Consider the following 66,835-nt stretch of genomic DNA (forward strand, 5'->3'; position numbering starts at 1 on the left):
GCTCCAGTTTCAGAATTTTTATTGTTTGCATCATGTTGGACCTCGATCACAAGTATGGTGAGTCTGTGGTCAGTTAATATCCAGTGTTAAAACCCTTATTTCATGAAGCTCGATTCTCTCACAACATTGCATCCGTCTTAGTTTGGTGCAACTCTACTAGAGTTATTCTCATGTAAAACCACAATAATAGTGGTAGGAACTGGGCTTACTCTCACCAATTGGTTCCTTAAAAGACCATTTCTTCCAAGTAAAAGGCAAACCCATAAATAAAGCTTCCAGAGTCTTCGTATAATTAAACTTAGGGGTTGTAGTTCCTTCCAAGTTTGGCTTACTGACTCTCCATCTGCTCTACTTTCTTTCACTGCACAAAGTTGACAGAAAAATGAACTAGTTACATCATTAGACTTCACTTTCATCCACCTACACTTCGCTCCGATTTCAGACATCAGCAGCCAGCCACAAGAACAAACGCTCTACAGTCAGCCCACCTTGCTTGTCCCAAGGGATGGAGAACTTCACACATGCAATAAACAAGCAGGTCTGCATGATTTTCATACAGTGGTCTGCTTATGACAGCCAGAACCCCAGCAAAGCCCCAGTAATGGACACAGTTTGCCTATACAGCTTAAAGCCAGGTGATACAAATTACCAGGATGTATTCCCAAAGAACTGGCTTGTGTTAGTCCCTCTTGTCCTTTTCCTTCAACAGATTATCTTAATTGCTTGCCGTTTATATTTTGTCACAAAATGGGGGAAAAGCAATAGATATTATCTATTGAATGCCCATGTTTCTAGCAATATAAGAGTCAAAGTCTAACACTAATTCAGATTAATACATGTTTGTGAGTACTAGTTAGAGAAAAAAAAAAAATAACACTGCACAGCTTACACTCGCATTACCTCCCAAGACCCAGAAACACATACTAAAATATCACTCCTACCCTATAAATGACAGGAAGGAATGTAAAAAAACTTTATACTAGCAGCACTCTTCATCCCTCAAATTGTCTCCTATACATAAATATTTGTGTTAAAGTTTTGAGAGACAAATACAAACTGTTAACCAAATACATGTAGGCTTACAAGTAGGTTGGGTTGAAGCATGTATTGTCAATGGACTCCATCCTGCAGTGTAACTCACTGATTCCCATGATTGCTGTTTGTCTCTGCCCAGTCCAGAAAAGGTAGGTTTCTTGCCATTTCACATGCACACATACATATATGTTGCTTTAACAAGCACCGAGTTTTTAAGTTCTCAAATAAAAGGCACTTACAGTAACCTGGTACATAGATGCTTTATTTCTGACATTAATATGGTCTGTATTGTATGTGAGATTCTCTTACATAAAAGAAAAGTTTGTAGTACAACAAAAACTAAGATAAACAAGGCATCTGTTGCACATAATGTCAAACCTTAAAACAAAAATATGGAGTAATATGTATTTAGGTTTCATGCAAGTTTGGCTGCTGCATGTACAATCTACTTATAAACTGAAAGAAATGCAAATGCACACAACATTCAAAAAGTAATAAAAGATGCCTGACATATGAAAGATTAAAACCTTCCTGCTAAAGCAACAAAGTGGGAGTTAACTAAACGATCCAACCAATACCAACACAAATTAATACTACTTACCATAAATCTATGCTTAAACTTGGTATAGGCAGTTTTGGTGATACCACTTCTACTGAAATATATCATCCAGATCCTAGATATTCATTCTGTCTTCATGTCTTATTTTATTTTTTGTGAATTAAATGCTGTCTCCAGCGTTAAATGTTGCTGTTAAATCCATTCTGGTAATGCACACCTAAATCTAGTATTGCCAAGAATTCCAATTCCCTCCTCTCAATTTTCATAGGTGAGGAGTAATCCTGGCATGATGGGTATTTTCTGATCCCTTGCTTATACAGGGTTCCCCGCCCTTAAAATTTTGATGTGAATTAAAAACTGCTAAAAATGTTTATGCCTACTACCTATCATAGCCAGGCAAATATTTAATATCAAAAAGGTCCTAAAAATAAGGATTGTATAAGCTTTGAGATGTTTTAAAAAGTTTAATAACCCATTACCTTCCTTGTGCCACTCAACATGTTAAAATTCTCCATTAATAAATTATTCTCTACCATCTTTGATATTAAAGTGATAGGAATACTTTCCACACCCTGCATAGTACTGGTTGATCTCATAAAGTTAACTAGAGAACCTGACATCATTTTTGTAATTTTACATACAGTGCATACGATGCTCGCTCTTTCCATCTCTCATAGCAGCAAGCCGATTCTGCCACTATCTGTAGCAGCACACCCGGGAGTGGAGAGGAAGAGTGTTTGAATTATAAATAACTAAAACTACAGTGTACAATTCTATTTACCTGTCAGTATTTGTTGGTAGCACACCATTATAACTTGCTCAAAATTAACTACATAAAAATCTCTACAACAAAGCAAACCAAACATTCCTTCAAAAACAAACAAAAAAAGAGACATAAAATAAGTGCAAATACCTAAAATAGGCAACTAAAGCAACTGTTGTGACCTGTATACCTTTAAATAAGGACAAAGATTTTTCATAAATAAAAGAATGATCTCTTTGCTCTTCAAACATTTAGTATGTATATAATGGTCAAACTTAAGTGCAGATACAATTGTTTTGAGAACCAAGGTGCCAAGTTTCTTTTCTTTTTTTTTTTTTTTAAATATATTTAAAATGCATTAGTTTTTAGTTCCTATGCAGGACAAAGTACTCCTGGGTCACATATAGGACCCCACCGTTCCTTTCTAAATATATTTAAACAAGGTACAGGAACAGTTTCTGTATAATACAGGTATACCTTGTAATTATTTTGTAGACCAACATGATTTAAGGGTTATAGTGCAATCTTTATGTAGATGTAACATACAGTATAAATTTGTACACTTCACCGCTGTTAATTCTTCTGCTATTCCATACTTTATACTTGTCCTTTTTTCATTTTAGCTGTTTTAACAGGAAACAACGTTGGCTTCTAGACAACCTGCATACATATAAATATCTACATTTAAGCTTTAAAACGAAAATAAATTATAAAAACAGACTCCTTTCCGATTTACAAAATTTTCCCTGTTCCTACATACTGTACAATACATTCAACAATCATCTCATTTTGAGATTTATGAAGAAAATACTGATGCTTTACACTAAACCTAATTCACCCCCCTCTGCCTACTTCTAGTACCATTTGCAAATAAATATATTTAACACTGTAGTTAATTTCATTGTTTTGCAGCATACCAAAAAAATTAGTAGTGCAACTTTCTATCCTTCCTTTATACTCCTTTCCATTGTGTTTCGTTATATACTAGAAAAATGCTACATAAGCAAAAGCACATTCAGTCACGTATGTTGCTCATTTGGAAACCAGTAACAACCTATAAACCTACTCTATATTGAAAATGCACTAACAGAAAAAAAGCAATGCAAGTCAAAGGAATAAATATGAAAAATAGACCTAAAAACTGTATGTTGTCAGTACTGCAATGTATTTTACCATTCTTTATCATATTTTAGGGTGTTACTTTTTTAAATATTTAAGAAATTCATTGCAGAACTGTCTGTACTATCCCTTCGTAGAGAATACGAGAGCTTCGTCTGTTCTTTGTCAGTCAAAAGAAGAAAGGAAGCTTTAAGGTAGCTTTAAGGTTTCCCTTGGCAGACTGTCTCAAAGTAAAGACTTAATTCACAAGTATTGTGCTGGAATAGCCTTCAACATTGTGTCAGTTTCAATGGAAAGAGATGGTTGTCAGTTGCAGTGACCATCACAGTATCAGAGCCCTTGAAGTGCTGTTGGTAGCTGTGTATGTGCTCAGATACCTTCTTGCTTGTTCAGTCATGATAAGCTGGTCTTCTGTTTTTCCGTAAACAACTGCTTCCCATTCACAATTTGACTGCATAAAATAAAATTCAGTTAAAAAGATTCTTTTAACTAACTAAAATACTTGAGCAATTCTCGTACAACCTTTCGGAGTAATAAAAAATTACCGAAGTCTAGCAATACTGTATTTTACTGAAAAGGATTCAGTTTTACAATACAATAACTAAAACCTGTGACAAAGCTCCCTCTCCACCCCTTAACCCAACTCCCCAGCAGTGCATCTGTGTTACGCTTTTAAGTTCTAACACACAAAATGAAAAATGCTCTTAAAAAGAGACCAGTTCAACAATTGATACATAAAAGGGAAGTTAATTAAGTCATCTTCTCTTTGGATATCTACCCCTTTAAATGTCCTAAGTTCAACAGGCAGAAAAATACATTATTGACAGTCATCTGGAGACACCAAGGAAGGCAAAATGGTTTGGCAGCTGAAAAAGAATACCGTGAAGGACTTCACTGAACCAAAGCGGCAGCTGTGGAAGAACGGTCAGATGTTTTGGGAATATATTAGAAACGGCAAAGGAATTAGGAATAAAATAATGAATGGAAGAATAATTGAGCCACTAGTCCTGCTTCTTCCATGGAGCAAACCCCGCACGTTTACATGATTTATTGAATCTCAGGCTGATTTGTAGCAGCTCTAAATTAGACCTGACACTAGCAGATTGCAGCATAATGAAGAATGCAAGATTCTCTCCCTCCCACACTGAGCTAGAAACCGATCCAAAGGATCAGTTCCACATATAGATGCATAAAGAAAATCAGCCATTTGAGTTTCTCTATAAATTTAGCAGGACTTGATTCATGGAAGGGACACAGGGTTAGAGAGGCCACTAAACTGAGAGGGAATTTGTCAGGGGAAAGAGCAAAAAGAGAAAGATGGTTCAATAAGAATATTTGTGAGTATAGTATGACTAAGCTCCCCTTTTAAGTATTCTTAAGAGCATAGTTCTGGGCCAGATAGATGTATTTGCCTTTACTGCAATTCACAGCAGTTAATTCTTTTTTTTTGAATATCCCAAATAAATGAGGCTTGTTCTTTCTTCTCATTAGAAAGGATCAGAAGGTAATACCGTTATCTGTGTACTTAAAAACACATCATTGTTAAAGCAATTAAGCGGGGCATAGAAGATCAGGCTCCAGGTGCCCTGCTTTTTTTTTTTTTTTTTTTTTTTAATTAATACAGAGCTGTACGTATTCTGAGAAGACACAAAACCCTCATACTTTAACTCCCTATGGGGCAAACTGGAACAGGTACCAAGTCGGATCAAAGAGAATCTCTCCCTAAACCTGGTGGTCAAGACAGAGGAAAAACTAGGTTACAGTTTTAACAGTATGGAAAATACACAGATGTATAAGAACAGGCACGTTAGAAGAACAACTACCAAACAGAGCCTGTGAATGAACTCTGCTTAATGAATCCCACTGGGCTTGTTATGAAGTAAGCACCTGCCACATTTGAGACACTTAGGTGCTATAGAGGTTTAGTTTGCAACAAGTCAAGTCTTCTTACTGCTAGACTTGGATACCCAAACCTGTTTTGTAGGTCTACCCTTATCCTGATTGTCCTTCCCCACGTTTAAATTTTAGAGGCCACTCAGTGAAACATCAGGGTTGCATTTAAAGAACTCTGCTATGAATAAACACTTTATGGACAAATGACCAACTGGCAAGAAATAAGGATCATGGAAACACTGACTGAAACTAGATGACTGAATTGAACAATTCTAGACATTAGTACAAGACAGAAACAAACAAACAAAAACTTTCTTTGTTAACCTGCTAACAAAACTAACAGAATTCTTTGCATCCAGACCTGAAGAGCTTTCTCCATTTTGACATTTTTTGAAGCACATGCATTCATTTTCTTCTTAATTACTGCATTTGCTTTGTTTGCTGGATTTGTATCCTGTTTTTCTGATGTCGGGTTACATCTGTTGTCATGTATTTCCAACAATGGTATCATTAATAAAGATGTGGTATATGCATTTTCTGACTATTGACAAAACAGAGGGTAGGGAACAGGAATAACAATTAGTATTTAATAAAAGAAAGTTTTCAACTGCTGTGATCAGAGAAGCCAAAATGTAAACAAAGCAAATACTATCAGAAAGATCCTAGGAAAGAATCTGAAAAGAAAAAGTAATGAACAGTATATGAAGAACTAGCCTGGTCTATACTGGGATTCGTAGTCAATACTGAGCACAGTAAAACAAAGCATGACTTAGACATTACTGAGTAGACAGTTTCTTTCATATAAAGCCACGCTACAGCTGATTACATTTTGTTAAGAACAAGACTTGATAAAGTGGTAACTACAGAACAGTTTTAAAGAAAAAAGCTTGTAATTCATTTCTAGTACAACTCTTGTGAAAGTAAGCGCAAGGAGACTGCAGTAAAAAAAATGAAGATCACATCAATATCAGGGTGAGGAACTGCTTTAAGAACTGAAATAAGCACTGGATTGATCATTCCAGAAGAGTTTTATAAGCTGATAATGTTTATGGAAATAAAAAGAAATTAATCCAGCTTCACTATAGCAAAGCAGAAGAAAGTTATATGGCAACTTTAAAGAGTGAAATTAGATGAGAGTAACAGTGGCGTATGTACTTGTTTACCTACAAAAACACCCCACTAAACTGCATTAAACTACCTTTACACATTTATTCTACCTCAGACCTTACTCCTAACTTACTGTCACATGGGCACACAATTTCTACTTAAGGATTGGTACATTTTTGATTAAATCAGATACTACCACTGTGTCTCCTGCTAAGAGCAAATGTTCCTGTTGCACCAGCATCCCTCATTAAAACAGAGGAAAAGCAAATATTTTCCCAGCCTGCTGCCTTTAATATACCACTATATCATAGTGTATCTTGGCTTTAGCTAATAACCTGAACATCAGTGATGCACAATATACCATGTCATAACAAGACATTACTAAGAGAACACCGGGCATTTTGTTTCTGCTTTGAGCTGCTGCAGCAATGCTGCTCCTCACAAGACGAGATGTTCTTGGGGAAGCTGGGAATTTCCACTAGGTGGCAGAGCACCTAACACCCAGCAGACAGACACCGAGTCTTGGCACAGAGCCTACCAGGCATTTGAGAAGGGAATTTAGAAAACCAGCTACAATAATCAGAAAGGGATACGACTTAAGCACCTGTTCTTTTTAAGGACTTTGGCTCCTACCTCTTGAATATAGCTTTATACCTGATCAAGAGTCACAGACATTTACTCTTTCAGAATTAAACACAGAAATACGTTAATTTAAGAACTAGATTAGAATAAAGTTTTCCTACAAACTACAAGACTAAAGATTAATCTATTCAATCACTCGACTGGAAAAATATTAGGCTACTTTTTAAAGGAATGAGGGAACAAAACAGCCCCATCTCTGAACTTTTGATGTCTTGGTTGTTGAGGCAGAATTATTCAAATTCCTTCAGGCAGAGGAAGCCCACAAACCTCATCTTCTACGTGCTTGATATTTCTTAAAGTATTTTCCTACTATGTGAAGTGGGAAAAGGAAAAACATGCTGGCTAATACGCAATTAGGCATCTTCAGAACACATCTGCCAGACTGTTAAGCATGCAAAACACAGGGGCAAATGCCATCTTCCTGGTCTCTTAAAGAACTTGATCATGCCATATATGTTAAAGTTTATAGGTAACCAGCATGGAAGCAGCTTTGCTGTAACAGCAACTCTGCAAAGCATCCACATTACTTTACCAATCCTGCTCTGAAGGCCTGCAAGGAAGAATTAATGCATTAATTAGAGCCCAATGTTCAAGATTGCTTAAGTACTTAAAGTAGTATTTCAAACTGAAGGTGATTTTCACTTTCTAGATTTATGAATCTAGCCTCAATCCAAACACTTTTAGTTGATAGAATGAAAGATACTCAGTTCTATATTAATACTGATGCCAGTGATGCTTTTGAGTAGTTTAATACTTACCTGTACATCTAAACTATTATCTTCTGTGAAGAGCTGGGCACCAACCTCTTCTTTTTCCCATGGATCTAGGACCAGTGATTTTCTGACTTTCTTAGAAGAGTTGTGCTGCAATAAACATTTTGCAGATAAAAACTGTAAAATATTATTTAAAAGCAGTTATTTCCTATTTGAAATTATTGTAATGTTACCTCCTGCTTGCAGCTTTTATACACAGTGTCATCTTCCTCCTTGAGAAATATATCTGTTCCAGTTTCTTCTTTCAAAACTTCCCTAATGTCTTCCTCCAAGAAGGCAAGTGGTTGTGACTAAGTTAATTAAAATTGGAGGAGAAAATACAGGAAGTCTATTAGTTTCTAGTTTTTACCATATTCTACTTTCAGCTAATGTAGGCCAGAAAAGAGATCTTGCAAAATATAGCAACAGATAAAAAGATTTAAGCTATCGTAGTTAACAATTACAGATCAACATTTCAAGGCTATGCAGATTTTTTAATTCATTTTACTCCACATTATTTCTAGCCAGATAAAACATATACATGCACACAGTGCCTCCAAAAATGCAAGGCAGCATTGAAGAAGACATACAAACTACTTGTTTGCATTTATTAGCAATGGTTATCCACTGACAAAAGGGATAAAAGTACTTTATATATACACTAAACACATACACTTTTCTATACATGCATACAAACATACTAAAAAAATGTACTATAAAAGTATGACTTTTCCCTAGTTGTTGGAAAAGGAATTTATATCAATCTTAACACAAATCTTTGAATAGGACATTGATAGTCTTAAGTACAGTACAGAATTTCACAGAAGCCATACAGATGGCTCCTTTGTGTACCAACAGGAGAAGAATTCCCTTAAGCCCTCAAAATTTGATTTTGAACAGGAGGTTAATAGTGGACAGAAACAGGAATGCCAAACCACTCCATTTGCATAGTGAGAGACTGTGAATCTACAGGGTAACACAGATGGTGCCAAGCCCTGTGGCAAAGTCTGAGCTACCTTCTGTGTTCGCAGAAAAGAAGTAGTCAATATAAATTGGCTGGAATTTTTTCAAAACTTGAAAAGCATATGTCTACTGAATTCCAAAAGTTATTATGCATTAACATACCTTAGCTAGGCTAGGAGGAGAGCAAAAATTGAATTAATTTGGAACAAAAAGTAACATTATCCATAGTCAACCAAAAAAAAAAGTCTTCTGTGACAGCCAGAAGAATCAGAGGAATCATTAATTGCTATATTAAGGTTTTGGGTTTTAGGATGAAGAAAATTGTAGACTTCACTAAACTAAGCCCCTAGGAAGGATAAAACACTCCCAAACATCTTCCCATCAAAAAAATTCTCAGAATACTACCATGCTATGGTAAACATCTACCTTCAGTCCTAGCACTGTAGAAGAACGAAAACCAGAAAACAACTCAGCTCTTACATAGTCCAGAGGATTCAAAGATAATGCAGTTTTTCAAGTCAAATGTGAAAGTTGTTTAAAGTAACAAAGTCACTCACATCTACCTGCACCAGTTTGCTCTTACTAGATTATCCAGTTGGAGGACCCATACCCACTCACTCTCTTCACTTACAATTTTTCTTTTGAAAAACAGAATGTTTCAGTATTAAGATTAAAATCTCAGACAATGATGTTACCACCTCGTAAGAGGTACAGCGTTAGCACTCGTGTAGCAAGGCTACACAAATTTAAAACAACTCACAAAAGCAGATCCAATGCGTTTAAGATTACTATGAATCAAATACCATCCAAAAAGACAATGCCTCCATACTACACTGAAGGATACTAGTCTAACAGGCAAAATCTGAAACATTTTGGATTCACATTCTAGCTGTTCTTTAGGATAATACGGAATGTCAATGAAGCAACAGCATTGTTAGAAAATGCTTTCTAAGCTCATGCTGAGACTTACAATATCTCAAAAACAAGAGGGCATTTAGTCTTTAACAAAGAAGAAAATAAACAATGTCATCACATACCGTAAGTTTGAGGGGACCATACTTTTTTTCCTGAGCAGCCAAAGCATTTTTAAAAGGAGTTGGCGTCCTTGGTGTTGAACCCAAAAGAGATCTTCTAATTGTGGGAGTTCTAAAACTATTCAAGCATAGAAAAGTGTTCATACATGCATTTTAATGTTTTACTTTTTCAATAGTAATGTAATAAAATGAATCTAACAAACGTTTTAAAATACCTTAATTTACACAACAGATATCACCACCATGAATCTGGAAGTATTAAGATCACCACAGCATTACCCCAGGTATATTAAACTTTAATTGGATTTTGTTCAGTATTTTTAAAAAGGAAAAATTTTAACTGAGTACAAGACAATTTATGTTAAGTTAAAAACAGGAAGCCAGTTTGTTTGTACATAAGTATTTAAGTGTTAGGGGTTTTAAAACTCATTGACAGTATGCGTACAGGTAAACTAATTTCTCAATATTTAGGAAAACTTGTTTTTATTTGAGCAACACCACCAGATGTTTAATGTAATAATCCTACCCCACATTTTCCTTTTGATCTTTTGGTGTCATTTCCTTGTGTAGAGGAGTCGTAATAAGAACTTTCTGCCCACAGATTGGAGTGGATGTAAATGCGGGATTTTCAAGGTTAAATTGTTCATTTCCAGAGCAAGTGTTGAAAAACTAAGCATAAGAGAGAAAAAAGCCTAAGCAACTTTAAAGGACAAAACTTCACCACTGTACTGAGCAGTAAAAAAAAATTATATGTATATCTCTGAAGGGCTTTTACTGACAAACCCCAATAAACTATCCTTGACTTATACTCCAAGATATTTGCGATATTTATTGCTGAAACCTTGATTTTCTCCTTAAAATCCCTGCTGCTTAATTAGGTCTCTATCAACAATTACTTGCATGAGAAAGTGTAAGCTGAGATATGAGTCGCTGCCCACCCACCAGTTAGACTTCAAAACAGAGGAAATATATTAAAAATAAATTGTTAAATAACCTATCCACACTTATGCAGATGTTTTAAGAAGTTTTTGGACATATTTGTTTAGGCTACAATGTATGACTAGGGAAAAAAGTACTTGTAATTTATAATCCACCCACTGCAATCTGTTTAGCTATATTTAAAAAGAAACTCACCTGTGATGGAGAAAATGGTAGTGTTTTCACTGGTGTATGCTTTAGTGCAACATTGACGGCATCATTACACAAGCCATCATTCAGTTCATTAACTGGTGATTGCCCAACACGCAATCTCTTCTTCTTTCTTAGGATAGTAGGTGGAGTGCTGAATTTTGTTACGTTTGGGGTTGTTGGAAAAACTGCTTCTTCCTCGCCACTGATGCTACCGTGTTTTTTGCCATCAAGCACAACGCTGACATTATACTGGCACTCAGTAGCCCCTTCATTGTGTTGAATCCGCATTAGTTTTACTGGAGCTGGCTTGACAGGAGATGCAACAGCCTCTGAAAGCTCAAAACTGGTGACATCACTCCACGCTACAGGATCCTATGAGGCAAGATGCAAAACACTCAAACACTAGCAGGCTAATCCAAAATTATTTCACAACATCCAAGCCAATCTAGCAGCTCTCTACCTCCAGAAGCCATATACTGAATTATTCTCCCTGTATCTTTCACACAATCCTGAAACACTGAATATTTTAAAACACAATTCTTTTAAAACAGGCAATAAAACAAATCACTCAACATGGGTGAAACTACAGACGACTGCAGAATAAGGTAATTTTAAGCATACACATATTGTGTAAGTTGATGTTCCTAAATAAACATTTTTTTAGAATAAATACAGACTTACAGATTCGATAAGTTCTAGCGTCTCTGCAAATTCTGGAATGGTTTGTAGAGATGATAACATTGTATTTGCTTCCACAGCCAAATACTTAGGTGGTGAATTCTGCTGAACAGATGTGCCATGGGTCTCATCCATGCTGTAGAAGTCACTTGTTTGCTCCCCAAAGCTATTTAGTGTATTAGACACACAATCTTCTGTGACAAAACTTCCAGACCAACAAGGTAGGTTTCCAGCTTGCTAAAAAGTATGAAGAAACATGTTAATCTTATTCAGCTTAGAAGTTGAAGAGTCAATTATGTGACCGCAGGGAAGAAAAAAAAAATAGTATGTGGAAAGACTAAGCATGGCTACTAATTTTTGCTTTTTCAAACACTAATTATCTGTTTGCATTAATGCAGTTAGTCTTCTCCTTACATTAACATTCTCAAATTGTGTTAAGATTTTTATCTTATCTCTCATTCATATCTTATACATGCTTGTAACTTAGGTAATTATGAGTTGTATTGGAAGCCATCTCTGATGCAAGTTTCCTGTGTTCCTGAACATCAGTATATTACGAAGTCATCTTCACTAAAGAACACAGGTACATTTTAAGATTAGAAACCATTTCTAGAATGTGAAACACTTCTTGATTAATCTGATTATTATTTTTTTTAACACAGATTCTGCATTCATGGTTTACTTAACTTCTAAATGGTTATCCCATTTTAGTACACTGCTTAGTACTCAAGAATTAGATTTTAATTTTCACTGGAAATCTAAAAGCAAGGCAGATTCCACTAAATAAGCAGAACATTGCACCAGTTCAAGAGAATGCCAGGAATAGCTCCACCACATAAAACTGGAAGTTCACCTGTAATCTAAATTAGTTATAAAAATGTTTGGGTTGATTAGGTATCTGATGTTGTTCACAGCCCTCTGTCCCTGAGGAAATAAGTGATTGTCATCTGCAAGTTTCCTAAATTCCAGTGAAGTACATTTAAGTTTGTACTGTACAAAATTTACATATTGTTTGTCATGTCCAAATGTGGATATCAAGTACTGCAAGCACACACACAGAAGTTTGATAAAAATATAATCTACAGGATGTTTTGAAATCAAATCGGGCAAAACCTATGTATTTTTCACCTTTCTCTGTTGAACAGATGATTGACGTTGCTGATCTATAAAACTGAATGGTGGCGATATCAACAAACGTACTACCTCTTGAAGAGGATTAAAAACCTGGGTCTTAGGAACAACTGCCAAATTGCAGGTCATATTTCTGCTGTTTTCACAGTTTGGAAAACTGCACTAAAAATAATTTGTCTCTATTCTAATATATAGACTTTGTTTTACAACCCAGCAGCCATAGGTTTGATTTTCAGAAGGTTGGGTGAAAAAACACCACAAAAAAAACCCCAAACATCCATTACTGAATTACTGAGGATTAATCTCACTAAAGCATATTCAAATATTTACAGAAATTTAGAGTCCTTACAGAAGACACTCGTTTTCTTCTGATTTCATTCTCTGCTGACATAAGTAGCAATTCAAGTTCCTTTATTTTCTTTTCTTTATCAGGATCATCATCAATAAATGACTGCTGAAAAATTTAAGAAAGAAGCCATTACTATTTTCCACCTCCATCACCCCTCCACAGTAAAGATTCTACATTATAACACAGCTAGATTTTAAATAGAAATCCACACATAGCGGGAACAGAGCTGTTCAAGCTGTATCGTATTTCGTAATACAGTAGTCACTCAAGTAAAATAACTCTCGCAATTACCAGGAGATGGATCTGATGTTAAAGTGGTATACAAGCTAACATTTTAACAGGTTTCTAATATGGCCTGTAAATGCTCAGTGCGCTATAGCACTTTTTAACCAAAAGTCACTCAGTTCTATATTTAATAGAAGCAACAGTGTTGGCAGCTTGGTAGATGTGTTTGTGTTTTCATGTGCTCTCTAGAATTTTGAGTTATTTATCCTCACTAACAGTGCAAGAAAGTGTTTCAAATCAGCATTTGCTGACAGAGTGTATACACAAGCAATCCTACCACTGCTATCAGAGAAGAAAATTAACTGATTGGTTTTCGTTGGTTGGTTCATTTTTTAACCTCCTTAAAACTTGCTATTATTGCTATAAATACAGGTAAGTGAGGATATATACTAGTTATACTCCCCAGTTTAGGGAGGACTTCAAGGAACAGAAAATATCTTATACTTTTCTGTATAGGGCAATCCAGAGTGTCAAAGGCCATACATATGAGGCTTTGTTATGATTTGCATTCTTATACTGAGATGAGGGAAGAAAACGCAACAGGAAACAGATGACCTGCACAGGGAAATTTAAGGTTAGGTACAGAGTTCTGCAGAATGCCTCTAACACATCTAGGACACACAAAATACGTATTATTCCCTGTGTTAAAATAATTCTTTTTACTAATTTCAAATTCACAAAAATTCTTCCAGGAAGTCACATTACAAACCAAGATCTACATTCAGACTGCAGCACATAAGGAATTTCAGATATATTCTAAGTGAGCCCAAAGGAACAAAAGGAAATAAATATATCCAAATTTTTTTTGTTGTTTTAAAGCTTCTCAATACTTAGCGTTTAGAATGCTGCAAAAGAGCATCTTCAACTGATTGACAAAAGTTTATCAGTCAGAAGAAACTAAAACCTATTGAAAACAAAAAAGCACAGCCATAAGCATAAGTCACAGTAAGTGATTTGAACTGAGTCTTCCAGATAGGGTTATATTTATTACATATATAAGTAGTAAAATCTTGTCTTTAAATCTCTCAGAAGCTAGGTAATACTAACAGATCATAATTTTAACCTAAAGATTCAATCAGTGGACTATGTTTTAAGCCATACTTCTGTCAGAAATAAGCACAACTGTTGTGTTTCTGGGATGTGTAAAGACAGGTCAGTTTTCCTACCTAGAACTACCAATTGAGTTAGTAAGCTTACTTACAGAGAAACACATAAATTTAGGTGAATGATAAAGACTTAAAGACATTTTAAAATTACAAGTTTTTAAATTCTTAATTTTACAGCATAATACACAGTACATTCTCTTAATTTACAATGCCTGTTAACAATTTACCTGAACTAAGTCGGAAGAAGCTGAAGCATGTTCTAGACAGCTGCCTTCTGGTGAGGCATACTGGTATGCTGGAATCTAAAAAGACATAAATCATTTTACAAGTGCTAAAGGAGGCTATAAAATTATCTCTACTTTATTGTACATAAACAATTTATTATGGTTTACAAATCCTAAATTACCATAGTATCACAAAAATACTCAACAGATCTTCATTCTTTCCAATTTGTTTCTCGTGCCAAACCCAATAAATTATTTGAAACTGGGAAATACTAATTATTCTGGATTTTGAACTTACATGTGTCTGAACAGGTATATAAAATTGATTCTGAGTGTGCAAGTGTTCCATAGTCAGACAAGGTTGGGGCTGAAGTTTAGATGAACTAGCTCTTTCAGACTTTATACCATCTTGTAAATATCCTTCCTGTTCCACCTTTCTTCGCATTGTTGAATTCCAGTGATTTTTAATTGAATTATCAGTCCTAAAATGAAAGTGTACAACAGTGACTGGTTTCCACATCTCAAAGTTTAATATATGGCATAATTATACAGGGTTTGTACAGTAGGTTAATCCGAAGCCACAAATCCAGAAAGATACAGCCACTTGGACTGAAAGTTCTATTATCAGTGGGGTTTTGGCATAATTACTAGAAAGCTACCCTTTTCAAAACTTCCTTCTACTAAACTTCAAGTCTGCAGGAAATTAAAAGTAGCAAAAGAGAAAGCCTTGGTTCTGGCTATTATCATTGTGGGCAAGAACCTTTTTTCTTGGATACTTGGAACAAGGATGTGTTCTCTGTCACTGCATTATTTACCTTCTGCTACAAATTTGCAGAACCCAAAGCTAAGGCTACATAGCACCCTGCTGTCCCACAGCATAATAAGGGCACTGTGGCTAGTGTTTGCCACTGGAAGATACATCTAAAAAAAACCGACAGCCTGCATTCCCAGCTCTGAGTTTTATGTGCAGCTTTGTGGAAGAACCTTCCACTACCTCTTGGTGTCCTTGATCTTGTATGGGGAAAGCAGGCATGGCAGAAGACCAGTACCCATTGTCACTCCCCTTGGAAAGAAACTGCCTTTGACAAGCAGGCCGAAACCACTTTTAACACTAGACAAGCATTAAGGCAAGAGTAGAGTATGAATGCATTACAGTCTAAAATACTAGCCTTAGAGAGGGGTACACAGAAATAAAAATTGCTTTAAGGCCCATTCTTCATTTAAGCTCAATTCCAAGAAGTATTCCTCTTTTTCATCCCCACTAGTGTTAAACTCTTTACAAATCTTCTAGGTCTAGGATCCAATCTTTAGCTAAGTGTCTCATCTTGAAGTTACTTTCAACAAGTAAGTTAGTGAATTAGGAATGCATCCGTCCTTGCAAACTCATCTTCCCCCTCTGAAATTCTATTAAGATGCAATACATTCCCTTCCCATTCCTCCAAAAGGCTTCCTGTGATTCGTGGATTGTGTACTTAATCAAAATGTCAAATTTTTAAACACACATCTCTAAGGACTCATTCTCCCAACATAACAAGTGCTGACATTCCTTAGACACAGCTAGACAGTCACCTCCTGAACACAAAGACTGAATTCAGAGAGGGACAGCTTAACACTGAATTTCAATTATCAGTACAAGGTAAAAAATTTCTTAAACTTTTCATTCACTAAGATTTTGTTTTCCACAAGCATATAAGTTGGCAATCACACTTGAAACAAAGATAAGGAGAACAATTCATTCTTAGCTTAGAGAATACATGGTGCCCAACTAGCTTTGCAATGCATGACTCCTAAGCCAGGACTTTTGAAGGTTACCAAGATGCTCTTTTTCAAGTGTCCTGTTTAAGAAGCAGTGTTCCACAAAAATAAATTAAAAAAAGGATTTTTGATCTTAAACCAAAAAGAAAGCCACCCCCAAATGCATATTTGATTATCAAGTCATAGGATGCTAAAGCATTCTTCCACTATTACTTGCAGTTACTCTTCAGCTCTACTACAGTTTTTTTCTAAGTGATCAGGAGGATTTTTAAAGGAACCTGCAGAGTGTTAAAGGTCTTTTTATTGGTTTTATGGCTTTTAAAGAATACATAATCAAATGCAAAAGATCTTAAAAAATTTCATGATCTATCAAGATAAAGATGTCGTGACGTAAGTTTCAACAGATGCTCTCTGATTAACAAATTACATTGGAAAGAGTTGTGCCATAACAGCTTTCCATATTCTAATATTTAACACAAATAGAGTTGAAAAGCACCTTCCAGGAAGAAGTTTTGCTATTTCAGCCCATCGGTTTCCCAAACGCTTGTGAGCTTCATAGATTATTCTGTCCTCCTCTTCTGTCCACGAAGACTTTTTTACTTCAGGATTGAGATGGTTATGCCATCTCTCTCTGCACTGCTTGCCTATTCTTCCTTTCAGGTGTTTTGCAATTAGAGACCAGCGCTTTGGACCATACTTCTGAACTAATTCAATAACCTGGAACACAGATGAAAGCATGTTATAATTCTAAAACCTAATTTTCCTAATCAAACTGAGAAGACTGATAAACTGCCATTTTAGAATAGGATTGTAATAGTCAACTTGATAAGATACTAGGTCTAAGGAGGCAGACAGTGACTTGGGGTTTTAAAAATTATTTTTCAAGAAATCAAAAAATTGCTTATTAACTCTAAAGTCACTGTGTTTAGAAGTAAATATTGATGAAAACTTTCATTTGGATTTTTCCTTTCTGTCACTCATTGCATAAGCTGACATTAGGAAAGACCAAAAAAAGAAGCTGGTAAAGATGCTTGGTTTGACTTTTTTCAACAACATGAGTATAAGGAAAAACCCCACACCTCTACTCCCAACCTCCATCCCATTTCTACGCATTTTTATACATTAGAAGTTTTTTCTTAAATGACTGATGAGAACCACAAAAAAAAATAGATTAGGAAGACCACATTCACAAGTTGACAAATACTAGTTTTAAACATCTTAAACCAGTTTTAAACAGTAGGAATAAGCAGCTGATTTGAAATACTGTATGTGAAAGCTGTTATGTGCCCCTCACCTCCCTACAGGGCAGTCCAGGTTTTGCAGGCAAAAAGCTGCAGTGTGGATTAACAGAGATGGGGAAAAGGAGTCTGAAACACCATTGCTAGCTTCTTTAACAGTAGAGTATGAAAGAATTTCCCTTATCCCCAACCCCTTTATGTCTGCTGGGTTTGAGGAACAACAGATGTAAATGAGACCTTTGATCTTTAGTGCTGTAAAGAGATCTCCTCTACTTGGTAAGCTAGAGTAGTTCAGCTAGCAATCTGAGCAAAGGGAAATGAAATGCTTGAGCAGACCAGACATTCCATCCACTTAAGAGCAGTTGCGTATTTTTTTTCTTCTCACACAGCATATTGTAATGTAATTATTTATGTCACAAGATGCATCAGACATCATCTCTTTGGGTATGAAACCTCAGAAAAAGTACACATTCTTAGCAGTCATATGCCATTTTTATTACAGTAAAAGAGTACAGTATCAATTTGTTTTTATTACCCTCTGATCTTCTTCTTTAGTCCAGGGACCTTTAATCAATTCTGGGTTTAGTACCTTCTGCCATCGATGCTGGCACTGAAAATCTGAACGATTCTGAAATAGTTTTAGAAGACCAGTGTAGCTGTTAAACTCTTGAATACATAAAACTGTAAATATTAGCTAGCCAGAATTATTAGCTTATTCAAATTAAAAGACTCATTCAGACCTTTGTTCTAAGTACAATAGTTAAATTCTCCCTTATTATTTCTTCTTCCATTTGCTTATAAAAACTCTTCTCCAAAAAAAACCAGCCTTGCACAAAGCTCTAATTACTTCAATGTTCTTGATAATCCAATTCAGAACTTATTCTTCTTTAAAGAAAAACTTAGAATTATTTTTGTCCTCATTACTGCACACCTTCTCTGAACTCTGTAATTGACATGCTTTTGATATTATCTATAACGTATATAAGGAAAGAAATTTTTAAAGGGAATACTTTTTCTTTCAAATAAAAGAATAAACCTTTTTCTAAGTCTCAAATGAATATATTCTCAGCTCTTTACTAGAGTGTTAAGGAAAACAGATTTATATCAAGTTTAGCTAACACATACTAATTAAACAACATTGCTTTTTCTGCTCAGGACAGATGGTGCTTTTCTGTAGCTTTACTAAAGATCTTTTGAAATATTGTTCCCAGTTATGAAAGAGAGGTAAGCTTTCACTTAGCCTCCTAAAAGCTGTCTTTAGGAAAGTTTGGGACTCTCAGGGTAGTTGGTCCAATCCTTAGAAATATGCAGATAAGAGCCTGCCCTAGCACAACATACTAGTACACCTTTTATAACACTGGGAGATGACAATTTACTCTCTTCAGTGCAAGCTGCTGGATAGCAAGTACCAATTTCAAGGTTTTGCTGGACTTGTCTACCAAATAAAGGCATAACCATGCTAAGATGAAGTTAAACAAGAAGCAGTCTGCAAGACCAGAAAACACACCCAAAACAGTGTTACATCTAAAATTACATTGATCACAGTACCTTCAAGTTAATCGCAAATAAACATTGTATGACTAAAAGCACACTAGGGTTTGTTACAAAACATTACCATTTCCTGGTGGAGACAAGCTGTAAAAGACAGATTCAATACAGGATAGCTGTTCCCACTTTTGATGAAAGAAAAATTTTGAAATTGTGGCCTTTTAGTGTTTTTACCTTCCAGACTTTTCTGAAATCATGACATATTTGGAGGAGAAGAGCAAAACAAATGATGGAATGAAACAATAAAATTGTTTCAGGTCTGCCTTAGCCACAGTAAACTGAAAGAGAATACAAGCTGCATTCCCTCTCTTGAGGGTTACCTTTAAGCCATCGTCACTTTTTTGGGCAGAACAGAGGGAGGTTTACTTGTACACAGTCCAATAGTGAAATGGGGTTCTGAAAACACAGCAGTTTGAGTGCCTTTACATGCTAGTAACTCAAGATACCGGTTTTCCTAGTAAAAGACCATCAGTAACAAGGCAAGTGCTAATTTTGCCAGCCTCTATTATTTGACTTTGTAATTTGAACACTGCAACAGGTTGCCCAGAGAAGCTGTGGAGACTCCACCCATGAAGATATTCAAAACCCAACTGGACACTGTCCTGGGCAGCCTGCTACAGCTGACCTTGCTTGAGCAGGGGGCTCAGACTAGATGATCTTGAGAAGTTCCTTCCAACATCAGCAATTCTGCAATGGGCAACCTGATCCTCCATGCATGTTTCCCATGATAGCTGGGGAGCCTTTTTTCAGCCTCACTTGGGCCCAGATGAACAATAGCCTTCTGTCTCCAGAAACATTTGTTTTCAGCTGGAGAACTTTTTATTAAATTAAACTGTTAGATCTGTTAAATGCAACTCCATACTACACCTGCAGATAAGTATCACCAAATATTATATTTTTAAACAGTTTAATATAAAAGCTTTTTGTTATTATCTCTTTTTCCTCTGCCATTCGCTCATTTCACTGCTTTTTGGAAGGGGATCATGTATATGCAAGGAATAGTGATTTGCTTATGCAATCCTTAAATTTAGAAGCTTTGAGTTTGTTCCCTGATATCTATACCTTGCCACTCAGAAAAAAAAAAAAATCAGAAGCATCACAGTTGCACAAATATGATGAGAACAATGAAAAGTTACAGTTGTTGAGCATTTAGAATTCAAGTCTATTTTTACCTAGTTAGTCAGGAATTTCATACAACCATATCATCCCACTCAATATCATAAGAACCACAAAGGCAGGGGCGGGGAGGTGTAATTTTTTTATTTCTAACATTTGAATATTCAATACCACTTCCAGGTAGTGATTTCAGCCTTAGATTCTAGCCATGTTTTTATAGTAAGCATTTAATAACATTTAATCAGAAAAGAAACAAACATCATCTATTCTAGTTGTAGGTATTTTCTACCAGTGCAGCTCATACAGCTAAGGTGTCATTTAATGTTTGAACCAAGATCTCTTTTACTCATTCCACCTGACCATTGGAACAGAACAAGAAATTTTAAGGGTCAGTAGGAAACTTCCAAGAAACCCGCTAAGGTTCCTTTTGTAGCAACCAAAGATATCATTGGGTGGAAAGATTTACGTATGTTAGGGAAGCAGACATCACTGTAAAAAAAACCAAAACAAACAAAAAAACCCCCAACAAACACCAAATGAAAACAAAACAACAAAAAAAAAAACCAAAAAACACCCCACTCCCCTTTTCCTAAGGTGTTTAAGAAAATGATCCTGCTCCTTTCAAGCAGTCTTTCAGATGCAACCCACTCCCCTAACTGCTTCAGAAGCAACCTGTGAACCGTAGATGTAACCACCACAAGTGATGCAAACAATAGGAAGCCAGAATACATTCCAGAATGAAAACAAATAGCAAGTGTGGACAGACAGAAGACACAAATTATTTTCAATCATTTCAAAACATCACTTGAGACCCAGCCTGAGCTGATAAGGTTCTCCAAGGCTAGATCTCAAGTCCAATTTACAAGCATCCTTTAAAATATTCTTTACTATTATGTGTTTCTGATTTCTATTTTTCCTTATTTCCAAACTAGATATATGACCAAAGTAAGTAAAGATTAAAAGGGAACTTAACTGAAAGATTCAACTTACTTGTAGATGACTAGCAATGAAAGCCCAATCATCTGTACCATTTTGTTCCACCAGCTTCTTTAGTCTTTCATCCTGTTAAGACATAACCTCAGCCAATAAATGTTACATCCTATCCCAATATGATACTAAATAATAACATATTTCATGTGCTACCAATATCATATAGGAATGAAACTAAAGCCAAAAAAAGTATTACCTCATCACGTGTCCATTTCACCCTGTTACATATCTTCTTCAAACCTTTTTGCTGTGGTACTTCATAGTCATGATCCACATATTGAAGGTCATCATCTTCCTCACTGCAGAGTACAACAGAAGAGTGAAGAATATAGAAATAGAGTTTAAGATAACTCTGAATAACTTTTTTCTAATTACTAGTAGCTTTTTTCCAATCTGTACATATTGTTCTAAAATGACATACAGAATTTGCATGAATACAAGATCTGCCTCCAGCTGTAGCCTATATTCACCTTGTCAAAGGAACAGAATTAATTTTAACTCAAGGCCACGTACCAGGATATAGATAGATAATTCATTCCAAGTCAAGACTTGAATTTGAAGCAAAAGCTATTGTTTCAGACCATGTTTTTCTAACACATTTATGAATCTTTATTTTACACACATGAGCTTATAAAGTGGTTTGCTGGCCTGCAAAATACATTCACGTTCCACCTCCTTAACTCAAACAACACAAGAGTGCCCAATCATTTAGCGTCAACTTGAGATTTTAAGTGGGCTCCTGCCTCGAATAAAAGCATTGCCTCAATGTTAAAGGAATGAGATACAAATCTTTGAAGACAGAAATATCCCTGTGAGTTAAGCGTCAGAGGGGAGGAAGCCAGGTAACCTCTGTGACTCCACGTAGATCACACTCCATCTACTGGAGAAATGCATACTTCACAGCCTTGATAAACAAAGCTTAACAACTAGCACAGGAAAATGTTTCATGGAAAGATCACTTAAACTTTTATGTCAGTGACTCATGTTAGCATAAATTCAAACACATGTGGAAACCTAGGCCTAACAACAAGATGAACAGTTTCTCTGCATTAGTTATAGCAAAGCCACATCCAAATACACAGCTTTAAAAGCAGTTTCCACTGCAATCTTAATTTTTCTCCATTATCAGTATAAAGCACAATGTAAATATCATAAATTCATGTTCAAAACTAAATTTGTTAGTTCTGCTCAGCCTTGAAAATTACTTCCATTTTCCAACCAAAAGTAAAAAAAAAAAAAAAACAAACAAACTTTTCCAGTAATGGATTAACCTGTGCTGGTGTCCTAAGAACTTATCAGACAGCAGATCTCTACGTTATTTTCCGGAACATGCAATTCACCCACACAGCATGCTGATCAACCATTTTAAGTATATTTGTTATTTCCCATGAAGTGAGTATGTTCTCTGTGGCTAACATGAATATATGGTCATTCAAGAAGCACACTACTTACTTAAAAGCATTACTACAGGATAGTATGTACCAAACTCTTGCAGACCAGGTGTATTTAACATTGCTTCTACACCCTACACCACATCTGGATTTGCCCTGCTTCACTTCACGATGCAGTAGAATTAGTAACTCGTAAGCATGCTAAAACTTTGTGGAGCCAGTGAAATACAAAGCAGTAAGCTTGTCTAAAGGCCAGCAGCAAGTTCTTCACAGTATTTACAAAAAAAAAAAAAAGCTGCAAACACAATGATTGTAAGAGTTTTGCATTAAGTGGCTTAGGACTTAAGAAAATAGGATTTAAACTCACAGGTAACTAAGAGTTTTCTCTTCCCCCTCCCACAGGTTCTCAACAAACTTCAGCAGCATATCTTAGTATTATAAGGAGCATATCTTGGTACTATAATCCTGTTTCATACCAAGCAAGCCATACAGTTTACTTATAACTAAAATTTGGCCTTGTGATTAAGCCCTTTGTCAAAATGATCTCCTCACCCACTGCACAGCAAACCAGTTCAAGAACAGTCATCAGTTACATGAAAAGTAGTGGGGTTTTTAAAAAAGAGGAAGGGCTCCATATACATGGCAGTGATGCTGACGAGAGCACTGGTACTGGATAACCCAGGGTCCCTGCTGGCAGCAGCGGTTAAGAGCCCTGCACCTGGAGTTCTCCAGCAGCACACGTGTCCCACAGCCAAACCGGCACAGCTGCCTGGCCGCCTCCGTGCGCTTCACGGGTGCGAAGGCCAGCCGAGTGGGCACTAACCTCTCTTGCACCTTGATTCCACATGAATAGCTGTTTAGTTTTCAGTCTTGTTTAGACTAGTACACTAGTAGATTATAAATTAAATATACATGAATGGCTGGGACTACTAACTTAAGTAAGTTAAGTTCGATTAAAAAGAGAAGATTTTCAAACACATTGGGTTGTTATAGTTCATCTGACAATTCTTTTGCAGTTATGAAACTGTGCCAAAATACTGCATGAAAGTGGAATGCAGCCACCAAATTTCATCAAATAACAAATCTGGAACAATGAAGTATTTCATGAGTTCTGTGCTGTCTTTGCAGCTCTGAGTTGAGAACCATTAAAGGAGAAAATTAAGCTTCCGAATGCAAAAACTGAGAGCAGTTCAACAAAATTAAACTTAATTCCATTTGGTGCAAAACAATTATACTTTCTCCTTACTCCACACCTAGGTTAACAATCTTGAAATCACCTTTATGTAAACTCCTACCTACAGTGATTTAATTTTGGAGATATCATCATCACATACTGACGCAGTATTCCTTTAAGGCTACCGATCTCTAACCAAACATTCCTCTGCTATCCACAACCAGTTTTATTTTTCAGTTATGACATCAAAGCACTCCATAGCCATGGGAGATAATACAAGCTAAAGCTTTGCAAAGATGCAACCATTGTTTGCAATACCACAGATGAAAGTCTCTTAAACTACTAAATGCAGATTAGCAGTAACAAGAAACATTCTCTGAGCTGATTCTTGCAGACAGCTAAGTATAGACAGCTCCAGCAGTTAGCCTCTGCCGGCAAAGCCCCTTAATGCATCTTTGTTCCTTACACAACTAGAAACCCAAAGCACTGCTTTCTTGTTTTAGTTGCAGTTTTGCAGAAAAAGAATATTAATTTATGAATGCTTTTCATGTCAGAGGAAAACGCAGAACCAGTTTTATATCTGTAACTTTGAAACCACCCCCAATTCCATGAGAAGCATGCAGTCATGGTAAGCCCCAGATGCCATAGGTAACTCACGCATTAATATTACTCACTGAGCATTCTTTCCTCATTCCTTTTACGTTTCTTTCATCACTTTTCAGAAACCCATTTTCTATTTAGGACAAGAATACCTATAGCAATAAAACAGTTCTCCAGGACCCACCTTCTGAATACAAAGTAAAGACACACCCATTTTCATATCAATAAAACAAAAGATGTATCAAAACCATCTGGGGCTGCTGCTGAAGCTCTAGAGGAAAACATTCTCTCTCAGGAATATTTCAGGCTAGACTGCAACACGCTCAATCAAAGAACATGCCAAATCAGAGAAAGCAGGTGCACTTAAGACACTGGAAAAGTCAGCAAGCCTCAACATTAACTTTAACTGAACAACCCCAAACCTGCCATTGAGGCTGTGGCAAAGCCACTCGGGAGGAGAAAAGCAAGAAGTATCGCTGCAGCATAAGGAAAGTAACCAGCAGGAAAAGCTACTGCGGAGACAACCTAGTCGTTGCTGACAGGCTCAGTGACCACAGAGAAGAAAAGCTAGGTAAGCTACAACAAAGACGGTCTGAGCGAAAGCACAGAAGCGAGAGCAGCCTCGAAGCGAGAGGCGAGATTTATATCCGAGAGCTGCTGCTCGTAAGCCGGAGGGAAGGCAGGTACCTGTGCGGGTGCCGGGCGAGGGAGGAATCGGAGGGCGGCGGGAGGGCGGCAGGGAGGGAGGGAGGTGGGCCGTGACACCCGAGGCCCGGGAGGTGGAAGGAGCCCGAGAGCAGCGCCAGCACAGCTCGGCGGGGGGGTGAGGGGCGGGGCGGGCCGGGCCGGCGGCGGCACCTGGCAGGGATCCCGGGGCGCGGGGGGGGTACCTGGGCGCGGGGCGGCGGGGTGGAAGGCAGCGGCCGCCCGGGAGGGGGCGGGGGGGGGGGGGTGCTGAAGGCGCAGCGATCCCCGGGCCGGGCCCGGAGCCACACTCACCTGCGCGGTCTCTTCGCCATCCTCGGGGCGCACCATAGGGGGGACCGCCACGGCAGCGGGGCGCAGCGCGAAGCCCCCAAGCCCCCGCCCGGGCTCCTTCTCTCACAGCCGGGCAGCACGGCAGGGCGGGCGGGGGACGGAGAGGGGCACTGGCGGCTCAGGAAGGCTGGAGACGGGCAGGGCTCCTCGGACGGCCCCCTCCTCCCCGCGGAGCTTCGCGGTACCCACAGCGCCCCGGCGGCCACCCTCAGCCCCGGCCCGGCCCGGCCCCCGGCGCGTCAGACATGGCCCGGCCCGGCCTGGCCCCTGCCCGCAAGGACGGAGCGCGCAGCGGCCCCTTTCTCGCCCGGCTGTGCCTCCCCCACTCCTGTCAGAGCCGCCGCGGGCTCCGGCGGCGCCTTTCCGCCCCGGGCTGCTGCGCTGCGCTGCCCTGCCCTGCCGTGCCCTGCCCTGTCCCGTCCTGTCCTGCCCCGCACGGCTCCCCCCGGTCCCCGCTGCCGGCCGGCCCCCGCCGCCCGGGCTGCGCCGCCACCGCCGCGCTCGCGGCGGGCTTGGTCCGTGCCGCCGAATCTCGCGCCCAGCCTCCTTCCAGAGCCACCGTTTGAATCTGCGCAGGCGGACTGCCGCCCCATTGGCCGCCGCCGCCGCACGCGACCCGGGCGGGGGGCGGGGCCTCGCGCCAGCCACGGGCGGGGAGGGGGGCGGGCGGCGGGGCATGACGGGGGAGCGAGTTTTCCCGGCTGGCGGGGGGGGGGGAAAGGAAGGGGAGGGGACCCCGGCTCCCCGCCACCCCCTCCCCCCGCCCCGTAACGCCCCGGCGCGAGCACCCGCGCGGCGCCAGCTGTAACGGGGAGCGGGGGCGGATCCTGACGGAAAAAAAAAACGGCGGCCGCCCCGCGCGGCGGCGCAAAACCAAGCATCTCCTTCGAGCCGGAATCGAACCAGCGACCTAAGGATTCCCGCGGGCCACGCCTCTACAGTCCTCCGCTCTACCAGCTGAGCTATCGAAGGGAGCTGCCCGTCCCTGCCACTCCGCGGCACACAGCCCGTCCGCCCTCGCGGCGAGCAGTGCCCGCCGCGGCCTGGGTCGCCCCCCTCCACCCCGGGAACAGCCGGAGCGTAAAGAGCCGCTTTAACCCGAGATCTGAAACCGCAGGCGGCCCGAGTCTGGCAGGGCGAGCGGCCCGCGAAGGGTTCCCGCACCCAGGGCCTCCTCCCTGCTGCCGGCGGGTCGGTTAGCGCTGGGGACGGGCACGGTGCCCTCAGCCCCTCACGCTGCCGCGCGGTGCGCGGTCTGTCTCGCGGTGCGAAGACGGCCCTTCCCCCCGCCCTCCCTCCCTTGGCTCGCCCGAAACGCTGGTGCCCGGTGGTTACAGGCGTGCCTGAGAAGCGTGGGTCTCCTCACACCCCACCCGAGTGGCTGCTCTGCCCGCTGACCTGTTAGATTTAAAAAAGTCGCCCCAAACATCGCACCACGTCCTCTCCTGGCTGCGCTCACAGACACGTGAACGCTGCGGAGCGCTTAGGGAACGGGGTGCGAGCACCTGCCGTCAAGATGTGGGCTGGCACCTCAGAGAGCCGAAACGAGGAGGGCAGGAGCATCCTCCTGCAGCCCTCGGGAAGGCGCTCCAGGGTTAACGCCTAGAGGTGTTCACCCACACCGTTCGCTCAGTTCTTGGGTGCTGATGTCTATTGCAGGGCCCATCCATCAGCTTTTTCCTTTATCAGTTTTAATGTGTTTTTTACTTTAATGGTCAAACCATCAGAACAGCATATGGCTTCTTATTCCAAATGCATTTTTTACATGGTTTACTTACGGAACACTGTTTACCACCACCACAGAGGACATAACCTCCTGAAGCGACAGGATCACCACCCTAAAGTACAAGCTACGCTCAGGCATAAACTACCTACCTCCTAGGTATTCCCCCCCCCCACACACACACACACACACACAAGCCCTCAGCTGGAAGCTACTGCTACGAACGAAGTCCCGTGTGCCCGCAGTCCGTCCGTAGGCACAGTCCCGCATGTGTCTCCACAGGCTCGTACCTGCGCAGGCCGCCCCCCCCCGCGAGCCGGCCGGGCGGCGCGGCGGGCGGGAAAGCTTGGCTCGCAGCGCCCCCTCCGCCGGCCGGCGGGGGCAGGACAAAATAACACCCCCAAAACCACAGAAAAAAAACAACCTACCTCCATTACAGATCTACTGTTACAAGGGCGAACTCGTATCGTTGCATCTTTCACAGAAAAAAAAAAAATCCCGAACCCCATTCGTTGGGGTTTTGGTTCGTTTACTTACAAGTAGTCTTCGCCTGCTGCTTGCTGGTAGGTGTTCGGCACCAACCTGCGTTCGCTGCGACTCACTTTTAGTACCCGGAGGTGAAAACACCACAGGTTTGCCCCGCATCAGAGCTCTGACAGGAGTCTTTGAACTACAAAAGCTGTAATCAAAAAGCATGCAGAATAAAAACCACCCTGAGACAGGATTTGTGTCGTCAGCCGCGTATGGTATGAAATGTCGTCTTTTAGCATTCATTTATATTTAATTCAAAGTGAGAGGAGCCTGAAATAAAATATTTGTTGTTTAAATAAGTACCACCTTGTATATTCCCGTAGTAATACATGTGTTCTTATAATATGTAGGAAATAGATTCTGAAAGCATTAGCTGCGTCAAACTACTAAATTAATAAGTACTGATGGGCCTGTTGTTAGGAAAAAAAAAGTAAAGATGCAGTTTGTTATGACATCCAGTAAACATTCTCCCTGGAGTACACAGGAAGCACATACCTCACTTTTTTCTTTTTTAATCCTGTATGTATTACTGTCCGCTGTGACAAGGTCTAATGTTCCACGTTTCTTGTGCTCCTACGTGACAAAAAAAGGATGGAGAGCCATCCTGCTCTCCATCTCTTCTCAGCTTCTAATAGCTTCACAAAACCAAGCCAGAAGATCTAGCTACTTCACTCTTCAGAGACCCTACAAGAAGTTACTTTTCCCAACTGTTCATTTAAGAGCATCCCTAAGAAAGAAGGCACAAACTGGCATTCCATTTCTGTAGGAGGATATGGAACGTCTCCCCCAAGTGCCACCATTTTCAGGGACTGTCCCATCCCATCTAGGCTGTCATGGCCTACAAGCCATCAGGCTCAGCCTCAGTAGACTTGCATTAGAACACTCACCAGCCTGCAACATCCGAGTCCCATTATGCAAGAACTGCTTTCTGCCTTTGTTCATCCTTCCCGAGACTCCGTTGTGACAAAGGAGAGCTCAATTCCAGCCTAGACCTGAAGAACACGACCGGGTGCAAAGGCACTGCTGCAGGTTCAGGGTGGCAGGATGAGGCAAATGTCACCATCACTCCAAGCTCATGGACCTTGAGTCACATTGGGCATACTTCCCATGGCATTTTGCCACTTCCCCATTGCCTTAGGACTGCTTAGTTGGGTCTCCCAAGAAATCAAAACCAAACATCACTAGAACTACCTGTTAGCATTTGGATCCTGCTTGTTTTTTGTAGTGTTCCCCAAGTGCTAACACCAGTGGGCATCCCACTGCCAAAGACAGGACACCCACTCACACTCTTACCCAGATGATTTGATAGGTGAAGTACCCTGGAAGAGACAGTGATGATCCTGTAATTTGCCCCATTATTTATTCCTTCTTGCTAAGCTTCCTGCTGATCTGCAGGGAAAAAAATTCTATTAGGCATTCATCATGACCCTAACCAACAGCAGAACAGCAACGCTCTTCCTCCTGGAAAACAGGTCCCTTTCTGTGCAACGCTGGCGCTTCAGAAAATTCACCCAGCTGCAGTGGTATGAAGGTACCACACTATTAGGCCATGTGCTAAGTCCGTATGTGTTATTATCGGGCTCATTTGTTACTGCTCCAATTCTGTGAGAGTTCCATCTATTCCCTCGCAAAGCCTTTAATGAATAAAAAAATAGCAGTCATGATCCCATTTCATATTGTCACAGAGCTGAAATGATGGAAAAACTCTGAAGTCATGTGCAGAAGTTTGTAATTCTTTGCTGCTATGCTCATCAGAATCTCATTCAGACAGCCAATTTGAAATTATCAGGACAACTAAGCAATACAAGGGTATTCCTCAGAAGGCACAGAGCTTAACACCACTGACATGAAGTTAAGGATAATCAGTCTATCCTAAATGATCTCCCTGCAGGTTGTTCAGAAACCTTACAACTGAGGAATCCAGAGTCCCTGTGAAGATGATTCTCAGCACTGACAATCAACAAGGCACACAACTGACTTCTTGCTACAAGAGCTTCAACCTTTGAATCTATCAAAATTCCTGCAAGGTAAACTCGGGAATTAGTTTTTTGAATTGTGGAAAACAAGTGGCTTAATTTCTCAGCAAACAATTTCCCAACTCAAAAGCAATTGCTGCCAGTCTCATAGGACTAAGGTCTATAAAGTAAAAGAAACACATGATTGCTAAAAGAAAGACCGAGGTCAGTGTAGGTGAGCTTATAGTAAAAAACCTATACTTTCCTTTTAGTAGTCTTCAATGCCTTATCACCAGTTCCTCTAGTGACTATAATCTTGAGGGCTCTACACTGGCAGAAACACCAAATATGTCAATCAAAGCCACATGCATCCATCAAGTCTTCAGCACAGCTACTTGACTTGGTCTAGGATTCAATGTCATGGAACCACTCATTCAGCACCCAAGGTGATCTTGCTTGCATCAGCCCTGTGGGGGTTGAGCTTCCTCCCCATGTTTGGGGAAATTCCTGATGAAGACCACGAGGATAGTCACCAGATACTCTTTTAAATTAAAATAGTTCTCCATATCAGCAGCACATTATTAAGTGCATCTGCTCCATGTCTCAGTACTGAAGATCGCAGCTTGTCATTCGTACTTGAGTCATGTCACAGTCAGTTCAGTGAAGCTCCAGTTCGGAGTAGTTTCAACTTGCTGTGTGCCTTCAGAGTCATACTTAGTCTTTTTTTTCTTCTTCTTTTTTTTTTTTTAAACTTCTCAGTATCAAAGTTTCTGAAGGGCAATATTCTATTCATGGTTGTTGAAAATGATCTGCTTTTGCTGGAATTCTCTAAATGCTCCTTACAACATTTTCCTGAGATGCTAAGTCTTACAGGATCACCCACTTTACCCAGCAGAGTTAGCAAGCTCTGTGCACTTTGACTCAATCTACTTAAAAAGCCTTTCAGAGAAGGGGAAAAGTGCTAATACCTCTGCCTAACTCAGTTAGCCTGCGTTCTGTTAAACGTGACACAAAAGAATTGTACTTTGTGATTTCATGAATTTTGCTTTACTATATTGACAGGTCTACATTATTCATGGTAGCGTAGGGAGGGTGGAAATGTAAGGCTTAAAGGCTACTGTATCACAAAAATATCAAAATAATTTAGTATATCTGGATGGCTTAGAATTTATATTAGTGTATTAACCTCTGTGACAGTTGTGCACAAAAAACATTCTCTTGCACATTCCCAAAGCAGCCTATATCAGCTTCTCAAGGAGGCTGTATGACTACTCAAAGAATTCTGAGGTGGCCTTTGGATCAAGCCTTGGACTAAAAAAAACCTACCACAGCTCCAAAGTTCAGGAGACCAATAAAGCAGTTCCAGGGGTGTAGCCCTGCCAGGGACCTACACTAGGATCTGCTCAGGCATGTATACAAAGAACAAGTTACTTGCTGTAGAATAATTGTAGTTCTCAGGGATGAGATTATATTTCAGATCTCATGAGCTGCTCTGTATCCCTGCTTCTGGCAATCCTCAGTTGTCATTGGCTTGACAAGAAACTGAGGTCATGCTGAGCTCACACTGTCTCTTGCACAGAGTGTGAGGAAATGGTGTCAGTGCACAGCTCTGATGGACACTGTCACTTAGAAACCAAGTCCTAAGCCTCACCTCATCTGCTTATGCAAGTACAGTGGCAGCTACACTGATTGTACTCCTTTGAAGAGACAAATTTCTGGTTGGTAACCACTTCAGCCTCGGTTCCAATGGCATGGGTATTAATTTATATGAAGCGTTATATAGGGAAACAGATTATTTTTTAGGGGTTAAAAGTAGAGCAGCCTTGAATCAATCAAAGGGGGCAAAAAACATTCCCAAATCTACACCTGGACATTACCTATGATCTCACTATCAAGTCTCCCAGTAAATAATAATGATACTGCTGCAAGATTAGATTATAATATTAATCTCAGTTAACAAGCTTTACTAATTTCTCAAATGCCACTTGTTTATTTTGGAAATCATGGAGGAATACTTTTACTAGTTCTGGTCAGGCAGGCAAATGTTTTATAAAAATTATTTACTCCTTTCAGAAACATACATACAACTTTGGAGACCGAAGAGATCATTTAGAAGTCACCTGTTAATCAGGTACTAGCAATACGTATTTTCCCACGTTGTTTTGGAATTATGCCCTAGAAAGTCATCACTATGAAGGTAAGAGAAGTCAGCTTAATCCTTAGATTTTGCCAACCCCAGGAGTAAATAATTAGTGCTAATGCAAGGGCTTTGTAAAGCAGTCAGAGCCAGGCTCAGCCAACTAAAAGGTCAGGTGGGTAAGCAGTAGTCAGGCAGCAGTAACAGTGTGGTAGATTCAGGCAAACAGCCTGTTCGATAGTATCCTGGTGATAAATGGAAAGCAGTGGCTTGACTTTCTACCCCCAAAATAAAACCTACTTAGTGTTCTGATCCCCTGCTTTCCAAACTAGCAACAAGACTCTCTCCTTCCCACTCCTAACGCTGATTACAGTAACAGGAGTCGTGGAGACAAATCTTCCAGCATCACAACCAGCAATCCCAGAGACACAGGCCTCTGCTGCTTGCACGACCGCAGTTTACCTCTTTTTCCAAGGCAGTGTTCCTCCCTTGCCCTGCAGAATTCCAGAAGGAGGAGAAGAATGAGAGCGGAGAGTGCTTAGAGATGTGAAAGACTGCCCACCCCCATCCTGGTTCCAGTTCTGCACTCAGCAATGAGTGTCCGTGAAAGGTCCTTAGTTATTGCAAATGTATTTTCTGAGTTTGTGCAAGGATGAGATTTTCAAATGTAGAACCTCAGGGTTAGGGTTGGAAAGATCCAAAATGTTAAATAAAAAAAGACAACTTTCAGACTAGGCAATAGATAACTGGGCATTTTGGGGCTGCTGGCTTACTAGAGACCTGAGATAGTTCAAAGTTTCCAAACCAAGATGGGAATGGGCTAGCTCAGCTGACTTCAAATGCAGGGAAGAAAACAAAAAAATAAGTTAGTGAATATGGCAGGGTAAAAAGAAGTTAAGGTTAGGAGAAGCAGAAGGAGTAAGGAAATAAAGACTGGTATTTAGTTTCTTCCATTGTACCATGCCTTGAATTTTCTTATGTTGAAAGCAAAAGGAATCAGGTACTCTTGACCCTTATTTCCTGCATCCCTCCTGCTGTCTGCAAAAATAATTGCTATTTTCAGCATCTGTCTTCGGAAGCCAAGAAGGACCTTATTTTAAGAAAGACATAGTGGGGGGAAAAGTAGTATTCTTGTATGTGCAATGTTCAGATGTAGGACTTGGGTATGTACTGAGCAACACTTGAGCAGATTTGAACATACAAATAGTTAGAAATAGGAGTTACTTCATTCCCCACAATTTTAAGTTCGGCCCTTGCCTTTTCTGTGTGTTTTGGCTTTTTTGCTTGCTGCCACAAACCCTACACCATCATGTGGCAAAAGTCTCACCCCTTCTTTCCCACTGGGTGGAAAAGTATATGTATTTGGCAGCTTCTGCTCCTAGAAGAAATGAAAGGTGGATCTCAGAGAAATCCCCAGATTTAGTGAGCCACTGCAGCTTCTAAAGCTCATCACCCTGGAGGTGGAACAACACGAAACATGGTTGCCCTACAGAACTACTAGGTGATTTTTAGAATCATTGATAAATCCTTATGTATTATCTTCTCTCTCCTGAATATGCCCACAAGTCTTCTGCTCTCTTAGGAATATCCCTTCATTCCTTTCTGTCCCATACATGCAGATCTCGGAAGAAGTCACACGAGGCTTTAATTTCTATCAGTCTAATTTGTGTGAAGTTGGATCATTTATCTATCGCCTCTTACTGTCTAAGAGCAGCAATATAAAAAGAGGACAGTAAGCTTACAAAAATGTCCATGGTAAAAATGATTCCGTATATAAGTCCAAATGGCAGATGAAAAGCAAACAGGAAAGCTAGCCCAACATCAGAAGAGACCTCTTTAGTATTTGCAGAGTCTGCACAAATGCATGTGGGAGAGAAGAGAGAGGTTAGGATTAGGAGGTAGCATCCAGCAAGTATCTCTCTACAACAATGTGACAATCTGAAAGAAGCTTCATTTTAAAGAAAATCTTATATACTGAGTTGACAAAATAGCCTATAAAATCAAGTTTTCTTATTCCAAAAGAAGTTGCTTGAACCATGCCTTAAAGGTGTATAAGAAATGACTGTGCATTGCATGCAGCCAGGCTCCACAGATTATTGGCTAATAAGAACCACAGCACCTTCTAAACCTTCTTCTAATTTCTGGTAACTTCCTTCCACCTGCCATCTTTCTTTTAATTTTTTACTTATTGAATACAAGTTTCCAAACAGCACAGACTCAGCCCAGATCTACAGGAACACTTTAGAAGTGAAATTAGATTTGCTGCCATCAAGAAAAGCCACTAGAAGTATTATTTCCATCAGAAAACAAAATTAGGTAGTAATTTAAAAAACCAGAGGTGGATAAAGTCCAAATACAAGTCTGTGCAGCTATCTCGTAATCATCAAATCAATGCCTTTCATTAACAGAACAGAGAATAATAGTCTCTTCTGAAGCCTCTTAAAGTGTCTGCAAGTTATTGCAACAGAGGTCATACTTACACTGAAGCCTAATGGCTTGGACAATATTAACAAACGTTCCAAATCACCCAGCGTACATCAATTTAAGTAACTCAAATCAGAATAACCCATTTCAAATCAGTTGTGGCAACTTGGTTTCTGTAATGTCAGCTTAGCCATCAAGTCTACTATGGATCCAAACACTACTACTTTTCTTTACCTATCATTAAGGAGTAAATACTCAAAACATCACAAATCAGTGGAAGCCAACACACATTCAAGCCTCAATAAAATAATCTCCACATCAAGCAAAGCGACACAGTTTCTATTAATTTTTGCAGTCAATATATGTGTTTGAATTGATCTTCGTAATACCAAAAGCACCTTCCACAACTCACTACACATGCTGATGAACATCCAAGGTTCACTCTCACCCTGATCCCAGGGAGAAAATTATGTTATGAGGGGTCTTGTTCTGGCAGGAAGCTGGGGTTTTGCAGGCATGTTAGAACAGATTTGCTATGTGGACATACCTAAGGGAAAAAAAAAACAAACAACAAAAAAAACAAACCAAACAACTCCAATCTAAAATTAAAAAAAAAAAAATTTAGACAGATACTAAGGCTGTACAATTAATAGCAGAAGAAAAATGAAAACACTTTGAAAGAACTCTTAACTTGTTGCTTCATACATTCAGTACTGGTTTTGGCTCAGATTATAAACACTGCATCAATAAAGATGAGTAAGTTTCTAGCTTACCATTAACCATTTTAAGCCTTTGAAATACAAATCTTCCAAAGGATAATTTTCAATTCTTCATGATATGACATGCAATCAAAATTAACTCCGTATATTTACACCCATCAATTTAAAGAATGTTGTAATGCTAGCACACTTTGAATTAAAGCCTTTCAATAAATAGAGGAAGGAGTAACACAGAGTTTTGCAGATGGGTTTTATGACTTCTTTTTAGGTTCAAAAGTTAGGAATACAGCCAGTTTTTGAAACAAAGTACCACATGTAGCTGGTGGAAAAAGCACAGAGATAATTTAAGTAGTTGTCAACATGTTCATCTTTGAGTATTGTGAAATTTTCAAAAGCCTAGTTCTTCCAAATTACACTATTCATACTTGCATATTACATGCATGCATTAAAATTTTGCTTTGAAAAACATTTTGACCAATATTTCAAACCACAGATTGCAAGATATCTTAAATGTCATGTATGACTTGGTCAGTGCTTTTCTACACCTTCTTGGTGAGAACTTTGAAAAAAAGATTCAGATCTCAGGTTTTGGTTTCAAATATATAAAAACCTGTTTTAAAAATCTCTCAAATTCAAAGGTCCTATGTGCTTAATGAAATACTCAGAACAGGTATGAGGTCAAAAAAACCTTTTCCATAAAGAGTTTTTCTTTCAAAAAAGTTTCTTTTAAACAGAAACATAACTAAAGCAAGATGGATGACATCAGAGTTTACTTTTCTAAGATTCGTACCAGTTCTTCAACTTCTGTACTAGTATTCATGTACGCAAGTATATTGCAATTTATACGTAGAATGCAAAAATTAATATAATTGCAACTCATTCATTTTGCAGCCAAATCAGTGTTAAACAGGCTTATGTGTGAAAGGCTAGACAAAAGTTGCACCTTATAAAACAAAAGCAGATGTTTTAACTTACAGTTTTAATATAGCAATCAAAGAAAATTCCAAATACTGTACAGTGAAGTGTAGTATAGTACACTATATACTGTTATAATACACTATTGTTACATTACAGATAAAAAAAATCAAATATAATTAGTACAGCAATCACAAATAAAACAAACCAAACTGTGCTGGATAACAGCCAGTACTGTGAGGATGATATAGTTTCTATGCTAATTTATTTTTAATTCAACATGTAAAGCACTTACTGTTTAAAAAGATTTGTTTTCTAAATATATACACTATTTTAATTCTTATTTATACATTTTAAATAGCATTCCCTCCTAAAAGTGCACTCTTTCATTTCTTGGCAATAATCCTCATTAAACGTAAAATAATTCTGAAAATACCACTCATGTTTCAACCTCTTATTGCTCAACCGCAGGCATAAGGGCTCAGAGGGAATCCTGCATTCTAAAGATCTTAAGCAACTTCTTCAATTTTAAGAAGCTAATCTGATATCCACAAGCAAAACAAAGAAACCACTTACTGTTGTGGTTTTTTTAACGGAAGGATCAACTTCATATTATTATTATTTTACAAAAGCATGTAGATTCTGCTATTTGAAAATGGGAGCCAAACAAATGTAGAGATAACAGTGGCATCTTCTTAAATCATTCATTTTTCATACATTTCAGATTGAACATCGCTCTCCCAGTTGTAAGCATGCTATGAATTTTATTACCTGGCATTTTCAGCGCATTGAAAAAGTAGCAAGCGGCTCTGCTAACCTTGTGACAGTGACAATAGATTCTACTTTTCGAAAGATTGTAGATTAAGCATTTTGGTCTTGAAAGTATGCCTATTGTACTGGGTTGTTAGCATACAGCCTTGTGGCACTGTGCCTCTGTGACGCTGCTAGAGCGTTCTGTCAGAGGCAACCCCTGGCTCACATTTTGTATCTATCAGACGATTAGTAAACTATATGGGATTCACAAAATCAACAATATACATTGCTGTTCTGTGACTATAATAGTAAAGGCATCCCAAATATATTTATATGATTTCCTCTGAAAAGCTGCTATTTCTTTTCCCTCACTGAAATGCAAGCAATTCACAGAGAAACAGCAGTATCAAAAAGTCAACCTTACTAAGCAGCCAGCCATTTGAAGTACTAAAAATCTTGCATTTGCCTGGAAAACTGATCTGTTCTCCTGAGGTTTCCCATATGCTCATCAGCAATCTCGTTAATTGTCCCCCCTTTTTTTTTTTGTACTGGGCCTATATTTTCAGTAATCATCTTTCATTTAGGTTATACATACTAAGCCATAGTAAAGTTTAGGATTTTTCAAATAATTTAAGACTTCTTTGCCATGAGACACTGTGTAGAAGGTGATTGGCCCCCAGACAAGCAAGTAATCAAGGCAGGTACTCAAAAATAATTTAGAACCACAGCCTCTGTCCACAGGCAATTCAGTAGTAAGAAGGTCGGGGGGGGGCGGGGGGAGAAAAGGGACACTCTTCACACCATTTCAGATGTCCTATTGACACAGCTTCACATCCACAAGTCAATGTCTTCCCTGCCCTTGTACCCCACCACCATTTTCCTGACTCTAACAGGGAAATCTAATAAGCACACGGGTGCTCCCAAGACAGGCACACAGATTTGCTTCAGCTTACATTTGCACCCACTGCTAGCAATCAAATGAAACATCTCTTCAAACTTACACTTCAGTGTTCTTTATTTCACTTCTCCTGTACAGTTACACATCTCACCAGCACATAGATGAAGTTTAGCTTCACCTGAGAGTATCAAAAGCCATCTCTCTCAAAAACACTGGTATTTAAATGCGTGAGAAAGCTAGGTGAAATAAGAACACTGCAAAGAAATATGCACAATCCTGCTTTATACCAGAGGAATTCACATCAGTGGATCTTGTGATTTTGACACCATTTTACCATTCCTTTTTGAGACCATTTTGTTTTAGGAACTGGAAGGTTCTGGTCTAAGTGACTTGAGTGGACCTGAGATGACACTAAGGGCGAGTCAAACAGAGCTATTACCTGTGTCTATTTAGATAAGAAGGAAAATGTCAAATTACTGCTAAAATGGGAAGTGTGTCAAAATTAAACCAAGCCTTTCCTCTTTCAGTAAAAGGCACACAAACTTCTGTAGTCTTACCAGAAAGGCATGAAAGAAGTAAGCATCTTCCCTTGAAATAAGGACGATGTGCAATAAATATTTCAATTTATTTCAAACTTAAAATTCTCTCATATACACTGCCCATATTTTTTCAGCCGAGGAAGACTTCTTTTTCTAAAGAAAAGGTTAAAAATGTCTAAGTGATGGGGAATAGTGATACTTTGTCTAAATGCAAGAGATCCAGGAGCTTCCTCCCCCTCAGCCTCTCCTGACTCAAACTCCTTCCCAGGAACTTGCCACTGCTATACTTTTCTAAACCTCACACTGTGACAAAGCACAAGCCTCTACTCAACATTTTCTATATAGAAGTAGCCTTCAGACAGCTAGACTGATTCATGGGAGACTAAATGTTTTCAGAAGTCATGGCAGGCTTCCAGCTGCTGCATGTGCATCCTGTTTCTCATTGAATAAGCCCTGCCAGTTAATCAGTGCATCAGCAAGGTCAGTTCTGGTGAGCCAAATTACTTCATACATTCCAAGCTTCCAAATTGCTAACTAACAGATTAGCAATTTGAGATCTTAAAATTTTTCATTTATTTGTGAAAAGGTGATTCTTATTTTTAACCTGTAAGTTGTTAACTAAATCATAAAATATTTATTCCCTCTACATAGAAAGTTAATCAACAGAGGCATTTTAATTCACTTTGACAAAATGGGGGCTCTTCTTTAAGTGACTTGCTTCAGTTAATTTTTACATACAAAAATAAATCCTCCCTCATGGGACATTCTATCATACTAATGCTTAGAACTGTTTAACTGGTTAGAAATGTAAAAAGTGAGGAGACTTTTCTGAGTACAAACATATACAATACAAACAACATTTGTGAACTGGTAAAAACCCACATCTGCACAAACACAGACTTCAATATTTAAATGCTCTTAATTCCTTTGAAGCTGTATTAACATCTTTTATCCATTCAATGTTATTTTACCATTAGAGGAAGCAACAACAGTGCATTTAAATATGACTATGAAGACAGGAAGCAAAGTGCAGTATCAGATACACATTCCATTCTTAGGGAGGAAGCACAATAGCTGCTTCTTAAAAACTAGCACTGCAGGTCTGATGAACACGCTACTTAAGTGGATACCAGCTATATTATCACTGATGCAGGGAAACCTGCATCACAAACTGAAGTGAGGCTAATAGAGGTGGGTAGTCTTTATAGACAGTGAAACAGCATGTATTCCTTGTTTCCATGGAGTAAACAGTGAGCTTCCAAAAGCTCAATTATCACTGAACACTTCAGGATAATGTATGTTAAGAGAACCATTTCCTTCCAATAAATTGTTAATTTGCTCTGAATAGGACAGCTGTTATTTAATTTTTGCCATTACTAACCAATGTTAGCAATCAAAGTCTTTTAAAAGAAATGGATTTCCCATTGAACATTTGTTGTTTCTTGCAATTGCCAACTTCTCTCCTGTAGTTGTATTAAAAGCTGCACAACATCTGACCACCTTGGTATTTGAGAGGAAATAAAAACATGCTATCCCTTACTAACTGAGCACCAAAATGGTTGTGTTGGCTCAGACAGCCATGCATAACCACACCACACTCACTTGATCTTCATCATACACTAAGTAGCCTTTTTTCTAACTTGCTTAAACTGACATACACAGAAATTAGAGAGTTTACTAAGTAACACTTATTTTAAGGTTTCTGAGAAGTGTATACAGCTGTATGAATGAAAAAGTTTTTAAATTGGAGGAAGTGCCAGCACAATGTAATTAAAGTACTGTATATGCTGCATTATCAAATTTAGCAGAAGTTTAGTTTCAGTTGCTTTTTGAAATTTATGTATAATTCATGTTTACAGTGTATTTTTGAGTGGAATTAAGTACCTGGGACAGGATTAACTTTGTCATGTTTCTAGTTTTGCCTGTTCTAGCCTTTCCAGTGACCTTAAACTAGCATGGTAAGAACCTTGCATGGGTTTAAATTTTAAGACTTTTAAGGAATTAAAAATTACAAAGAACTTTCAAGAACCCACATTTACAGCAGATATTCATCTCAGTGCATTTCCTAACAACTAATTTACAGGTAACAGAGCCAGCCTGGGCAGCAGTATGGTAATATTGAAAGCTATTGCCAATCACACGCTTATCATGCACTGAATAAGATGATATAATCTTTGACATACATACAAGATTTAATAACTAATCACTTTGTGTGGCCCAGCCAATAAACATTACATTTGAACAGTAATTTCTTCTACCCTTATTAGATTTTAACCTATCAAGAGTGATCCATTGGCTCAGTTGCACTAGTGATTCCTGCATCTTGACTATCCATCTCCTCAAGCTCCTCAACAGAATTTCCCTTTTGTGCTTTAGACCTTGCAGGGAATGTTGTTCCCACAGAATTCACCACGTTACCATCAGTTGATTCGGTATTCAAGTGTTCAGTACCACCTGGTGCAGAAAACGATTCGGGTAAGCCAGCCTGAAAGCTCCCAGTTTTAGCAGTTGAACTCACTGCCTCTACTTTTCTTTGAGATAGATCAACTGATGCTGACTGCTCTGTATTCTGATCCCGCAAATGTCTATCCATTGAAGCCTGAATAGAAGAGACCATTTCCTGCAACTTTTTTCTCTGTGCCTCAATCAAAGTGGGGTCAAGCTGCCTGCTGTCTCTCATTGTCACAACTCCCGGCGCAATTCGGATAAGCTCACTGTTACCAGAAGCAGCTGTGAATACAGAAGGCTCAATTTTAGCAGAAGGACTGAAGTCCGTTTCTGTGCTATGCTTTCTTAAAAGTGGTGTTTCCCTGGCTCTTTGATCATGTTGTTGACTACTAGATGCAGTTCCTAGGGAGTGGCCCTTTCCTTGAAATGCAGTTATGTTATGTAGTTGTTCAGATTTCTTTTTCACTACTCCACCACTACCCAGCTTCAGCATTCCGTGTGAAGGACTTGCTTCCCTGCTTCTTGAAGTAGCTTCTGCTCGCACTTGACTTAAGGCCTCTTTAACCAACTCTTCAACATCAGGACCAATAGGAAAGTGCCCAGCAGCATCCACGCACAGCTCTAATCTGTCTTCTGCTGCATTGTACACAAAGTTTTTACCAGGCAGATGTGGAAAAGTACAGTGCTTGCCATCAGCCAAACCTATAAAGATAGAAAAAGTTATTCCACATGCTAACATATTTAAGGCATGCTCTGAATACACTGTAGTTATTGTATTCAAACTTACTGCATCAAGTATGTAAAAACACACTGAAACTTACTACTGTGGGAGAAAAACAATTTAGGCTTGTATGCCATATGATAGCAATCACAGTATACCCCTAAGATGCTACTGCTTTCAATCATGATTCTAATGAAGAGACAGGACTGTAGTATTACTAGTTAAAATAACCACCTTGTTGGGACTTGCAGTTCTAATACAACAGAAGTTAAAGAAATAGTATATGCTTTCAGTAACACAAAGCAAGCCAAACCCCATCACTACCACCACCACCACTCACCCTGAAACCACACAAAAAACAAACAGACAAAAAAAAAAAAAACACCCAGAAAACTGCCAAAAAGCACATTTCAAATCACTGTCTATCTGGAGAAGTACTCTTTAAGACCTTTTCCACGCTAGTTAGAACTGTAAAAGGATTTCAGGGGGTACATCTGCTGCTAAGCCTGAGGAACTTCAAATTTGCTATTTGTCTTCTTCTCAGAGAGGAAGTGTTGCTAGATAAAAAAAAGAGTTTCAAGCTTACTATGTTTAGTAGTCCTGGAGTTTATAACTACTAACCTTTAGAAAACAAAGGAGGCATAATATTTTTTGATCTGCTGTTTGTTTCACTGTCCCACTTACAATTTGACCTATCTGCTAAAATTGAGAGTTCACTAGTCAAATTTAAGTTCTGAAGCTGCTCCGTGTCAAAAATGGGCAACATTCGGTTTTCCAGCTTATCATTATAAAATACAAAATAACTCTTTCAACTCTGTCCCATACAGGCTGTGGTAAAAGCTGTAAGGTATCACTTCAGTGATGACAGCTTTCTGCGAGGTAAAAGCTCTCTGCAGATGAAAACTTGGCTGCAACAACTCTCTTCAGTTCTATAAGCTATGCAAAGAGAACTACAATAAAAAACCCACTTTTTAAAAAGTGCCAGGAACACGTAAATTAACAGGATTTTTCCTTGCATTCTCTTACAATTCTTGAAGAAAAACTCCAGAATTGATGCTGAAGGGAAGAAACACAACAAGAAAATCCTACTTCTGTGTTATCAAATACAACACAGTCAGAACAAGTATTCCAGGCATCAATGAAAAAGGTCACTCAAATAATGTGAAACGTTATTAAACTGGTTTTATACTGATGAACCAACTGACCAATCTCAGTCATCCTCCAGAGCTTCTGATTCACACACTTTTACAGTTGCAGAGAATCTACAGATGATATTTTATTTTGAGAACTTCAGACACTTAGCTCCTTTCTTTTTATATCCATGGGAACCAATAACCAAACAGCCAAAACACACACAGAACAAAATTTAATCCCAAACACCTATCTGTCTAACTTAGCCTGAAGAACATATTTTGGCTACGTCATTTACCAGCAAAACCTTCACTTGCAAAAGAGAGCTGTAACAGCTTCTATGGTAGACCAAAACTGCCTCTGAAATTGCAATCCTGAAATCTCAAAGTAAGATCTTAAACAAGATCTACTAAATCAAATTACAATTGATTAACAGTACCTACACTTGATATAAATATTTGTTCCAAATGTCCAGTATAATAGTTGCATTATTACATTAACTAAAATATTACAAATACTTAAGGAGCTTCTTTAAATGAAAAACATAGATTGTTGCACACTGTAATTGTTTAATGTGAAAATTTAGTAGTTCATAAAATGTTGAGAGCATACAAGTATGTTAATGCTGAAACAGTAATTCTACCTACCAGGGTAGTGTGAAATACCTGCACACACAGAAATCCAATAATGTTCAAATACAGTATACCATCTCCCACAGCCTTAGTTCTTACATTGTCAGCTGGCAAAAATTACTTTTAAGTCAGGCATTTTTCATGAGTTAATGACCAGCTGGGTTAAAATCCCTTAGATTCATTCCAGGTTCTCAACTCTGGCTAGTCATTAATCGGTCCAAAATGTCCTTTTCATCAGGCACTGTTTAAGCTAATTCACTTGCCACAAACAATACACCAGTCTTTACTGTACAAGCGTACTAAAAGAAAGAAAACTAAAAGGAAACAGATCTGCTATAAGACACTTGCATGCTAATTCTATTAGCCAGGCTAATAATTCAATGAGAGGTAGCGGGTATTGAGTAAGCCACGCATTTTAACTACTGCAAACAGAACAGAAATTACATGGTAAAATACCCGTTTCCAGAAATAACCAAGATTAAGTTAAGGTTGATAAAACTGCCTAAGAAGAAATCAAACAGTAAGAAAGCAACAAAGAAATCATCATTATTATAGATGAAATCACAAGAGCTGAACTATGAATGCAAAGACTTCAATAAGGAAATAAACTTTAACTGAGAGAAAATAACTGAATAACACTTTCTTCTCTAAAGAAACAGATGTCATTCTTTGTAGGCAGTATTTGTAAAGTCATCTAAAAATCAAATACACTCTAACTCCTTGCTTGGTTATTCTGCACATAGTCCAAGATGCAACATTTATCAACGCAAGAAGAGGTATAGATAGCTTTGCTTTTGAACAACAATCTTAGCAAGACAAATTTAACCAACCAATTAGATTTAAAACATGCAGTACCACTGTATAAAATATCTACTAAGAAGCATACTAGAAAGATGAACTGCTTATCCAGTAAGTGTTTTAAAGTATAACAGGAATACGTCCTATGATCACCTCTTTGTTTGATCTTTCTGGGGGGAAGGGGGGCAGGAATCAGTTGACTTACTGAAGTTTTTTTGTACAATTCAGGAAGTTTAAATGGAGATGTATGGTTCTAGAGAAAATTTTAGAAAAGGAGATTGAAGTTGAATGAACTAGTCTTATTCAGATTCCTTAGTCTTAGGCTCTCTGAGGGAGCATAAGGAGTTCTACAATATTATGAAAATGAAAATGTACCATGGTACTAAAATAAAAATATATTTATGCTTACAGGTGACTCAATACCAATTTACAATTTTAAAGATTTGAAGACAGAGGAAGGAAGGAATAAAAATAAAAACAAAAAATACCTGTGGTTTTCTTCATTATGCTGTAGAATACTCCACCCTGCTGAAACAATTGAGGAAGCCCCTTTGCGTAAGACCAAACATCTTCTCCTGTAAAAATCAAACACAATGATTAAACAGTCTTATTTTAACATTATGGACAATGGCTGAAAATTTAACTCATTGAATTAAAAGCTGAATCCTCTCTCTCTTCTATGCAATTAAGGATTTGAATTTTTATTGCAAATTTATAGAACAGGATCCCAGGACATTGAGAAACTTTCAGGAAAACATACCACCGTCTGCAGTCAAATATCCTACGTGTTCTAGTACAAAGGTTCCCAAATTTGATTTGATCCAAGCTGCAGATCCTGGTTCTTTGCCAGGCCATACACACAAGTCTCCATTCCCCTCCTACCCATGCTTTCAACATAAAACTAAGGAAATGACTAACACACTTCCAAAATTCAAGCACATACCCTTGCACATTAAAACCTCAATTCTATATCCCTACACCTGCTCAAAAATCAGATCTCAATTTCACAGCTGCCATACAGCAGACTTTATACTGTAGCTGAGATACAAATGTCCACACAGGCAGCTGCGTAGAAGCTGTGTCTGTACCTTGCTTTTCTTGAAAGTTAGAAACAAAATACCAACTGTGAGGCTCCAGCAGTCCTGTGTAACTGGCATTTTTCAAAGATGCCAAAAATGGCATTTAAATGTGACAACTTTAAATGCCACTGAGAGGAAAAAAACCAACACCTAGACTATGCAATGAAAGGAATATAAAGAACAGAAAAATTGGGTTACAGCGACAGAACATCAGTGACCTAATAGCACCTGCTAAATCAGTTCAGATCTGCATTTCTACCTATAACCTTTTCCTCATTTTGCTAACCACTTACCTGCTTCAGAGAAGTGACATGTGATGTAACTGTGAAAATAGCGCAAACAAAACGTACCAATAAATTCCATCCGCCTGATGCAGAAACAACTACTGCATGTATACCTTTTCAAAGAAAATTGCTTTTTCCGCTTTGTACCAAACATTCAGAAAACATACTGAGATACTTTAAATAGAAATTGCACCCTTCTTTAGGCATCAAAATCTCAATAACAATGTCTCTCAATCTTCTAGTAAAATTGGAGAACGTAAATAATCACCTAAAGTTAACTGGATGCCCTTACTACTTAGACTAGACGTAGCTGGAATGTGTGAGGCTGTAAAGTATTACCCACCAATGTTTCTTTGCTTGCCGTTAAGATCAAAATAGAAGAAGTTATTTTTAATAGCTTCCACATACTGGATACAGAGCACATACAAATCCATCCTTGCATTTCTTTACTGCACATCCCACAAGGTAACTCTCCTATCCCACCTGCCTCAGGTGAGAAAATGTTTCACACTCGCGACAGTGGCATTGAAACCCTTCAAGCCACTCTCTGACTTTTCCATTTCCCTTCCCTGACAGGCATGGGACTCTGCACACTCCCCTGCTCATCTGTCCCCCCACCAGAAGGATTCTGTTGCTCACCTCTCCACTTCAGGTGTTATTCAAGTCCCCATTCACTCTAAAAAGGTACAGTGCATCTTCATCATGTTTTATCTTTAGACATTTTAAAGCCAGGAGACCTACATAATCTGATTAATTTTAAATGCATTCCCTTGAACCATATATGCTCTGGTTCATTACATTCATTTGCACATCAAGCTCACAGATTTGGCCTTCACTTCCTAGCAAGAACATCCAGGTAACAAACCAACTACTCTTCTTTCTTATTTTCCGTGATCTACTGAGGAAGGAGGTCTAGTCTTTTGGCTTTAGCCTGATAACTCCTGTCTACTGACTTGCTAATAAATTTGAAGCTCCTCTCCAGCTCTCACTGACTCCACTAAAAACAAAAACAAACAAACAAACAAAATATTAAAGGAGCATTCTCTTTTCGTCCCCACTATTGCCACAGCTTTTCCTCTTCTTCAAACAGCTGTATGGAGGGACAACAATCACTACTGATAACGCTCTAATGTTTTTGCTACTTCAAAAGGGGTTCACTGCTACCCTGCATCCTTATTCTCATTTACATTTTGAAATGCACATCCCTATACACAGTGGGTCCAGAGCATCACTGCTGTGGCTCTTCATTTTCCCCCAAGTCTTCCTGATGGTTTAAATACTGCCCATGACACTGATAAGTAGCAGAACAGTCATCAGTCTACCAGAGCCTGGGAAGGCCACAGCCAGCAGCCACACAGTGGCTGACTCCATACTAAGGACTCCTATACTGCTGCATCTAGCAATCTGTTCTTATTTGAAGGGCTCCCTTCCCTGCCACAAGACAACCACCAGACTTTTAGAAGCAGCCCAGTTTTACACATTAGTGGCATTCTCCAAGGAAAGATTCCCTGTTTGCTCTGGGCATGATTTTTCAAGCCTTGCACAAGAGAAGCATCACCGTTTAGATAGCCTTTTATGCAACATTAACAAGGACTACATGCAGAAAAGTATGGAGAGCAGGGCTCACAAAACAAAAGCATCAGCCACTGAAAGAAATACAAACTAATGATACTGTTTTGATAAAGAGATCTCTGGTTGGAACACCAAAAAAACCCACAATTACAGCTGGACTTTCCCAGATCAGAGGAACTAGTGTGTGTGATTCAACTGAACTATGTTTGAGGTTTGCACATTTTTGTTGCTAGTTGGGTTTTACTGTTTGTTTTGGTTTTGTTTAACATGGCAGTAAGATGCTTATAGGTCACAAGTTAATTTGGGTGATCATTTAGATTAAAAACTCCCTCAAGACACTACATTTATGAAGGAGGTTATGTTCTCTGCACTGTTCCCACTCCAGTACACACTCCCTCAGACCAGACCTCAGGCCCACAACATTAAGGTATGGCAACAAATGAAGACTATCCTACCCACAAGCATGCCTCATACACTGCAGAAAAAGAGCAGGTGCAGACTAACCTATGCCAGTGAAAGCCCAAGACCATCCCTTCATACAGCAGAGGGGACACACAAAAGTGCAAAACAAACCAAAAGCTCAGCTGAGAAACATAGGTTACAGGGAACTACAGCTGGCTTAAAAACAAGCTGTTTAAATCCAAGCAAATCATGGTATCAATTAAAACATTTAATGTAAACCTGGCTATTTTGATTTCTTGTGCACCGACGAATTCATCAATGCAAAACAAAATGATCAATATAGATTCATACTTGGCTTGCATGTATCCAGAGTCCTTCTGCATGGGTGTAATTAAATCTGTTTAAAAATATAATGTTTTAACTATGTTAATGTAAAATTACAATTCCTTTAGTAATTTCCCTATAGAACTCTGTATTTTGAGCTAAACAAAAAAAAGAGGAGAAAGCTTTATAAAAAAATAATGCCTAATATGTTAAGTGGTCCAGAAATTACAGTATCTAATTTCCCAGGGCTTATTTTTAAATTATATACAGAAAAATTAAAGAACATGGTCTAAAATTTTAATAAATTAACTAGTTGAGACCAGAAAAGAAAAATTCTAGTAACTGAAATACAAAAGAAGCATCAATTCAGCCTTCAGGAGACCCTGTATGAAAGAAAAGCTCTTGAGCATCCAGAATGAATAGTTATAGATGTCTGAAGACACAGTTTCACTATGGGCATTGGGGAAAAAAAAAAAAAAGAAAATTGTGCCTGGCCCAGCAAGCTATTTCAACAGCATGTCCCCTCTACACATTCTAATCTGACTGTATTAGATGAATGTTTTTAGCAGAACAAAGTTACAGCAAGAGCATGCAGGATAAGCTGACTGTCAGAACTTTGCAGCACTGTTTTTTAGCTGTACAGAAATGTCATTGAGAAACACTGAGACTTCTCATCCCAGAAAGGCTGAATATACCACCTTGAGGAACTGTCACCCCAACACTCTTAAGAAAGTGCAAGGACTTAGGAATTTTCTTACGAGTTTGTTTCCCCATTCAAAAACCACAGTTGTAAACAGTCAACTGTCTAGATTTTTTCCACAAGTATCTTTAAAGGAAAATGAAGCCCTGATGAGAAAAGCGATTATATAAAAATAGCACCTTATTCAGTAGCTGCATATGTTGTTATAACTGGCTGGTTTATCATTTGCTGCCACTTCTATTAGTAAGGCAAAATGGATGCAGTCAGAGAAGGGTGACGTAAATTCTATTCTAACCTGTGCTTTGAAAGCAGAATCTAACTAACAGCAGTGAGAGTCAAAGACAAAAATTGATTCTTGAATACAAGATCAGCTCACAGTTTATGGATAAGTACCTGTAAAAAAATGACACACCTTAGTGCTGAAGTAACTGAGATACTTTTAAAGCACATCAGAGTTTTTTGTAAGCCAGTAACTACACTTTCAGCAGTATTTCCTGAAAACAGGAAAGCACTCTTTTAAGCTTTATCTCAAAATTAAGACAGCTTTTAAACCTAACCTTTTCCTGCACTTTGGAACTGCGGTGTAAATGTCAGTGTGGTGAGGTGGCTAGTGATTCAGCACACTATCTTGCAAGAGACACAGGAGTAAACAATCAGGCTTGGAAAAGAATCAAAGTTCTGCTTGATGAACTTCTGACATACCACTCTGTGATTACGTAATTGTTTCGTTTCTAAAACATCACATGCTTTAGCCACACCAAATCCCTCCAGCAAAAAGAGAAGGCTCCCACAAAAAAACTGTAAACATTATTATTCAACTGGTTCATAGAGCTAAATGTATAATTACTGTTCTACCTCCTGCCAGTAAGCAGCAAGAACGGTGAAACCTGATGAAGAAAAGTACACAGACAAAGGTCCAAGTCTCCTGGGTCTAACTATGAAAATAAAAACCACAGGCACCTGAGAAAAGTCCTTTCATCTTGAATTATTCACAGTTAGTCAGATTTACATGACTGACAATTTATAAGCATAGCTTTGCAACCCTACGTCCACCTTTGGGATTCAAATCTGTGTTTAGATTCTTTCAGTTTCTCCTCTGCTGACATTCCGAAATAATACTTTTCACAACTCTTTAAAAAGACCAGATCATCACTTAAAATTAGCAGATTTAACTAAGGAGACAATGTTGTGTTGATTTGCTTAAACCAACACAACTCCCTGTGAGGAGAAATGCCGGGACTTCATCCTACTACAAAGGTGAGAATTTGGTCCTCAAACTCCCAATGAGCAGACACTCACCGTCCCCTTCTCACCTCTGCTCTGAATTTATTTCCTGAAGCCTGAGGGAGATGTAGGAAAAAAAGAGAGCATGTAGCTCACACACATACGCATCAGATGTGTGCCAAATGAGAGACAGGAAAAACAGAGAGAGACAGACAGCAGAGGAAATGCAACAACTTCTAAACAGCAGTTTTTAAAAGAGGACTTTACAGCAAAGAAAGAAGTATCTCATATACACATTTTAAAAACTCACAACACTCAACAAATCACTGACAGCATGTTAATGTTCTTCTAATAGAGGAATAAAAGAACTAACCTTCTCCATGGTTACAGAAACGAAAAAAAAAATATATGTATGTAACTACAGTTTGTAAAACATTATCTTCTACTTAAAAATACAATTTTAAAGTATAACTTGAAGTCAGCCTTACCCATTAGTGTTGCTAAAAGACAGAGAGAATACATCTCCTTATCGACTTGCTCTTGCAGTTCCTTCGATGAGATTTTACTAGTCACAGCAACATCTTCATGCTTCACAGCATGGGCCGAGTGTGCTGAAGCAGACTGCCTGCCTTCCTCCTTACCTTTCAGGATTTCTATTGCAATTCTGTCACCATGCTGCAAAGGAACAGGCTCGTTTTCCATGCCTTCTTTGGGAGGCAGAAGCTCTTTAGGAGGAAAGCCATAGCGAATACATTGCAAATATGGAGGAATATTAAATTCTCTCGCTATGCTTTCCTGTAGTTCCAAGAAGGTGGTAGTGCACTTCAGGGTAAGCATTGACTGCCTCCCATCATTTGTGGTTATTCGAATTTTCTTTTCTTTTGTAGATGTTGGAGAATACGGGGTCTTTGTTGGTGTAGCAGGTGCAGATGATGGCCCCTCACGAACAGCCCCAGGAGAAGCAGTCCTAGGTTGCCCTTTATGCTCTTGTTTCAGTTTTTCACTTTTCCGTTTTTGCATTACAGAAGCCTGGTCTGCAATGTTCTGCTGAATAGTTCTTTCAGCTTTGCTCATATTCAACTCCTCCTTGTGCAAAGTTTTTGTCTTCTGTCCAGTCAAAATAATTTTGGTTGGAAGTTGCGACTCTAACTCTTGTCCTTGCTGTACATCATCAGCTCTTTGGGCGTGAGCACCATCAATATTTACAGGGGTATAATCATCAGGGTTCTTTTTGGCAGTTTGATGCAATATTGTGTTGACAACTTTCTGAACAAGAATCTCACTACCAAATTCACCAGGGAAGTGCTTGGTAACAAGTTTCATGGCGACGTCATACACGTTGCTGTTCAGAGATGTGTCACTTTCATACTGGAACCAGTAGACTGTCTCTCTCACCACTCGTCCACCCCATTCTAGAGTAATGGGAAAAGCTTCAGGGAGGTTATCATATTCTTTACCTTCCCAGTAGTGCTTGAATCCACAGCCACATTTGCCACCTGTAGACCTAGTATTAGTTCTGTCTCCATCCAAATACGAAACAGATCCATCTTCTCTGACACGACGCACTAAGTTACCATGACACCAGTTACAAGCTGTCAAACTACTCAGGCTGTAGTCTGGTACCAGCACATCCTTTGCAGGGTTGTAAGAACATACCAAACTGTTCAGGGGAAAACTGTAATTTTTGTCAGGTCTTAGCTGGCCGTGGGTACTTTTTGCCAGGTTATATAGTTTCCCCCCAGGAGCCAGCCACTCTGGAGGAACATGATGCTCTGAAAGGGCCCCGCAGATGAGGCACCTGTGAAGGCGGTTGTCCATCACTGCTTTTTTGGCAGCTGCAGTGACTTCTTCGGGCTGGACTCCTATTACACCAGTCCTTCTGTAGAAATACTGATGGACATCAGCTACAAGACTGGGATGGATACCGTGCTTACTCATGAAAACCTCCTCCATTGCAGCAACGAGCCTCATCAAGTACTTATCTTGCAAACTTCTGTCTCCTCCAATAACACAACCACCGTCCTCCTCTAACTTGATGTATTTTTTGATGAGGTCTTGAGGAACTCCCCAGGCTTTAGGGAGCAGCTTTCTAGGCAGTTTAGGTAAAGCAGCACCTTTTATTCCAACTAGAGGAATATAATGGTTACGTCCTGAGCTACTCCATGCAATGCAGATCGGCTTGTTCAACATACCATCTTTTCCCATGCATTTTTCTAGGGGTATCAGGCCGGGGAGGAATGTCGCTGAATAATCTCCAGAGCTTCGCATTCCACTCAAGGAGTCTAACAGGATGATCGGCCGGTGAAGCACGTTGGCCAGACCAAAGATGTGAATATTCCTGAGGCCCATTGGCACACCTTCTGGAGGAACAAACAAAGGGTCACATTCGTTGATGATGTCCTCCCACTCTGCTGCATCAATAAAGTCATGGAAAAGTGCCTTGTAGTGACTCAGATTCTCCTCAAAATGCTTCTTTAGATTCTCTCGCAGAGCATGCCAGAACAGTTCCCTGCCAACGAGGGCCCGCGAGACTGCGTGGACGAGGCAGTGGCCATCTCCATCCACATGGACAGGAATGAGGCACTCCTGACTGTTGTTGGCTTTCTTGATGTCTTCCAGGGTGTCATGCAGGTAGATGAGGCTGCCAGAGCGGTCCTTTCCGTACCCGATGGTTTCGACGTGCTCCGGCTCAATGAGGAAGGCGCGGTCACCCAAGAGGGAGCAGTCGAAGATGTCTCCCTGGTTCATCTCCGTGAGGAGCTTGGCTTTGCCGGTCTGCTTATCCATACCGTAGCGGGCCAGGATGGGGGCCAGGAGCTTGCAGTGGTAGTTGGAGAGGCCCATGACTTTGACGAGCTCGGTGTTCCTGCGGGGCGGGCCGGCACCGCTGACGCCCAGCAGCGCGTTTCGCAGCAGGTTGTGCAGCACCAGGTCGGGGTCCGTCACCTCCTCCACGGCCAGCAGCTGCCGCTGCTCGTGGCGCTGCCCGCAGTCCGTGCACTCGATGCTGCCGCCGCTCTGCGGCCCGTGGGCCGGGAAGAAGAGCCGCGCCTGGCATTTGGGGTCGGGGCAGGTGCCCGAGAAGATGCGCCGGTCCCGCTTCTTGGAGGCGGCCGGAGGCGGCGGCTGCGGCTGCTGCTGAGGAGACGGCGGCGGCGGCGGCGGCGGCGGCTGTTGCTGCTGCTGAGGCTGGGACATCGCTCCGCTCTGGCCGGGCTTCACCCCCACCCGCGCTCCTCCGCCCTCACAGGCTCATCCCCTGCGCCCCGGCTAACGTCCGCCGCCTGACAGGTGCCGCCCGCCAACCGCCCATCCACCGAGCGCCCTCCGGCTGCTGCCGCTGCCGCCGCCGCCGCCGCCGCTCCTCGCCCCCACCCCGGCAAACGCGGAAGCCGCCGCCGCCGCTCACAGCCTCTTCGCTGCCTTAGCCGTTGCCCGCAACGCAACGGCCTCCGGCACTTCCACGCTAACGGCGCAGGCGCGGCGCCGCAAGGGCTCTCGGGAGCGGTAGTCTTCCCGGCGGCCGAGGCCCGGCGCGGGGAAGGCAGCGGGAGCGCGCGAGGACTACAGGGACCGCGGCACCAGGCGGCGGAGGGAGGGCGGGGGCGGGGCGAGCCGGGCCGGCCGCGCCGCCCCGCCCCGCCCCGCGGGGTTTGTGGGGAGCGTAGTCCTCTGCCGGCCGGGCCGCGGAGGAGGGGGAGCCGGGAGGGACACGCTTAGGGCGCTTCGCGAGCGCTCGGGGCGCCGCCCGCGGTGGGCCGTGGGGGAAGGGCAGGGTGCTGTGTTTCAGGTGAGGCTCCCGCATCCGTATTCCTCTTCTGTGTGTGTGTGCGTGTGTCCCGCACCCGCTGCCTGCTCCCCCCCCCAGCGCGAACGCGGAGGCAGGGCTCCCTCCCCCGTCACCTCTCCCTCTGGGCAGGCGCCCGGGGAAGGAGGCCGCTAACGCTGCCTGAAGCCGAGGGGCTCGGTGCCGCCGCCGGGCCTCGTCCCCCGGCTTCGGCGCCCGTCTCCTCACGGCGCTGCCGCGCCGAGCTCCAACAGGTTGCCGCCGACTAAAGGGCTGACGGAAAGGGGCCCGGCGGGCGGCCAGGGCCCGGCACGGCAGGCGGGCCGCGGGCCGCAGCTCGCCGCCGCTGCCCAGGGAGGGTCTGCGTGCCCGGGGGCGAGCCCCGAGGGGGTCTCCAGCCCCCGCCGCAAGCAGCGCGTCCTGCCGGGCGGCAGCGCCCCGCCGGGGCGGGCAGCAGGGCTCTGGCCCCGAACGCCCGCCGGGGCGAGGCCTGGCCGACGCGGGGCTGGCGGCGGCGGCACCGCCCTGCCTGCTGGCTGAACTCGCCCGGGACGGGCTCGGCGGGGTTTCGCTTCCCCAGCAGCGACGCCGGGCCGGCTCCCTGGGAGGTGAGCCATCGAAAAGGAGGTGTTCCCCGGCTGCCAGCTGCTGATAGCGCCGAAAGAAGAGACGGGGGGACGCGGGAGCGGGCTGTTAACGCGAGCCGTCCCTCCCGCTGGTGCTACGCACGGAGATAGTGAGGGAATGGAGCTGGCGCGGACGTTATCTTCGGTCGCCGTCTGAAATGATACTTCACGAAAACGAAAGGGAATAATGTTCGCGACTTCTAATTAGAGTGGGCTGGCAGCGTGTTCGCGCGGAGGGCTCAAGGAGGGTTACTGACAGCGCGCGGGTCTTCTTAAGTTCTCTGGAAGCCGTTCCAGATAGAGATTTATCCTTTAGTGCCGGAAGACAAAAGCTGAACTTCTGGAGGAGAAGGCAGCACCTCACTGGGTACTGCCCAGAGTGACCCAGCTCTACAAATGCAAGGGCAAAAATGACCGTTTCCTCCCTCCCTCGTCATCCCCGTCCCACCAAGCAAACGCCTGGCGTCTATGTCCCGAGGCCTTGCCTATTCTATAGTCACCCAAACGACTTAAAATTAGAATAAAAATCATAGAATGTATTGTGCTTGTACTTGACAATACAAAGAGTGTGATTCATTTTCATTAATCCATGAAAAGTAATTTATGCAGCTGACATTTAAATTATAAAGATTCAGATGATTAATGCATACGGAAAAATTCTGTTCATGTGCTTTATCACAGGCTTAAGGGAAAAAAATGGCTCCAGGCCTGGCCCTGTGACAGACTGAGCACTGCCACCTTCCAGTGACAGCAGCGGAGCTGTGCATGCTCATTCCCTCTCAGTTACAGTTATTTGTCAAGCATAGAAAATACGTATGTGTGTGTAAATGTATGTATTCCACAGCAGAATCTTTTATCTGATCTTTCAAAATCTGGGACAGGTTTGAAGAGGAAAAGGTGAAAATTATGAGACAGATTTTCATTCTTGCCTGCTACTAATTCTTTTTTATGTGTATGACAGTAAGGTAGCAGCATCACCAGCTCCATAATCCTGCCAATGTGCCTTGTGTTTGGGGATAAATCAGCAGTCTGTGCCCATTCATTCCTTAGTCTTCCCTTCATAAGTAGCAGGAATGCAGTAAAAATGCAAATAGGGAGGCCTCTGTCCTCTTTGAAACTGTGTGGCAGCAATTGAGAATGGGCACCATTCAGGGCATCGGACGGTGACAATCCTGTACTAACCCAGCCTGTGTTTTGAAAGAATGTCAAAGAATTTTTCTGTAACAGTGCCGGCCTCTGGAGCAATCCCTTTCTTCGCATATGGGAAATAAACACTTCTGTCATGCTTTAACAGTACTTTGTAGTAAATAATAAGTAGCACCCTGGTTAAATAATTAGCTTTTACTGTCAAAGCCAACGGAAATATTGATGTTTTGTTTACTTCTCTAGCCAGATGTTTTTATGAAAGCACTTGTTAAACTATGACTGTAAAGTCAAAAGCATTTCTCCTTCCTGTTCCCTACATTCATTTCACTGATAAATTATATTCAATAGAGGAATCTATCTTTTATGGTGGCTTGACCCTAATTAATATGAATATTTTCAACGAATGATTTGTAAGTATTCCAGCTATATGCAGACTTATCATCGTGATTGATTGCCCAAGCAATTTCTGCAACAATAAACTTTCACTACAGAATCTTTGATAAAAATAACAATTCTCTGGCAAGCTAATAATTTATGCAAATTAAATGCATGTTTATTTACAAGCTTTATACACTGTATCTGGTAAACAGGATAAGGAAGTTCTGTGTTACATCACTGAATACAGGTCACGCAAGAAACTAAACCTTTAAGGAGCCTTAAAGGGAAGTTCAGGAAATACAGCGTCTGCCTTGTTAGTAGATACCCTGCAGAAGTGTAGCAATGAGTCCTACCAGAGATCATGGCAATAACCATGCTATTTTCACAGGCGATGTGAACGGCAACGTCACAGTCAGGAAAGTAGGATTGCTTTCAAATCTACCACATACTTGGAGACCACATTGATTACAAAATTGGATCTATGTAGAATGGGTCGGAAGAGTGATTAATTGTCAGCAACAAGATACATCTGAACTCATGCTACATTGTTGATGAGAACCAAGCACTGCCAGGCAAAATACCAGGCATTCATTTCAGACCCAGGATGCAAGGTCTAAAATTTTAAGTTTGATCTTTGCCCAGTGCTATTCCCTCTCTTCTTTGCCATTCACCCTCAGGAAATGGGTCATTCCCAGGTGAAAGCAATTATTTCTCAGAGGGACTTGTTTCTTTGGAAGAGCAATGACGGAATTTTCCAGCTAAACAGAAACAAAAGGCTTGTGCGGCGTGCCAAAGACCAGATCATGATGGACTAGAAGATGCTCTGTTTTGTCAAGAAGTGGAAGTTATCAGCCTTCAGCTACAGCTCAGCATGCTCACCATGCCATGCATTCTGGAGAAAAAATAGCTAAAAGTCTGGTGTTCTCTTCATTGAATCCCTGGCAGAGCTGATCCTGCCTAGCCCGCAAGACTAGCATTTTTGCCTGACCTGGTCTTGAAAGCACTCTACATTTCAGCCTTAACACTCGAGAAAGAGGAGAGAGAAAACACAAGTGTGAGCTAGAGGGAAGACAGCAGTATCATCAACCCACAACAAATGCAACTTTTTTGTATTTAGATATGACACTCTAGTGTCTAAAAATCATGGGTAGGCCCTCAGCTGGATAGTACTTCTGATATCATAAGTACTATTAGTAGTACCAACTATCTACAAGGAGTCAACAACAGTATGTGCTTCACTGCACAGAGCCGCTTCGAGTTCCATGCACTGTGGACTCTTGTATTTACCGCTCTTGTTAAATCAATCCTGCACTCACTTCCAAATTGCTGCTGAACTGCGTATATTTTGTTGCCCTTTGCTTGAGCAGACATTATTAAAAGCCTGAGCACTAACCACCACGCTTACCGCGGTATGCTGAAGGGATGTTGGTCACAGGCCTCCTCGCGTCCTTATCCTCGGAGGCAGTGCACAGACAAGCACAGTGTTCTGGAAGGACAGGAATCGCCACTGAGCAGCTTAAGTTCAGCTTTCATAAACCTTTGGGTTAATTAATAGTTAGTCAATGGTGGTTAGAAAACAGCATCTAGCTTATTTTGAGGACCTGGACTGGAAAATCATCCTGGATACGTCCAGCTGAATAACTTCCATATTCCTCTTCTACTGCCTTCCAACAATCTGCAAAATGCAAAAGTGTTTTCCTTTGGTGCTTTCAGAGAGTCAGAGCTTGAACTGCTGCCATTGCAACAGGTTCTGCATGTCACACCACTAATAGACGCACTTTGTTAACATTGATGTCATTCCTACACACGACCAAATTTGGGCTGCTCAAAACGTGGTTATGTGTGTTAGCAAAACATAAGCACGTTAGGAAAACAACATGGAAAGGGAAATACTGGGCAGAGGTTCTAATACTAATTACAACTATCCAAATAACCTGCTCAAAGGCTTTGCTGCTGCAAAGTCAATGTTCCCATTGTTTGCTCAGGTACAGCCTTGTCTGGTACGAGCAGCTCTACAGCTGACTCCCATGCAGGGACAATCTTGGCATCCAAGACAAGCTGCTCAACAGGTACAGGGTTTTTTTTTAACCTGTCCTTTCCTTTCATTTCTTGGCTCAAAATCTGGTTCTGAGGCCCTATCTTGCAAGCAAATTAAATTGATTTCACATGCAAAGTCCTCTGCAAAATTAAGGCCTCGCATTTTTTATTCTGAGTATCTCTTTGAGAGTTGATGCCAGCACAACTGGCAAATGAAATGGATTCATCAGGACTGTCAGTGTCCAGCAACTGTCAATAGAAAATCAATCTTTAGGGCAGGAGACCATTAACAAAGAGGAGAATGTAAGTGTTATTAGCTTAGATGTGTAACATGATTATATGGAACTCTCAATGGCAATTACTGTGAATATTTATCTGCTTTCCATAGTGCTCTGTCAAATACAAATTGAAGAAATGGTGCAATCCCATTTCACTATAAGATAAATGCCTCAAAATAAAATAGGTTGAGCAACTAACATGCTCATTGCCGTATTGATTTGTATGTTTGCAGCGTGTGCACAGTCACTGATCTTGGCAGCTGTTAAAGGTTTACTTAAATCTATATGACATTCACGTGTGTTTAAGTGCCCTGATTTACTGTCTGGTCCTTACTGAAATTCTCTCTGCAAATACCCAGTTTAGTAGAGAAGAATGAACAGCCATTTCCAGTACAGAAGAATTCCCAAGTCAAGGATGTAAATGGGAGACCAAGACAATGAATGCTTCTTACAGAGAACACATGATGCCTTGCTTGTCATTAGGCTTAAATTTGGAAGTATTTGACAGGTTGAGAGCCTGTATTTTTCAGAGCTGAAGACATGGGGAAGAACCTGGTACACAAATATGAAATGGTGAGAGTGGATCGATGGGCTAAAAAAAAAAGAAAAACAAAGCCAGTGTATCCTCAGATTTTCTCCTGGGGGTTTTAACCTAGATGTTATTACAGTTCAAATATAAACTAGATAAACTCTTCAGACTGGTTTGTTGCCCTGTCCTTTGGCAACCAAGCATAATATCTCTTCTTCCAAAATGCACAAACACCCTTACCACCAGTAGTCAGATGTTATAATAGTTTCTAGTTTTCTGATAGCTCAGAAGGTTCTTCTTCTGTTTAGACCATAAAGGTCTGAACTACAGCTCTTGTGTGCATGAATTCATTGCAGTTCACTAAACCTGACAACCTTCCCTTAAGTGGGATCTTCTACCACACTTCCTTGTCCTGGATGTGATTTCTAGCTATTGAAATGAGTGAAAAGGAGGTTTGCAGAAACAAAGAAACAGGTCCCTACTACTGGGCAGGAATTGCTTTGAGGAGAAGCTTTTTTCTTAAATCTGATTTAAAACCATTCGCAGTAACAATGAAGATGTATCATATATTTAAAAAAAAAAAAAAAAAAGGTTACATCTTTTTTGCCTTCTAGCCATAAACTTATTAGCTTCTATCATGGGAAATGCATAAAGTGACGTTCAATTAACTCTTGTCCTTCACTAATTTTACAAGAAAAACAGCAAAAAAATACCCAAATTGCTCCTGGAGACTTTGCCATTTCTGATCTGTATTACTCTTATTTCCATAAAACTATGGGTGGTATTTATCTCTTTAAGTTCGGTAGTCCGAAGCCAAAGGTACATACCATGAACCATGTGGGACAGTGTCAAAGCCCTCTCTTCTCTCTGCTGCGTTCAGCTCTGGCAGTAGGTGTCAGCAGAAGCTAACCAAGTGAACCTTCCCTCTGATGCCAGGAACTGCCACGCTACACGGATGATAGATTAGTGCTATAAGGCACAACTACTTTGTCACTCTATTGCCTTTTTCTGACTAATCACATAAATAAAAACAGAGGGTCCAACTGCTGAACACCCTAGATGATTGTATACTACTGAGCAAATAAGCAGGACAAGCTTTGCTTATGCACCAAGATTTCATTAGCATAGCTAGAGTGGTAGGGTAGTTCACTAAACACTTACTGATACAAAAGAACATTGCGTGCTGAAGTATGACGGGAAACCATCGGGAAACCATGATTTGCACACTGAGAACATGAGTGCCTGTTCTAAGGTCCAGAAGTCATCAGGAGATCTCCTCAAATAACTGCAACAAAATAGGGGTGAAGAGAATGCAGAGGAAAGATCCCACTGTGCTATGACCTTACTATAGAGCACTGCATGAGGAAGATTCAGGGGATATAATTTTAAGGGGAGGATTTCAAATAAAATCATACTACAGTCCTTCATTACCATCAAGTTCACTACTCAAATTAACAGATATCTGCTGGCAAATGGGTACAGTGGGAGAAAGTTGTCTAACAGGTAGAAAGTTTGAGAGAGATTCTGTTGATATAGAAGATGTAAGACATCCTATAGGGAAGGCTTTGTAGATTTGAATCTAAGCAAATCTAGCTGAGTGAACAAAATTAGCAAACAAGTTGCACAACTGTTCATGAAATGACAAGAGAGAGAAAGAAAGAAAATGGACTTTAAAAAAAAATCTTTGAAACTCTCCACATTGCTAGATAAGATTTCCACCCTGATCCAAGGAATAGTAAAGTGCAGAAAAATCAACTTGGTTAAACAATGACACTGACCCCCAAACTTGAAAACCATACCAAAAATACCATACCAAACCATACCAAAAATAAAAAACTAAATCAAATTGCCAAACAGAAAGCAATATGGTAAAAAAAAATCCACCTATGCCAAAGCAGAAAGCAAGACACAATTAAGGGGATATAAGGAGGATATTCTGCAAACACATTATTACAATGAGGAAGAATGGTTGACAATACCAGCCCAATATGGTGACCTATTTTCTCTCAGTGAGAGCAGGCCACATATATGAGAAGAAGTGACAGCTGTCTTGTCTTGGCATTTGTGACTTTTGGTATCCTCTCACATTACACCTTACAATCAAGCTAGCAGAAAATGCGCTAATCGGATACTGCTGTGCTAGATAGAAAAGTCATGATTACAGCATACTTATATAACCATGGCATATGCAGAGCAGCTGGTCACTACCAAACTGGAAAAGCATATCAAAATGAGGTTATGCAGGCATCTGTCCTCAGTCTGTTCATTAATTACATGCAAGATTATACTTACTAAACTTGTGGGAAACACTAAGCTGGAAAGAGTTGCAAGCACTTTGAGGGAGAAATTTATAGTTCAAAATTATGAAACTGGTGAAATGAATAGGATTAGAAATCAGCATATATAATACATTATTCCTACTTATAATCACAAGATAAGGGAGTAAATTTATTGGAAACATTCTTCAGAAAGGATCAGTGCACACAGTGAATCATAAACTGATTGTGAGTCAGCCACGTCATATCGTTATGAAAAAGCAAAGCCTTTTGAAGGATTCAGAGCATGAGTATCACAGGTAAGACAAAATGATCAACATGGCAACTTGCAGCAAGCGCAGTGTCTGTTGGTACCTCATTTCAAGAAGCATGTGAACCAACAGGGTAAAGTCCAAACTAGGTGAACAAAAAATAATCATAGTCTAGGAAAAAAAAAAAAAAAGATGTGAGAGAAAGAATGGATGTCCTCATCTAAGCATGCAAGAGCTAGGTAACTGAGGCTGGTATCACGCACAGACTGGAAGTAAGAGCCAAGATACCAGTAAAGAAAGAAGATACAAAATTAGAGGATATGAGAAAAAAATATGTCAAGAGATGATATTGCTTCATGATAAATAATTTGCTCTACTCCCAACCATTTCCTATCTTTCTATTTGCGTCTATGACTGCTAAGCCCACCCCTCTGGCAGTTAAGTTTTGTTCACCTCCTGTTTACACCATGAGCAGCCAGGCCAGCGCTCAAGGTGAACTGTGAAACTTGGGGAATGTTCCTGACAAACAAAAAACATGCTACTATGTTGAAAACTAGAAAAAAGCAAAACGAGAATTTGAGAAAAAGAGACTGAGAGCTTACCTTCTTGTATGTGGGTTAGCAGAGCTGAGAGTTCCAGCTAGTTTTATAACAATGTACAGATCAAAGCATATTTGACTGAAGCCATTACCCCTCCTAAGAGCATTATTCCCAACTCAGCTCTTCCAAAGCACTTCACTGGCTCTCTGACATGTTTCCTTCCATGAAGGAAAAATGAATTAAAGTATTGGGGGACTGAAGAGATTCAGTGAATTGATGGGGTAGCGGAGGGGGAAAGAAATGCACAGAGGACCTCTGGTATGGGGAGACAACATAAGCAGCCTCTGGCAGGGTGGGAAACCCCAGCTCTGCAGAAAGGGAGTCCCAGCAATCCCTCTTCCTTGTTGCACAATACCAGAGCCCTGGAAGAAGGCCTCAGGCAGGTATTTGTACTACAGTTGTCTGAATAAGATGGAGAAGAAACTAGAGGATATGTAACTGCACCCAAAACTTGGCCTTTCAAGTCTAGGTGTAGGAGAGACAGTGGATAGTTTCCCCAAATAACTCCTTAGGAACAGATAGGATCTGAAAGTATTCTGGAGTACATGGCACTGGTTTAACATTGGTTTAGGTTTATCTAATCCCTACTTTAAATATTGTGCCTCAGTCACTTCCTAGGACTGCAGACAGTTCCCAAATAGACCTTTTGTGAGTAGCTATCTCCCATCATGTGTACAAAAGGATTTCTTGTAAACTTCCACCAGTTCCCACCAGCAAAGAAGCTACCTCAGATGCAGATAGCTACCGGTGTTTGAAACATGCTCTACTGAGAGCAGATCCAGGTACCAGTTGGTTAGCACATCTGGGACACTCGCTCTATTCTTCTCTGCAAGAGTTGATTATGAAATAGATGCTTTTAGAATGGAGTTTCAGCACGTTACAGACCCCAGGGCTTAGTAACATGGGTATCTCTCCTTCACTTGCCCAGTTCAGTTATCCTTCTGTTGTATGCTCATTGTATTTCACTATGCTTATTTCTGTGTGCAAGTTTATAAAAACAAGATGAGTAGCTTCAGGTCTTTCCCAGTTTACCCTACAGAAGAGATTTCATAGGTTTCCTTAATCTGGTTTCATTTGTATTGCAATACAGAGCAGAAAAGGTCATAGAACAGAAGACAGTAATGAAGAGAAAGCAGAACAACACAACTGAAGGAAAGCAAAAACTTTATTTTAATTTTTAAGTTGTACTCTTACTAGCAGCAGGACTGAAAAGAGTGCCTGTGTTAATGAAGAGTGAGCATTAAGCAACAACACTTCTGATTTACACCTATATTAAAAAGACTTCACGTATATAAACTCTATTAACCCCTCCACTTCACTTAGAAATGGGTAACTTAGCTTGCCTACAACCTTCTACTCTTGCCCACTGAAAAGGCTTATTCTCTTCTTTTAAAGACTTTACATCCCAACTCCTATATTAAGACAAATAAGAACAGCTCCATGAATTTGTGGTAGGTTTTGAGATTTTATTTCTGGGAAAGCTGTTGCCTCATCTTTGGTACTTCCTGACAACTCATGGGAAACATCTGAGGCTGGGACTTTCTTGTTCCCCAAAATGCAACCACAGCTGGAATGAAAATGAAAAGAGAGAAGAAACAAAAAACCCACTTCATTAAATAAATCTATTTTCTAAGTGGGATGTTTTCTTACACTGAAACTTTGGTAAGTTAATTCAATTTCAACTTCTTGAAGACTTTCCTTGTTATATCATGATGTATTTGTTTCCTATACCGCTAAGATTTAATCCCAGTTCCCTCTTATAAAACTATCTTAAGAAGCAAAAGTAGAGTTAGGGTTTCACTTAGGGCCTCTAACTTATCATCTGCTTAATTATTACATGTTGCTGTGAGTAAGATTTACTATATGTACTCTCATGTTTTCTTTGTTGTATCCTTTGGTTTTCCATTTGGAGGTATCTAAATATAATATATATGTAGCACCTTTGTAATACATGCTGCACCCTTGTAATACATGCCATACTGCCTTTTTTTCTTGGGTCTTTTTGTAGAGAAATAGATTCTAATTCTTGGCTGGATGTTTGAGAACTGTTATTTAATATATTAAAGATAAATAGTTTTATTATTTTTAAAGAAGTTCATTACAGATTTAAAGAATATACTATCTTCCTTTATTTTAGTTAATTCTGCTTGCAGATGTTGACTGTTAGATGCTGTAGCCAACATGACTGGTATTTCATATGACAAATAGTTCATAGCAGCAGGGATCCTGAATACAAACGATGGGCTCGGCTTTGTATGCAAAAATTAAACAGGCTCATGGTGTGAATGGATGAACCTTACAATGTATCCAGTAACAAAAGCTGAAGGGCAGTGAACCTTCTGGTCTAATTAACCTTGAACTTTACAGAGAACATATTTAAAGGTAGCATAACATGCCATAGCAGTTGAGTAAGAGGATATGATAAAAGAATAACAAATTTACTTTTTGGAAGGAGGGAGAGAAAATGAAGTGTGTTTACTAGCTACCTAGATGGAGGATCCCATGCTCAATTGCTTACCTCTCACTGTTTCAAAAGAACTGTACTTACTGCGTTGAAAGCTGCTCATAGTTAGGGGCTAAGTAACAGTGCTTACATGTCCTGAAGTATCACCCACAAACTTGGCAATACCTTCTTCCTACTCAACTCATTGGTATTTGCCTTGTCTCAGGATTAGACTGCTAATGACCATTATTTAATAACAGCTAAGACTTGGAAACATGTCTCTCTTTACACTCTGGAGGTGGGCACCTCATCTGAGTATCCTTCTGTGGTGGACTCCATCCAATTCTGCAAAATTTGATCTAGATTTACTTATTACACTGATAAGTACAAACTAAAGTACAAAACTCAAGGCATCCAAAGGTGTAGGAAATATAACCAAGTGAAAACAACTTAAAATGCTGGCTACGAGAAGGGTGACCTCCACTCTTCTCTACCTGTTCTGATTTGGGTATTGGTATGAAAGTCTAATGGCAATGCTTTGAAGATGATTTTTTTTCCTGGAGGCACAATGGGAGTTAGAGATCCCCAGATGTGATTTGGCAACCAAGTTCCAGGAGCTTAATAAAGCACTTAAGTTTCTTTTTATTTAACATTTGTGTTGAACTTTCATCTTAATTGCTGTAGTCCATGTTTCAAATGTTCAATAAAACATGTAAGTGTTATACTACCTTACTGGAGGAAAGTAAATTCAATACGTATACCTTGTAAAGCTCTAAGCTTATTAGAAATATGAATAGTTAGCTAGCCCCCCGAAGGCAAACTTTATCATTCCTTCAGGAACTTGCTCTGAAAAAATGAGAATTTGTGTGCCTGAAGATAGGAACCTCTTCATGAACATGACTCAGTGGCAGATGAAAGCCATGTCACAACAAGCCTTTCCCACGATACGTAATCATTGATTTATTTCCTTGCTAGTATGTGGTTGTGGGGGAATCTAACTAGTCTGAGCGTGTACTGTCAGGTCTGCTGAACAGACAGTCCTAGGTGAAAGATCACCTTGTATAACTTTCTGCTCTCTAAAACTTTCTTAACTTCTTTTATTCCACTTGTCGTTAGTCTATTTCTTTTCTCCCTACTTTGGTTTATAGGCTATAGTGCTAGAAAGCTCACTACCAGGCCACATCAGCTAACAACCCTTCATCTTTGCAATTTTCCCTTCTAAAGTTCAGCCTGCACTATTAGGCAGCTTCTTGATGTGGGAGGAGGCAAAAGTAGGATGTATGGAGGCAGAGTTGCTATGGGGAAGAAGTGCAAAGGGAAGAAAGGCAGAGACATGCAAATTGGTGAAGCAACGAAGAGAATGAAAGAAGGAATAGCAAGAAGGCAGAAGTAACGGTGACCTTGCAAAAGATGTTTCCCCCTTTCTTGGTGGTTTGATGTCTCACAATAAGGTGGAGAATACAGCATCTCCACAACTACTCAGTGACTGCACAAAGGGTTTACTCTGACCTCAGTCTTTGCACCAGACTGCTGATGTTGATAGGAGTTTTGTTAAGCTTTAAAGTCAGGATGTCATCATCATCTCTTTTTTTTCCCATTTTCTCTTTCTGTGTTGCTGGTGCTTCTAGGTGAGCTATTCAGACATTGACCTCTGTGTAATTAAACAGATCAACCTGTCTGCAAGGATAAGTGTAAGAAAAGAAAACAATCAATGGAACAAACAGATGATGGAACAAATGAGGCACATCTACTAGCTTTGTTTGTTCAGCAGCAGGACTGCAACTGACATTTTAAAGATCTTCTAGGTTTAGTGCTCCTATTGTGGATGACGTATTATTAGGGACCTTGAGTGTGTACTTATGTCCTCACAGCCGAATGCCAGAGCAAAAGGAAAACATGCTGTTCTTACAGGGCAATTACAATGGAAGAAAATAAAAGGTTGACTGTAGTGGCAAGTAATTTTTGTCTTTGTTCCTTTTTTTTTTTTAGGAGGATTTCACCTTAGGTGAAATTTGCTTATACTGAAGGGGGGGTGGTTAAGATTCTCACTGATATCTCGGTCTTGTGCTGTGGCTGTACAGGAGCGTGATGGCCTGAGTAGCCACAGAAGAGTCTCTGGTGCAGAGAACTGAACTTGGAAAGAGTGCAAATTTACAGTCGCCCAGGGGCTCCACTACCACAGCAATGTCATGGAGGGGCCAGGGCTGCCTCTGCAGGTTGTGGTTCAGACTGGAATCTTTTTCCCAGGCTGTCAGCAAGCCAACCCATCACTTGCAGGAGGACCATGTCTTTCTCAAGCCACCTAGTTTGTGTCAAACTGCATGTAAAGCAGGAAAAATGGATTCTCTCAGGTCAAAGAAAGATTTGTAGTGGTTTTCACACATGCAAAAAAAAGGACTAGAAGAGACTGCCAGTGGTTCAGCCTCCTCAACTGATAAAAGCTGCTGTTTATGACTGTCCTTTTGTTTTTCTTCCTGCTAGCTCTGTGTTCTTTTTAAGTGTCAGGAAAACTCTTGAAAGGGTTGCCTATTATTGTTAGATAACTGAGGTGGGTTTCACTTAAAATGGATGCTTTTTACAATTTTTAATTTCAGACAAGGAATAAACAATACAAGAGTACCTTGTTAGAGCTTTGGAAGTCGAAATCCTGGCGCTGGTATGGGATAAGCACCAACAAAACTAGGTACTTTATCCAGTGTTTTAGAAGTATAAGAATGTTGTGGTGATACATCAGGTTATAGGCTACTCTGGGGTCGAACAGCTCTTTCCTTTTGGGAGAGGGGAAGAGAACATTTTTTGTTCTGTTTCTGGTTTTGTCTTGATACAGGAGAAAACCTTCCAAGACTTTTTCCTCATTGAGGTTCTTTGGGAGAGAAGGGAAAGGAGAGTGGATACATCTATTATTCAGTCTTGCCTCTACCAATTTAATCCAATGCAGAAATAGTGTTCTAATAC

At 40.2% G+C, this 66,835-nt stretch overlaps 2 protein-coding genes and 1 non-coding gene across 4 annotated transcripts; all 3 read right to left on the reverse strand.

Moving 5' to 3' along the window:
- Positions 1–2,772: 2,772 nt before the first annotated feature.
- On the reverse strand, positions 2,773–25,677 carry MYBL1 (MYB proto-oncogene like 1). Of its 2 annotated transcripts, XM_075023387.1 has the most exons (16): positions 25,583–25,677; positions 21,615–21,717; positions 21,419–21,490; positions 18,300–18,392; positions 17,023–17,243; positions 15,070–15,253; positions 14,775–14,849; positions 13,157–13,261; positions 11,680–11,913; positions 11,002–11,370; positions 10,394–10,536; positions 9,871–9,985; positions 8,065–8,181; positions 7,877–7,981; positions 5,731–5,910; positions 2,773–3,927 (listed from the first exon to the last, which is right to left on the reverse strand). In XM_075023387.1, exons 1-16 carry the CDS (start codon positions 25,600–25,602, stop codon positions 3,799–3,801), a joined length of 2,265 nt encoding a protein of 754 aa, XP_074879488.1. In that variant the 5' UTR covers positions 25,603–25,677; the 3' UTR covers positions 2,773–3,798. The 2 variants fall into 2 exon arrangements, with proteins under 2 accessions (XP_074879488.1, XP_074879489.1); XM_075023388.1 differs by lacking the exon at positions 5,731–5,910.
- Positions 25,678–26,503: 826 nt separating this feature from the next.
- On the reverse strand, positions 26,504–26,593 carry TRNAY-GUA (transfer RNA tyrosine (anticodon GUA)). The gene is given in 2 exon segments: positions 26,504–26,539; positions 26,557–26,593. It is a non-coding gene; the product is annotated as a tRNA-Tyr (tRNA).
- A 9,477-nt stretch (positions 26,594–36,070) lies between these two features.
- Positions 36,071–52,897, reverse strand: VCPIP1 (valosin containing protein interacting protein 1). The gene is made up of 3 exons (XM_075023389.1): positions 50,019–52,897; positions 44,434–44,520; positions 36,071–41,365 (listed from the first exon to the last, which is right to left on the reverse strand). The coding sequence occupies exons 1-3, from the start codon at positions 52,726–52,728 to the stop codon at positions 40,494–40,496; spliced, it is 3,669 nt and encodes a 1,222-aa protein (XP_074879490.1). The 5' UTR covers positions 52,729–52,897; the 3' UTR covers positions 36,071–40,493.
- Positions 52,898–66,835: the final 13,938 nt, after the last annotated feature.

This window comes from Buteo buteo, chromosome 3 (assembly GCF_964188355.1).
Source record: "Buteo buteo chromosome 3, bButBut1.hap1.1, whole genome shotgun sequence".
In the NCBI taxonomy this organism is placed as follows: Eukaryota; Metazoa; Chordata; class Aves; order Accipitriformes; family Accipitridae; genus Buteo; species Buteo buteo.

Bases quoted from the DNA above. Each gene is read 5' to 3' on its own strand.
- VCPIP1 (XM_075023389.1), bottom strand. From the start codon at position 52,728: ATGTCCCAGCCTCAGCAGCAGCAACAGCCGCCGCCGCCGCCGCCGCCG. The intron at 44,521-50,018 runs GTAAGGCTGACT...TGATTTTTACAG, and splicing joins TCTTTTAGCAACACTAATGG to GAGAAGATGTTTGGTCTTAC. The intron at 41,366-44,433 runs GTATTTTTTGTT...CTATCTTTATAG, and splicing joins CATAATGAAGAAAACCACAG to GTTTGGCTGATGGCAAGCAC.
- MYBL1 (XM_075023387.1), bottom strand. From the start codon at position 25,602: ATGGCGAAGAGACCGCGCAG. The intron at 21,491-21,614 runs GTAATACTTTTT...ATGTCTTAACAG, and splicing joins TGAAATGGACACGTGATGAG to GATGAAAGACTAAAGAAGCT. The intron at 14,850-15,069 runs GTAAGTTCAAAA...ATGTCTTTTTAG, and splicing joins ATATACCTGTTCAGACACAT to ATTCCAGCATACCAGTATGC.